We start from the raw sequence: 69,845 nt of genomic DNA on the forward strand, positions 1-69,845 counted from the left end.
GATGGACGAGAACGAGAAGAGAGAGAAGGAAAGAGATAGAAAGAAAGAGAGAAATAGAAAGACAGAGAAATAGACACAGAGAGAAAGACATAGAAATAACGGACACAAGAAAGATATAATAGAGAGAGAGAAAGAAAGAGATGGAGAGAGAAAGCAAGAAATAGAAATGAATAGAGCCAAAAAAGAGATAGAAAAAACAGACGGAAAGAGAAAAAATGAGGAAGAAAGAAAAAGAGCAATAACGAGAAACAAGGCAGGGCCCCCGAGTGGGTAGGTGCCAATCATCCCAGGAGCATCGTCATCATCAAGTGCCGCGAACTGTGCCAGCCCCGTTGTTGAAGAGGAAGAGGAGGAGCCTCTTGTCGCGCGGGGCCGAATACTCGCCGGGCTCGGCACTTCGCTCAGGTCCTCGCTGTCGTCCAGCAAGCCACCAGGGAGCGAATGGCCGCCAACGACGCCCCGGGCCCCACCGGGCCGCACGCCATGCACAATGCAGACGAAAAGCGCGGTGAGTGCCCCTCTCTCAGCACAGTCGCGACTAAGAGCAGCCACTGCACTACGCTTCACGGCGCTTATCGCGAATATTTGTGCGGCGCTGTGCCAGGTGCCGTGCACGTGTTCAGCGGTCATCGAGCGTTATCGTCGAAGAAGTCGTTGAAATCTGTGCCGTCGGCAGTCGATGTACGAAAGGTTTCGTTGAATCGCTTCTGTAATATGCAGCTCGTTTTGTTTAGGTCGGCTGGTGCGCTGAAATTTACACTCCTAATACGGTAGCATGTGGAAACGGCACTGCTCAGTGTAGCTTCGGTATTGCGCTTGTAAAGCAAACCAGTTTAGGAAGGGCAGACATGGCGTTGTGAGAGTGTGAAAGCGCGCACACTGTGATTGCTGTTGGGAACTAAAAAGCCACACACATATAAGCAACGGCAAAGTGTGCGTGTTTAACAACATGAGTGTGTATAGTGAGAGGCCACATGGCCTCTCCGTGTTTACACCTGTGCGTGGCTGTGAATTATGCACTATTGCAGCCGCCGTGAACTAAAAACATGTAGAGTCACGTTTCCCCGGGACGCCGCTCTCGCCATGTATTGTAAACAGAGAGCGACGTAACGTCCCTCCTCCTCATCGAGAACCCCGCCTCCATCGGGGCAGTCTTCTCGAGGCTCTGTAACTACGAGCAGCTCAATAAAGTTTCCTGCGTTCTTGTGTTCTTGATATACAACAATTGCCAACATCGTTCGTGAAATATTGATTCAATTTAGACTTAGGCAGTACCTGCCTCAGATTTCTAGAGCGATATAGGATTAGTGCTAAAACATGATTGTGATGACATTGTCAATTGCTCCCCAAATATCATCATGCGTATGTCGCCTAGAACTAATCCACGTGGAAGTGCGCGTGTCGCTACAGACGCCATTCATAGCTTTCTTAGCGACGCGATGTTGAAACTGGAGCTATTTAGCGGCGAGTTCTGTGTCTGCAAGAGCATCCGCGCGTGCATACGCACACGCACACACGCACGCACACACACAAATAACGATGTTTTTATCAACGAATGCAAAGTCCCTTTTCCACCTTGGCAATGTTTCCTGTTCCAAACGCACCTTAAACATGCCCTACAATGAAACTGACAACGAAGAGAAGCTGACATGTGGTCTTAGATGCCGCGAAGCTCCTCCAGTCACTGAGGCTTCCGTGAGTATGGCACCCACAGTTATGAAATTGCTATAGAACAAACATCTACGGCTCATGCCTGAGGTGTGTGCCCGCGTTGTTTTATTGATGTAACCCGCGTTGTTCCTCACGGCGACTAAAGAAACATGCTTCAGAATGTGGCATAGCGCTAACACACACGGACGAGTTGAAAGTTAGCGCTTGTCCTGTTGTCTCTTCCTCGTCCGTGTGTGTTAGCGCTATGCTCCATTCTGAAGCATATAACCAACTAGCCCAAAAAGCCACGTTGATAAAGAAACATGAGCTGTGATTTTCCGCCATGCTTAAATAAATGTCCATAAAATGTGAAATAGACGTCTCATACAAGAAAATTCGTGTGAGGACTGCACCAAGTAGCGTTAACATTCTAGGAGCAGTACGGGGAAGCGTTAGTTATTTTTCTACATAATAATACGTGCGAAAATACTGCTCACTTACTGACAAGGTATTTCGTAAGTCCTAAATACGTAGTTAGAGGCGATGAATGATGTGATTGTGTTTAGTGTTTCTATTTCCCTATTAGCTAATGACAAGCGTCGTTGTTGCAATTCAAACGTGTGACCAGCGGAAGAAAAATGCTGTCTTTTCGCGATTACTTACGCTGCTATTCGTTTTCGTCTAGGTTCTGCCGAGTCAATAGAGCCTCCGTAAGTAAAGAAACGCACGTGGTCTTGTCCGCGTGCATTTATATTTCATGATCAGAGTTCGCTGTCGCCTAGTGAACATTGACGCCGAGGCGAGTAATATAGATATTTGCTTCTCATCTTTACAATCGTGCGGGGACTGGCTTATGCATGCCACATTTGACTTAACTGAGAAATGTGAGCAATGTTTCATAATGTTAACAAAGTGTCGACGTGTAGCAATGTGAATTATTTTGTTCTTGCATTGAAGAACATAGTCTGTACCGTACATCACGCAACACTCGTCGCTGAGTTTGACAGAGCTGTCAGAGTTTACAAGCAAGAAAAGCTATAGCCACAACAGCTGTGAAGCGAACTGAGCGTTCTTCAGTTGTTATCAGCGGGTTTTGGAAGGAGGAACGCTCACCTAGGCGATGCTAAATGCGAAGTGTGCCTAAATAATGCAATGATAGTTGAAAATTATACGAGACGTACACAAACGTGTTTGACCAATAATGGTGGTTACATTGATGCTTATTGACACTATATTGACATGTGTGCTGTCATAACAGCATTAACTTGCCGGCCGAGTCTCTCTTTGTATCATTACTTTTACACAGTGGCAAGTTATCTTAGTGATACTCACACTATCGCTGTCGCACGTTTGTAAGTACATCACTAGATATTACAATTAAGGATTGCGTGCCCTTTTTATTGCGAGTAAATAGGTTCATCCAACGATCCGTGTTCCAGAATGGCGTGGCATAATGTTCCCTTCATTAGGAGAAGCTGATTCTCCTGCGATGTGAGCAATTTGACTACAACTAGCCGTAGTTAATAGTTTCTTAAAAAATTACCGGGACACCTTATTCATTTCAGATGACTTGAAGACAAAAGCGAATATGGCCTTTTAAAGACGGGCATAGGAAAGTCACAGTTTCGCCGCAAGGGCGAAGCAATGAATGCGATAGCAACAAATTGGAATGTCATACGAAGAACGGCAAACAGCTCGAAACTTGCAGCGCGCTGCTCAATCACAAAGGACGCAAGAAAAGGAGACACACTGGACGAGCGCGAACTAACAACTGTCCCAGCTCGACACTTGCAGCGCGCTTCTCAAACACAAAGAAGGACGCACGAAAAGAACGCACAGCTATACACAGGACAGACGCGAACTAACAAAGTTGTTAATTCTTTGTGTTTGAGCAGCGCTTTGCACGTGTCGACTATGCACAACCAACTAGCCCATACTTTTCTCATCTACCTAGCGGCTCACTCCATTCGCAAACACGGCCGCTGCAGCGAGCTAAGTAACCTTCGTGCAGACTATGGCTTCAACGCAAACTTTGAGGTGAAAGCACAAGACGTACAAACCTCCCCCTCACGAGATAACTGCGCGAGCACGGGCGACCACGCCCTGTTGGGCAAAGTACGGGTGTGACGTGCGCATCCCAACTCCTGCGAAAAACGAGCACGGAGGCAACCTTCAAAGCGCACCCTTCGCCCCGTCATGCGGGTGATGGTGAACACGCTGAAGCACCTCCGAGCCCTGCGTGCAGCCAGCGGTAAATGGTGTGTATAAATGCCTCTCCGTTAGTGTGCTGGAGGACGTCTGCTGCGTGGCCGAGCTGTTTAACGCGGCGCGCTGAGGCGCGAGCGCTGATCGCGAGCTGTTGGGGCCGAGAAATTCATATGAAGATTGACTGTGTGTTTCTGTGCCATGCAATCTTTGGAATATTGCTAAAGTCTTTGAAATTAGAGCTCCTCTCATAATGCTCTTGTCATGTCAGGCCACTAATGATGCTCATGCACTCACGTTATGTGATCAAAACTTTCGTATATATCAAGTTAACGAAAGAACAACGAGAGCCTGAAGATGTAGATAGATAGATAGATAGATAGATAGATAGATAGATAGATAGATAGATAGATAGATAGATAGATAGATAGATAGATAGATAGATAGATAGATAGATAGATAGATAGATAGATAGATAGATAGATAGATAGATAGATAGATAGCGCAGTGGCCAAGTTGGAGTTGCGGTCGGTGTGTGATGCTTGGGCGCGCTTTGTCTTTCGCAGGGAGCGGCGGGCGCGGCTGGTGGTGACCCTGGTCTGCTCACTCATCCTGGTCGTCGTCTTCACGATGATCATCTACCGCATGATCAACGAGAAAGGTAAGTCCGTAGTGACGCAATGCTTCGCCGCTCACAGGAGCCCCGCTCGTCACATGGCGCGGGCAGCGTGGCTCCGCGTTCTCGAGGTGCTATAGAACCGGAAGCGTTAGTGCAGTTCAGGGAAACAAAAGAAAATAAGCAAGTGGAAAAAATGCTCACAAGTAGCAGTACTATAATATCTGAGAAGTACAAGCACAATGTTACATTACCAGAAAGAAAACGAGCTTCTACATATGACATGCGATTACAGCGACGGCGCTTGCAGCGATATCTGTCGAATAAATGCGGCCGGAATGTTTTAAATTACGAATTTACGCCGACTACATCACATGGGCCGATTGCATCTCACCTTTGATGCGATTATACGCTTCTGCCATGCAATATATGCGTTAAGCAGACTCCTTGCGCAATGTGATGTTCGTATAGTTTATTTTTTCTTTCTCGGAGCGAGTGTTAAGCAGTACGTGGCTGTGTGCTAGAACACATGCTTGCCACGCAGAAGGCCTGGGTTCGATTTTCACTCGAACTGAAAATTATTATTATTTATTTATTTGCATCTCTCTCGCGTTTTCACTCACAACTAACGATGGCGACGGCGACACCGGAATTACTGCGAAACGAGCTCTTTAACATTATTGCGTTAAAAAAGTATGTTTTCCCCAAGTGCAAGAAAAAAAGCCAGGTGAAGCTTGCACTAAGCCGCGCAAGCCTTGAAACAGCGAAACTGGACGATTCTGAAGACTAATCTGGTTGCTTCCAGGTTGTTGCTAGGCTTTAGCTAGGTGATTGGTTGCTAGGTTGTTTCTACGTTGATTCTCAGCGCAGAGAGGTTCGAGTTAAACCGCAGACAGTCACAGACACGACACGGATGTCCAAGCTCCAGAGAAAGAACCTCGTGCCGAGACGAAGCGTTTGCACCTCTCATAGATCTACGGGCACGTCGTCTTTGGCGTAGGCCTTCCATAGCTTCCGCCGCCCGTTGCCTTTCCCCTTCCCTAGTATTCTCTCCTTGTCCGTACTAGGGGTCTTCGACTCGCCGTCGCTTCGCAGCCATTTGTTGGGATAACTGTTGCCGTCTTCATTTTTAGTGGACCAGTGGTGAGTAGCGGGATTTACCCAATTTTTGTGGCGCATACCCATTTATGATGATGATCGTTTTTTGGTACGGGGTGAAGATGAAATAAACAGATGAAAAAGGACGTAGTACTCAAAATATGAAATGAAAAAAATGTGTGCCTGTTTTTATTTTGGGTCGACAAAACTGTTCAGCAGCGGTTCGATTAGGCGAAAAAGATCGGCTCGAGCCGATTGGAACCGGTGCAGATGGGTGTGCACAACGTAAGAAATATCCCAAGAAATGAAAACAGCTTGGACTAGTGATGCCAAGCCTGAAAGAGCAGCGGAGTTGAGCGGCCTTCCTTGTTTCTCTTTGTCTGTCTCTTTCCGTTTTTGTCTTTTTTTGTCTCTGTTTATTTCTATTTTTGTCTTTCTCTGTGTATCTGTCTCGTTCTCTTTCTCGCTCTTTCCATTTTTCTTTGTCTTTCTTCCCGCTCTTTCTCAATCTCTCTCTCGCTTCCTTTTTCTTTCCATCTCTTTCTCGGTATCTCCATTTCTTTTTTCTCTCTTCCCTTTATTGTCCCTCTTTCTTTTTGTATCTTGTTCACGTTTTTTTCTGTCTGTATTTTTTCTGTCTGTTTCTTTCTATCTCTTTCTCCCTCTGTCTATTTCCTTCTCTATTTCTATCGTTTTCTATCTTTGTTTCCTTTCTTTTTCTTTTTCAATATCTCTCTTTCTATCTTTCTTTCTAATTCTCTGCGCTCGTTCTCTCGCCCATTCGAGCTACTGCGTCCCGCTTTGGACAAATCGGCGCACGTGTTCTGAGAGTGAAGAAGAGGACGAAGAAGAGGACGAGGAGAGCGCGTGCCGACCTAGTTATTTCGATCGTGATGGTGATAGTTTTTGCATACGGCCGACGGAGTTTCTCCGAGCCTAAACGGCTCCGCTCTTAGAAAGATCGATTCATTTTGTGCAAAAATCGTTTGGTGTTTCTCGGCTGTACCAGAGGAACAAATGCATGTTTCTATTGAAAGAAATGATTAACACCTGATCTGTTTAAACTTGATTTCTGTACGTGGCCGGCGACCGCTCAAAACTCTGCGCAGCTGTGCAGAGCGAAGTGGAAGCGTAGCATATAGCCCTGTATCGTATAGCAACAAGATGGCGAGTTGCGCTTGTTGGGAGGCATTCATGTTGAAAATTAGTTTTATGCGCACCGATGAAGCGGACAAATGCAAATGGACAGGACAGCGCTTACACTCACGACTGAACTCTTTATTCACCAGGAGAAACATATTGCCACGTGCGTTTCTTATTATCACTTTGCTGTATTCGGTTTTCGCCCACAAAGACTGTCAGCAACGCTCAGCGCAAACCGCGCCTCATCGTTCGAGATGCTTCGCGATTATTGTAGATCATTTTGTTAAGATTGCGCGTAAGACGCGAACACTCGAGCTTATTCTTGAACTTGCGCGACAACCAGCGATAACGCTGGAACATTCGACGGCACATGTATAAATGCCGACGCGCTTCACCGCTTGTCAGTTGATCGACGGTCGACGCTCTGTTCGCTGCTATCAGTGCATACCGTGTGTATTGCTGTAAATTAACTTTCCGTTTCTCTGCCACGAGTTCGGCCAAATAAAGAGTTCCATCTTGGACACCTCGCCTGCGGTCTTCGTCGTCGTCACGACCACGTGACGTCTGGTGGAGATGCTGCTGCTTTCATGTACCGGACGCCCCCGTTAAGCCGTGAACCCAGCCCAAGTCGCGAGGAAGTCATCGACGGCAACCCTGAGCAGCGAGCAAGCCGAAGACAACAAGGTCTACGGCCAGAGTACGGGCCTTTACCAAAAAGACCCGGCGGACCAAGACCCCGACCTCGACCGCAGCGACGATGACAGCTCCCGTGCCGTCTGCACCTATCCTGTTCCGGCAACCCAAGGAGCCGGCGACCTTCCGCGGTTGAGCACTTGAAGACCCGGAAAGCTGGCTCGAAGCGTACGACCGAGCCGCCGTTTTCAATGCGTAAACCAGCGACGACAAGCTTCGACATGTGTACTTCGCCTTGCAAGACGCCGCTCGCACCTGGTTCGAGAACCAAGAGCGAACCCTGACAACGTGGGACACATTTCGCACCAGGTTCCTCGCTACATTCACGAGCGTCATCCGCAAGGAGAGGGCCGTAGCGCTGCTTGAAACCCGTTCGCAGCTACCAAACGAAAACGCGGTGCTCTTCACAGAAAGATGACCAGACTCTTCCGCCACGCCGACCCCGAAATGCCGGAAGACAAGAAAGTTCGCTTCCTCATGCAAGGAGTAAAGCAAGAGCTGTTCGCGGGTCTGATGCGGAACCCACCGAGTACTGCCAGGAATTCATCTCCGAAGCGACGACGATTGAAAAGACGCTGGAGATGCGCACCCGACAATTCAATCGCCGCTCGATGCCAGCGTACGCAGACGTTCAACCATTCTGCTCCGACGACCTGCGTGAAACGATCCGAGCCATCGTGCGAGAGGAGCTGCGAAAGCTCGCACCTTTGGCACCGCCCGAAGTGACGTCGATTGCTGACGTTGTACGCGAGGAGATCCAAGAGTCACTGGTGTTCTTCAGCTGGCACCACCGCAGCTGCAAGCAAAGAGCTATGCTGCTGCAGCCCGACGCAACGCCCCCCCCCTCCTCGACCACGTCAAGACGCCGCACCGCCACAGCAGTTCCGCCGCCGGGAACCACTGCCGCTAGCACCGACGCCATACCGCTTGCCAGCCGGCCAGCGATGCACGCCGAGGAAGACCGACGTTTGGCGCGCCCCTGACAACCGCCCGCTCTGCTACCACTGCGGGGAGGCCGGCCACTCGTACCGCCGCTGTCAGTACCGACAGATGGGGCTTCGAGGATTCGCCGTCAACGCGCCGCGCCCGCAGCCAGGCGAACGGCCTCGCGACATCGACCACTACCTCACCGGAACACAGTGGCAAGAACGACGACCTTCCCGCGCGCCTTCGCCGGGCCGCTACATGTCACCGCACCGCCGGCAGTACACTGGCCCAAATCGGGGCCGGTCGCCTAGCCCGTATCCGGGAAACTAAGGGCAGCAACCGATGGAGGTGCGGTTGCTGTACGACGAAATGCCGAAGATCCTCCGCGGCCGCCGCCGACGACAACGCGACGAGACCTGCAGAACACGACGCGAAGCAGACGAAGCCCTGCCGACGAAACCTCGCGGACCGAAGACCCGACGACGCAACACGGAAGCAGCGGAACATACCGACGCAGCTGTGACCCGACGCCGCGACCCAACCGCAACGCAAGACGACGAACTAACGACCTCGACGTTCTCATCGACGGCCACAACGTCACCGCTCTCGTCGACACTGGGGCCGACTATTCCGTCGTCAGTGGGCCATACGCCACCAAGCTGAAGAAAGTAAAGACCGCTTGGAGTGGAGCCGAAATCCGGACAGCTGGAGGCCACCTGATAAGGTCGATTGGTGTCTGCAAGGCGAGAGTCACCATCAATAACCGGACTTATCCTGCGAGCTTTGTAATCCTACAAAACTGCTCCAGGGATGTGATACTTGGAATAGAATTCCTAAGTGACCACGGCGCCGTCATCGACCTGAGGTCTCAGTCGATAACACTAACCTCAGACAAAGCGCTCCCGCACCGCGCGACGCCAGGGAACCATGCAATGAATGTGATAGAAGAGCAGGTGACCGTTCCGCCGCGCTCCAGCGTCATTATTTCCGTCGGCACTGAAAAACCTGCGAACCTTGAAGGAGTCACTGAGGGCGATCAGCATCTACTCCTGAACCATCAAATTTGTGTCGCAAGAGGTATAGCCGAGCTGCATGACGGTAAAGCAAAGGTAGTGCTGACAAACTTCAGCCACGAATATAGGCACCTCAACATTGGTACGACGGTCGCCTACATCGACGAATGTGTGGCCGCCAGCAATGCTTTCGCCCTCTCCAATGCTGCCGAACCTGCTTCGACGAATCGAGGGCCCGAACCAGATTTCGACGTCAACCCGAGCCTTCTATATGTCAAGCAAGACCAATGCAAACCCTGCTCCTGCAATGCAAGTACTGCTTTTCATCGTCGTCCAGACTTCGGCAGACACCGGTCGCAAGACATCGCATCATAACAGAAGAAAGTACCAGGCCACTTCGTCAGAGCCCGTACAGAGTTTCGACGCGAGAACGTGAGGCCATAAAGAAAAAAGTCGACGAAATGCTGCGCGACGACATCATCCAGCCTTCAAAGACTCCGTGAGCGTCACCCGTGGTGTTAGTGAAGAAGGATGGGACCCAACGTTTCTGCGTCGATTATCGTCGCCTGAACAAAATGACGAAAAGGGACGTGTACCCTCTCCCACGTATAGACGACGCCCTAGATCGACTCCACAACGCGAAGTACTTCAATCAATCAATCGTTTTTTATTTCAAGTTCTTATTACATGAAATACACAACACTGATTTCTTCGATGGACCTCAAAACCGGCTACCGGCAAATCGAAGTCTACGAGGGAGACCGAGAAAAGACTGCTTTCATAACACCGGACGGCCTGTTCGGATTCAAGGACACGCCCTTTGGTCTTTGCTCGGCAGCTGCGACTTTCCAACGTCATGGATACTGTATTAGCTGGCTTGAAGTGGCAGGCTTGCCTTGTTTACTTGGACGACGTCGTTGTGTTTTCCTCGAACTTCGACGAACACCTCCAGAGACTTCAATCCGTACTTCAAGCAATCAAGAACTCCGGGCTCACCCTGACGCCAAAAAAGTGCCTCTTCGCGTACTAGGAGCTCCTGTTTCTGGGTCACGTGATCAGCATGAGTGGAGTGCTCCCAGACCCGCAGAAGACAGCTGCCATCGCCGCTTTCCCGCCACCCACCGACAAGAAGGCCGTGCGCCGATTTCTCGGCTTGTGTGCCTATTACAGACGCTTTGTCAAAGACTTTTCACGGATCGCCGAGCCACTGAAGCAACTCACGAAGCGCAAGTCGAAGCATTTCATGAACTGAAACGACGCCTGCAGACGCCTGCGATACTTTCGCATTTCAACGAATACGCCGATACGGAGATTAACACCGATGCAAGCAGCGTAGGACTCAGCGCCGTCCTTGTGCAGCGGACGGATGGGCTGGAAAGGGTTATCAGTTATGCTAGCCGGTCGCTGTCTGAGGCAGATGCCAAGTATTCCACAACAGAAAAGGAGTGCCTCGCCATCATCTGAGCTACGTCAATGTTTCGCCCCTACCTCTACGGTAGGCCTTTCAAAGTTGTGAGCGACCATCACGCCTTGTGTTGGCTAGCTAAGTTGAAGGACCCTTCAGGTCGCCTCGCGCGGTGGAGCCTAAGACTTCAAGAATTTGACATTACCGTCGTGTACAAGTCCGGAAGGAAACACTCCGACGCCGACTGCTTGTTTCATGCCCCATCGACCCACCAGCGCCCGACGACCAGGATGATGACAGCTTCTTGGGAGCCATAAGTGCCGACGACTTCGCCGAACGACAGCAAGTCGACCCGGAACTGAAGGGTCCAGTGGAATACCTGGAGGGCAGGACCATCGTTGTTCCAAAAGTATTCAGGCGAGGATTGGCATCATTTTTCTTGATAAACAACGTCCACATAACGAACTACTTCTCTCCGGCCTGAGCCAGCTAACTTATCGTCGTACCTTCGGAATTGCGACCAGAAATTCTGCATGCCCTGCACGACGACCTGACGGCGGGACACCTCGGACATTCCCGCACGCTCGCACGAGTGCAGGAAAAGTACTAGTGGCCGCGCCTTGCCGCCGACGTCACTCGCTACGTAAGGACGTGCCGAGACTGTCAGCGACGGAAGACACCGCCCACAAGACCAGCAGGCTTCCTTCAGCCGATCGAGCCTCCTCGGCGACCATTCCAGCAGATCGGGATGAACCTCCTGGGGCCGTTCCCAACGTCGACTTGCGGAAATAAATGGATCGTCGTGGCTACCGACTACCTCACCCGATACGCCGAAACAAAAGCCCTGCCCAAATGCAGTGCCGCTGAGGTAGCCAAGTGCTTCGTTGAGAGCATCGTCCTTCGAAACGGCGCCCCAGAGGTTCTCATCACCGACAGAGGAACGGCGTTTACGGCTGACCCAACTCAGGCGATCTTGGAATACAGCCACACAAGCCACCGCCGGACCACCGCGTACCACCGACAGACCAACGGCCTCACCGTGCGTCTAAATAAGACCATCGCCGACATGCTGGCCATGTACGTCGACGTCGAACACAAGATGTGGTACGCCATCCTTTCGTACGTGACCTTCGCGGACAACACGGCCGTACAAGAAACGACGCAGATGACGCCATACAAGTTGGTCTACGGACGGAGCCCGGCAACGCCGCTCGACGCCATGTTACCAAACGTGACCGACGAGGAAAACATCGACGTGACCACCTACCTACAGCGCGCCGTAGGAGTACGACAGCTCGCCCGCCTACGGATCAGGAACCAGCAGACGACTGACAGCCGCCGCTACAACCTTCGATGACGTCACATGGAATACCACTCCGGTGACCATGTATGGGTATGGACGCCAATACGCCGACGGGTACTTAGTGAGAAGCTTCTTCGACGATACTTCGGACCTTACAGGGTACTTCGACGTCTCGGCGAACTCGACTACGAGGTTATCCCCGTCGGCATGACGAACTCTCAGCGGCGCCGGCAGGGGCGTAGCCAGAAATGTTTTTCGGGGGGGGGGGGGGGTCAACCATACTTTATGTATGTTTGTGCGTGCGTTTGTATGTGCGCGTGTATATATACGCAAGCAAAACTGAAAAATTTCGGGGGGGCGGTTTGAACCCCCCCACCCCCGGCTACGCCCCTGGGCGCCGGGCACGCCCTGAGGTCGTGCATGTGGTACGCCTGAGGCCTTTCTATGCGCGTTAAGGAATCTGTGGACTCCACTATTTGTTTGATTTTTTAGATGCGAAGTATCTTATGGCGGAGTTCAATCCGGTGGTGGTGGTGTGCGGTGTGACCACCCTTATTGCACATGCGCATACCCTCTCCACACACCTCCTCTCTACTGCCCCTCTCCTCTTCCCCTCTCCACTTCCCCTTTCCACTCTTCCTCTGAAACGCAGGCTAGGCATGCCGAAATTCTCTCCTGCGCAACGCCGCGATGAGCACCAGTGCATGCGCGTCCCCTCCCCCTCTCTCTCCTCTGCTACGCTGCCCCCCTCTCGCACGCCTGTCGACCGCGTTCCCCGCTCGCCCTGTGAGAATTAACGGCCAGGCTAGAGGGAAGAAAAGACGCGCGTAGCGTTCGTCTTCGCGTTCCACGACGCGAGGTCGGTAGCATGCCCAACAAACGCCAACGGAACGCGATCGCGCAAGTGCCCCGCTTCGCATCGCCTCATGGTCCCCTTTAGCGGGAAATGTTATGTTTCTTTTGTATTGCATGCATGTTTTGAATTCTATCTTCTGTTTTAAGCATCGGGGCGATGCTTATTCAGAGGGGGGCAATTCCACGCGCGCTTTTATTGCTATGTTTGTGTAACTGGTCCGTTGCGCGTGTGATCGCTGTCTTGCGCAGGCCGCGCCAGAATGTCTGGGAACATTCCAGGTTGTAGTGGATAATTTTGCCAAGATTGCGCACATGACGCGAATAGTGAAGATTATTGCAAAGCTTGCGCAACCACCAGTGATAAGGCTAGAAAGTTCGATGCATGATGTATAAAATACGGCGCGTCCCAGCAATGATCAGTTTTATCGACGGCCGACGCTCTGTTCGCAGCTATCAGTGCACTGTGTGTATTGCGGTTCTTTGACTTACCGTCAGGGTTGCCACTGACTTTCGAGTAAATGTCGCCAAACGACGAGCAAAAAGTCGCCAAAGTCGCCATTTTTTTTTACAAATTTCGCCAAAAATGTCGCCATTCTACTATGTGCGGCATACCTAGTAACAAAAATTTCCACTCACATATAGCCCCTTAGAATACAGTACCATCCAAGACTCTTAGATTATATCGACATTTCTCAATGCCAGTCGTATCGCCCGCATCACCATGGGAGTACATGACACTGCTTCTCCGACTAGCCGCAAAATGTGCGTAGTGGCGCAAGGATGAATGAATGAAACGCTCATGATATCCTTACATCCCTGTCCGCTCGTTTCAAAGGTAAAAGTGTGGTAAACCTTGGGTCAAAACCGTGAAACCATTGTTTTGTAGGCAGCTTTGCGTACCCTTATATGAAATAAAGGGATTGAAAGGTTTATTGAAGGCAAGACGGCAGAGTTCTTACAGGAACCGATCATTAGTGAGTCTTACACCTTTTCAGTGTGAATTAATATGATACCGGACGCCACCGACCCTTCCTTATAGTCACTTATATCTACATGCGTCAATCCGATGCGTTATTAATGAACAAGTAGACAATGTAAAATGTTATATAGCAATTCTTTCATTGCACACGCTCACTGAGAACAGTGAAAAATGCCTCAATAAAATATTTTTATTGCACAAATAGCCGCGTATCCGCCTCCAAAACAGTTTTTACGAGCTGAATTGGGGGTACTGCAACAGTGAATAAGCCGCCAAGCTATTCAGAACAGTTGGAGCTCTGGCGGAACAAATGGTCGGAACACGCGGCCAACCCGTCGTCTAGCCCTTTCAGAAGCGAAACTTCAGAGAAGCTTAAAGCACCTAAAGCCATAAACTTATAGCCAAACACTGCTCCCTCGCGGTTTGCAAGGCAGTCCACTGACTTACATTTTGCTAAAATGTCGCTGGGGGATGTTCCAGTACCTCCTGCATCTAGATGGGATCCCGGACTAAGGATCCCACTCACCGATCTTCTCACAGAACATCAAATAAACGTTTTATTCTCTCTCTGGATGAATTGAGGAGATACACACGAGTTACAGGACGGACATACCGAATGACGCGTGATGTGCACATTCTACTCGTGGGTCTAAAACCACGAAAAATACAGAGAATGTTGCCGCTCAATCGTTGGGAAGACACTGAGTTTAGGATGCATAAGTCAGTAGGGACCTAAGCCGAAAATCGCCAAAAATTCGCCATGTCGCCATTCATAATTTTGGTCGCCACGGGCCTCTCAAATTCGCCAATTTGGCGAAAAGTAGCCACCATTGGCAACCCTGCTTACCGTTTCCCGGCCACAAGTTCGGCCAAATAAAGAGTTTCATTTCAGACACACTGACTGCTGCCTTCGTCGACGTCACGACCCCGTGACAAGTTATATTCCGACGTTTCAGCCGGGGACTGCCCGTAATGAAGGCCGCTCCCCGGCTGAAACGTCGGAAAAATAGAAAGTTTTCGTTTTGCACGTCCTCTGCTTGTAGTTTTAGGAAAGAACAAGTACAAAAAGTACTGGTTCAGCATTCAAAGGTGGAAATCTTACTGTTATCACGGAGAGTAGATGTGTAGTGTGGTTCGACAAGGTAGTTATGCCGATTGACACCTGCGTTAGAAATATATATTTGGGGCAATAGTTTAAACCTTAACTTTTGTGTACTTACACTTAGCAGATCCCACCCCAAAGCGGCCTTCATTTCAGAAACGATGGAATTGTGGCTGTAATTATTGAAAATAAGTTTCGCCGCTTGATTCTGACGTTTTACTAGTTTATTTATAAGATACCCTGGGTGGGGATCCCATATTACGCATGTATATCCAAGTATTAACCTGACTTATAAAAAAGAGAATCGACCATATTTATTTAACCTTTATTCAGTTACAATACTGCTACTCTACCTACGTGTAAAAATTTTCCATATTACTGCAGGTAAGCAGGTGGTTCTATAATTCTTCAAGTCTTTTATATCTCCTCCCTTGCTTGCTAATATAATGTTGGCGCTTTTCCAGCTCGTCAAAACGTTTGACATTTTGAGGCTTTGAGCGTAAAGTACCGCAAGTTTCTTCCATATAAAATTCCCTACATCATTTATCAAATCGGTCGTTATGCCATCTTCTCCAGCCGCTTTTCCGAGGTTGTACAACAAGGATGGATAACTTATCTGTGGACTCTGCAGTTCAGAGAAGTCCTCCGCAACCTTCACTATGTCGTTGAAGTTGCTGGCCCATAACTGATGGAATATAATTGTATGAGAACAGAACTGTGGTATTACTCTTATTCAGGTATCAGTTTATTCGTTATTCATATATCGGCTATTGTTTGTGTGTCGATCCATACCAGTATAATACTAGGAATTCAGGTGCTTCTCCTGCACTTGCAGAAACTGTAATTTTATAGTAAATACTTTCAAAATCAAACATTCAAGATCAAGTACAAAGAGCCACTACATGTCCCTAACGGGCTCTTAGTTTTGAGCCCCGCTACGCAGCTCCTCATGAAGGCGACTCATGCGCTACAATCTATAAATACCGAGAAGGAACTGAGGATGACGGGTGACCAGTGAAGCTATGCAGCACGCCACACATGGAGGTGTTACCGGATTCAGGGCCATAGCCGATCACACAACCTGCAGTTAAATCCCAAGTGTGTGTCCCAGAAATCGCTTTTTAATTCAGCGTATACCTGCTGCTTAAAGTTTTCCATTGGAAAAGCATGTACGTTTTTGCAACTACATGCATCGCTTTGTGTAGCTTGCCGCATGCGTTTGGAGTTTCAGGCGCGACGTTAATTGGTGTTTACCGGCGGCGCGTTCCATTGTTCATTTTTAGTGGATCGGTGGTGAGTAGTGGGGTCAGACAATTTTTCTGGCGCATACGTTTGTGTATACCACCAGTGCTGAGTAGTGCCCTAATTTCTGTGCCATATGCATTTTTGCTCGAATTCGGATTGTTTTCCCTAGCCATGTAGTGATTTGCTATGAAAACGGCGGAGCGATCTGAGGTTGGGCTACAGAGTGCATGTGCGTGCCATTTCGGTGGAACAAAAATTTCCGAGCGTATTTTCTGGCATTGAACGAATTTCAGAAACGTTTCTTTTTCGTTAGCGCTGGACATTTTGGCCGGCCACTTTCGCGGATATGTTTGGAATGACTATTAACTGAAATTTTCGAGGATTTACTTCTGGTCTTGTTGTGGTAACATATCTTTTTGAGCGTTTAGCGCAGCAGCGTTTTTTACAGATAGGGACAAGATAGGAGCGATCCCGCGTGTGCTTCCTCTTCTCTACAAAGTTTGCGCCATAAACACTCCAACAATATAATTCTTCACGAGAAGTACAAAACAGCGCTATAGACACAGGACAAAGCAGGGAAGTGTGTGTCTCAACTCCTTTCGTTTGTACCATGCCTTTATGCATCATGGAAACCTACCAACCCGCCCAATCGGCCTGTAGTCTATAATTCTTCCTCTAACGAATAATTTTTCGCTTAAGAGTGTTTTTGGATGCAAGCCTTAGCTGTGTAGTAAAGGAATTATTACGCAATAGCTGTTCATGAGAGCAGACACCCATCAATCGCGACCTTTTGTTGATCTATTGTTTAACTTTCTGCTGATGTGCTGAACTATATGATGAACTCTCCGCCGAAGCTTGTTTTCTCTCTTCTTTTTTTCAGCGAGCCAGAAGCCCATGAAACACTCCGGTAATTAGTTTTCGGGTACGTACCGTTGACGAAAGTTTCTGTGTATTAACTAAACGGCACACCAGCGCTTAAAGAAAGCGTTGAATAAGACGTTTATAATGTTGGCGGTACTTTGTTTCGAGCTTTCTTACTCGGATTGTAAAAGAAATAGGGTGTGCTGGTCGTCCGGTTGCTCGATCAAGCTAATACGTGATCGTGAATAGATCCTTTATGCGTAGCAAGAACCTAGCGGCAGGTTGCTCGTCTGTGTTAAGGCCATGTCTCACTGCATAGGACGAGTCGCTATGACGGTACTAGACGCAGATCTTCAGATACCATAAGAACAGTGAGTAGCACTCACATTGCAGAATAACAGACAGATGGGCAAGGTGGTTTGGGTTCACAATTATGGAAGCATTCACATCCTTGTCTATTGTAATGAACGACATACAATGGAGGCTTTAAACCAAGTGGCCCAACAAACAAACAAAAAACAACAGAATGCGCAGGTTTGAAGGCACCATAAGAAATAGATGCGAAATAGTTGGTTGAAATTGCGGCAAGTTGTATTGAGAGTGTGCATTTGCAATACTCGCAACTTCATAACATGAATTAGCCTAAATACCCCAAAGCGAGAAACACACAGACCCACAGATCGGTTGTGTGCTTTGCGTGTGGCTTTCTAGCGCCCTAAAATCGAGTTCCTTAAATAGCACCAGCTTGCGGAACAACTTGTAGGGCATATAATTTAAAAGCTTCAAGTAAGTGTTTAATCTTGCAGAGTTCTTTATAGCTTACCAACCTCGAACCATCCATACCACTCTTCTTACCTTTTATATGTGAATTCGGTTAAGCAGCACCCGGCTATTTGCGGTCGATCATGCACCATATAATTAAGCAGAAAAATCCCAACACTGATTGGACTTATCGAGCAAATATCCTGTGTGTACTAAGGCATATACGAAAAACTATCGAGCAAAGATAGATGCCCGCCATGGTAGCTTCGCACGTCAGGTTTCACACTGTCGAGGGCGCGGGTTCGATTGCCGGCCACGGCGACAGAGTTTCGATCGGAACGAAATGCAAGGAGTATCCGTGATTTGAGGTGCACGTTAATGAACCCTAGGTGGTCGAAATTACTCTGTAGTCCCCCGCTACGGCTTGACTCATAATCATATCGTTGTTTGGCACGTAAAACCTCAGCAATTATACTACAGAAGAAGACGCCCGGAGTTATAACAATAGGATGTGCCTAGAAATACTACGACCGGTCTAGATAGAAAAAAAAGGCTTTGAAGATATACGAGAGGAATGAGAAAATATGCCAGCACATTTCGAGTACATGTACCCGTTACAACTCCCTATAGCCGCATCAATTCATAGACCTATATATAAAAATTGCTCGTACTGGTGAACTTTTAAAGAAGAGATTCTAATGGTGAACTTGTTTTCTTGCTTACAGGCGAGCGCCTTTCATTCATACAAGCAAGTACGGCGGGTGGCCGAGAATGCCACGCGAAAGCCTCTAATTTTTCACTTAACGCGACAGCAATGCAGTACAAAATAAGAACCATTAAGGAGCTTTAAAAAAAGATGCCGTAGGTGGGCTTCAGTACCCGCCTGGTTGCTAATTCTATCGGCAACCATTCAGAGTCATCGGATAACTTTGAGCCTCGAATTTGTAAAGTTAACTTTTATAGTCTTTGCCACATGACACTATCTTTCACGAAGGACTATAATCAATTACCACGTGTGTCTGAAATGCTTTCTTTCTTTTTATTCTTTCGTATCCAGCCTCGTGCAGCAATTTATTTGAAAGGAATGTGCTACAGAATGAGAGATATGGGATAATGCACACATTCGGCAACCACAGCAAAATAGATACAATCTCGAACAAGCAGCTAGTAGAGCGCATTAGATCATCACGCGCTGGCTAGTAAAATGAAAAGGCACTTTCGTAAATACTGTAGGTATGTGGTATGTACTAGAAAAAAAATCAGCCAGTTTTGGCGCCGTAAAGACCGTCGGGCAGCGAAGCTGTAAGCGCACGAGTGTGTGTGATTGGATTGCGAAATCACGTGGCTAATCGTAGTCATCATTTGGCATTACCATAATGATCATTTCGACCACCAGTATAATCATCTATATACTCCCTCCTATGGTCACGTGACCTGCGTGACTACTACTACTACTACTACTACTATAATAATGAGAACTAACAAACTACTACTACTACTAGTACTACGACGACGACGTCACAGGGTAGACTAAGGCAGCTTGGCTGTAAAGAGGGATATTCCCCATAGTGTGCCTTATCGATTTCAAAGAGCATTGCCTTTGGTAAAAGCACGACACTGCAATCTCTTTACCTAAACTGACAAGTGTCCATCTTCGAAGAGCAAGCATGTCGACAATAGCGCGCATTCAGTAAGACGCGTTGACAAGGTGGAGGCCAATCTGCTGAATACGAGTGCCCTAACGAGAATTCGCTCTCGAATTGGCCCTTGTGCCGAACACAATTTGTGCCACCGAATTTGCCAAACGAGAATTTGCCCTTGCGTTGGTTTTTGAAGGCATCCAGAGTGTAACTGAGCGTTCATTCATGGCAGTGAGCCGATGCAAAACGTTCCTCTAGTGCCCTCGATCAACGAATGACTCGGAGAGATCAATCAATCAATCAATCAATCAATCAATCAATCAATCAATCAATCAATCAATCAATCAATCAATCAATCAATCAATCAATCAATCAATCAATCAATCAATCAATCAATCAATCGGTCGGTCGGTCGGTCGGTCGGTCGGTCGGTCGGTCGGTCGGTCGGTCGGTCTGTCTGTCTGTCTGTCTGTCTGTCTGTCTGTGTAACAAATAACAAATACCATCGTAAATCTGACCCACACTGAAAGGTCCGAGTGTCGAAGATCGACATCGCATCGAATTGTTCCCACCCAGTTAGTGATCGTATGTCATTAGCTAGCCTGAGCGCTGAGTATTCCAGAGCTTTCTGCCTCTCCGAGTGCAGTATTCTTTGTTGCGGCTCTCATTTACGTTCATGTAATAATGATAACGTAACAGCAATAAGCATGTTCAAACTGGTACAATCAGACTCTCAAGGAATCACACCTAATTTGTTTCAACCACAACGTGCACGTGTCACTTACTGCACTTGCTTAAATTGCAATGTTTGAACGGTTGTGAAGTCCTGTCTTTCAGCAACTGCAACAAGGCGCCTTGCACAAACGAGCAAAAAGACAGATTTGGCAATAGTTTACGAATACACGTGTTTCAATTGTTTTAGAAGACCACCGTTGTTCATTGTTACCGCAGCGTACGGATACACATGACTAGGTTGTTATAGATGCATCAGAATGCTACTTCATTCAGTCGATATTATATTGTTGCATCCCCTTTAAGCACTTGAAAAAGGGGTACCAGCGAAAACACTGAAAACACGTACACAAGAAGAAGGCGTTACACACGGACGAACGCTGGACTTTCTAATGTGCTTTATTGGAAATCGCATTGCCGCACAAGGCTTCTCACGCATGTGCATTGCCGTCACTTCCACGACACGTGACACTTCAACTATTTTTACGCTAAGTAGGCACACTCTTTCGACGTCAGAGACAAGGACGTATCGCTGACACAATTATCTTTATGATTCACAATGTGAAATGCTTCTGAAATCTCCCGCGAATATCTTGTCTTTCCCCTACCCAAAATGGTCGTGCGTTCGAACATCGGCAAAAAGGTACCCCTCTTTCAAGTTCATAATGCACCAACTGGCCCAACAGCTAGCGCTAATGCCCTTTAAGCAATTACATGACAAGGTCCTAGCGCAAGCTTTGGTTGCACACTAGAAGATGTGAGCTGTCAACTGTGAAGCGTTGTCCCAATGTAATTTTTCAAATCACTTCAGTACTCGAATATTTGAGATACTGTAACTGCAGCACAGCGATTAATATTGCCTCGCGGGCAGAGCCTGCCATGGGCAAGCTGTAATTAAGCAGCCTTTTTTTGCCGGTCACCTTCTTTCACAGCAATGGTTTTTTGTTCTTTGTGAAAATAAGTTATTTGATTAATTGATTGATTGATTGATTGATTGATTGATTGACTGACTGATTGATATTAAGCGGGAAGCTTGGGTGACGAAGTCATTTGTTTAATGTAGTTTGCGTGAAGCGCACCATGTTCAGGCGACGGGGCTCGCGTTCTTTGTTTTCTGTTATTGTGGTTCGTGGTGCGTTTTGTTTCCTGTGGTGGTGTTGAGCGCACCGCATTGGGTAACGAGATGGAAGTAACAAGGCACGGCCAGCGACGTTGCCAAGCAGTATGTGTGACGTAGTGCATTCGTGAATGTCCTTGCCGCTTGTGTTGCTGTGTTTGCGTAAAAAAAAAGAAAGCCTTTCACACTCACTTGAAGCACGGCTCCATGAATAAGGATCAAATAGCGACCCTTTCCCGCTACGCAGGCACAACATGTTTGCTCGTTTCATACAATCACCATCGAGCAATCTACGCACAGAACACGTTTGTTTCAGTGCAAAAGTCCGGTGAAATGCCCTTAACATCAACGGCATGTACGATAGCGGCATTTCTGGACCTCCTCTAAATATCGAGGAATTCGATGAAAGGGACGCGATTGATTAAGTGATTGAAAAAGCTATCGGTCATGCATATGAGACGGACTGACTGAAAGTGTGCTATTGTTTCGTTAGTTACAGCATTCACTACACCGCAGCGGTCGGCGAAGACATCGCATACCCCACGTAAGTGCAGCTTTGCATTACGCCAGCTACATCTGAAGTGTACTACCTTAGAATTGCATCTGTTAAAATTACCCATTTTTCTAAGCATGTCAAGCACGTTTCGTTGGATACGGCGATAAAATTATGCATAGATAAAATTTTGAGGACACCGAAAAGTATAACACACCATCCGCACTTGTCGCTTACTGCTTCTTTAGCTTCCGTATTGGTGCCTAGCTGCTAGCTAAAAACGAGACGCACATTGGGGCAGCGGCGTAGCTAGCCCAGCGAAAACTGGTCATGACGGGGTCAAGAGGGGTATGTGCGAAACTCTCTTCTATGAGGTGTTTCACTTGGTGCAGTGAACAGCGGACGTTAAAGCTATTCTCACTCAGTAAGTATGTAAAACTTACGATTATTAGCGAGAACATGGAATAAAGCTAGCCGCGCAGCAAAATATTCCGCACTTCGTGGCACTTAAAAGCCGCAACGTACAAAAAGAGAACCTTAAGTTGGCATCCGGTTTTAGTTTGTGCTCACACTGTGGTGACGATTGGAGAGGCAAGACAGTCATGAGTAGCGTAAGGCAGGCAAATGCAAGGCTAACGAAATACAACGGTATGTTACCATGCGCCTACCTTCTTCACATGTCGACAGCGCGTACAGAAAAAGCATGATAGACAGGAAAAGCACACCATGCGTAGCTTTCAAGCAAATGGGTTGCCGAAAATTGGGACGAATTTCATTAGAGGCGCGACAACACTTCTCCAAATAATAATAATAGAAAAGAATCGGCCTAGAGTTGAAAAACAACCCGATAAATCTCTTACAGCCACGCTTTTGGCATGTGATCGATGATGTGGGAACTGCGTGGAGGCTGCATTGAGAGCACCGCAGAAGTTTTGCCAAATCGGTGCACCACAGTGTTGTTCATTATTGTCCGCACTGTCGGCGCTCTTTGCAGATGTGGAACCCACAGTAACAGAACCTACGAAGACAACGATTTCTAATGCTACTTCCGAGACGCCACCATCGATACCAGGGTCGAACAAGAGCGAAGAGGTTTCAACGAGTCCAGTGTCCGAAACGTCGCCGGGATCGCCCTCAGAGCCAGGCACGTTAGTCTCCATGTACGCTTCCTAAGACCATCCTCGACTTTTTAATTAAGAATCCTACAGGGGCAATACATGGGCAAAACTGATGCGAGTTAAGGTGAACAGAATTTTCATGAGCCGATTAACGGAGAATTCACGCGAAATGTATTGCCAGCGAATGCAGCATTGGTTTATCCTAACAGACGCAGTTGGACATGATGGCGTGACCGAAAGGTCAATTGTTCCCCATCGAGCGGACCACTTGAATTTAATTTCTATGCATTTTATCTGCTAAGAGTACTTGCCGCGCGGAACTCACCTTGAGGCCAGTTCTCATGTTTTTTCGACGCCTGGCCGGGCGATTTCAGGTGGTGGTTCCAGCAGAAACCTTCCAACGGTTGTCGAGAGTAACCGAAGTGTAGGACTTCAAGGTTCTGTGTGAAGCCTTGTTTTTGCCACATGTTCTTTTAGCGCAGAAGCATTTCACGCCCAGGAAAAAGCAGTGGCCGCGCGCGCGTGTGCCTTCTTGGTCCCATCTGTTAAAAAAATAGCCGAGGTTTAACTATTCCAAACATAACGAGCGAAAGGTATGTTTCGCATGGTTTTGCAAAGACTGCACACAGTGCTTCATTAAGGTTATGTTTGTTCTTCTCCTTGTTCGTGTTGCTGAACGAAGGCGGCGGCTGCAGTAGATTCGATCGTGGCATGCTTCCCCGCTCGCTTGGCTTCTATATACCGTGCTAACCTGGCCTGCCTTTGCTAAGGTGTTCCAGCAGGAACTTTGCATTTGCTTGAGATTTCGCGGCCTGCGGTGTAGATATATCTACTGGATCATTGGAGAGTATTAGTGCCGGGCCTCCCAAGTCACTCGCGTACGCACGCTCTTGCGTTCCTCTGTACTCCCAGCTGCACCCAAGGAGAATGCAAAAGAATGCGTTGACATCCGTGCGCAAGCCACTTTGGGGCCCCGGCACTAAAACTCTCTATTGCATTTAGCCAGTCGGTTGCGCTGAAGCGCACGCACAGACGGCCCAGCAAGCGCTCTATCCGTGGCAAGACTGAGCTGTGAGCGACCAAGCGCCGGCGAGGCAGCCGTTCAGTCACTGGTAAACCTTCCCCTGGTCACGTGGCACCGTAGCGGCGAGGCTCCGAGCGAGCGCAGCTGCGAGATCCAACCGGAAGCTTATGTGCTAGCTTAAACTGGCTCAGTAAGACAATAACCCTACATAACTTTTTAACACGAACTAAAGTCCGTTAGAATTCTGAAGAAATTGACGTTCAGAATTTCATTACTTGATGAACACCAGCCATTTGGAAACTCTGCTTGGGGACAAAAGTACGAGCGCCATAAATGCGATTACACGACGATAAATGAAAGTGCACAGGCGTTGACAAGAGGGAGTTATTGGTGGCGGGATTGGTAGCTACACCGAATAATCCGGCTTATTTTCTTTAACGAATGCTTCGTGTGATGTCGGCTGGTGGGGTCACGCACGGGGACGTGCTGTTTGACTGCAGAGTTCACTTAAACGCTAAAAATTCATTTACGCCTCCAACCTGCACGAAGTCTTTTTCATTCACTTCAGTGAAATAACCTGCTACTTGGCGAGTATCAAACCAGTGCTCTGGAGCGCAGCGACTGGGCTGCAGCCTGGAGAGGTATACAACGATTCCTTTGGCTATAGTTTAGCGCGGTTTATGTCTGCGTTCTACTTCGTTAAACGTAATACCTTCTGGAGATGGCAGCCCGCAAGCGTACATAAGTGTATACAGCATTGCGCTACTGAGCACGTTTTACCCGCTGCGCAAAGCGCCGACAACGCCGCCTGTTGCCTCGGCTTGGAAGCGTAGGCGGGCTCGGGCGAGCAGTGTCCCCGTGAGTGTCTAGGCGAGAGTGTAGTTGGCGTGATAGTGAGTTTTCTATCGCAATTTAACGCTTCTGTCAGCCTTCAGCGATGGCCAGAAACAACTGCTGCGTAGTCGGCTGCTCGAACACGTACAAAAACTCGCCAGGAACGCATTTCTGCAAGTTCTGGGTGTTGCTTCACGAGCAAGAGCGACGGCGGCGGTGGATTGCCACTGTTGGACGCAGAAGGTAAGCAATTGCGCGTTGTTTACGGCAGTGTTAGAACGATTACCGCGTTTTTATTTCTTCATTTATGTCGCTACGCCTTTAGTGCACGCTACCATGTTTGCAGTTGACCGCCCCGTCTAAAATGTGGAAGCTACAATGCACATGACGTTGTTCTTACACGCGATGCCTCTATTTCAGTAAACGAATGATGAGAAGCTCAAAGCCAGACAATGCGGAGTAAAGCTATGAAAAATTAATTGCGCTTAGACGCTTTAAATAAAGGACACCGTGTTAAAAAGCAGGATACGGTGCCTTCAGAAAAGCGCCGATTGAATCACACCTGTGTTGCACGGAAACGGCTGCATGCTCAACCTATCGATCGCAGTGGCATGCGATCTTCCATGCAGAATGTTGCCTGTGCGCTCGCCTCAGCTATCTGGCTGTACAGCCTGGTACCTGTGGGCATTGAAGGCTTTGGACAGGACATTAAACCTCGTTTTGAATGCCTCTTATCATGACTTCATGGTACTGGGAAACACCCGAACTCTAAGCCCTAATGTCTGCCGCTAATGCACATTCACTTTACACAAGTTGTGTAATGCGTGGGGTCGATTCTGAAGCGTTCGAGTTTTTTTTCTTTGTTCTTGCTAGTGGTGCTAGCTACTGCTTTCTATTTTGTTTGGCATGAAACTGGTTCATGTTGCTTCGTTGTAGTTTTGTATCTCCCTTGAAAATGATTGCAATGAAGCACGTGGTTTACAAGCAATATTCATGACCACTCTTCACATTCGATTTGTGACTTGTGACTGTGAAAATTGCAAATATGTACTTTTAACTAATTGCTTGCTTCTTCCACTTTTTTGTAACATTAAGGACCTTTTAGAGAGGATGGGAGCCCCTGGGAGCCTACGAAGGACACCAGGATCTGCAGCCAGTATTTTCTGAACGGCGAAAGATGACATGATATCGAATAAACCCAACTGACGTAATTATTGCCGGAGTGCTGTTTTGGAAGTTTTACCAACACTGACATTTCACGTGGCTGCACCTCTACAAACCATTCGCCGGCGCGACAGTGCTCCCTCAAGATCTGCTATAGAACACACGGCATGTAGACGAAGCTAGTGTGTCCGTAAAAAACGACGGTTCACGCGTCAACAAATCAAACCATTAGCGGTCCGGGCGTTATAAAGAAAGCGGCATATTTACGGTGAGCGCCACTTCGTAGGGGAGCTTGTTGATGCTCGTCTGTGCATGACCTCCGAGATTGCGCGCTGGATCTCAGAGGCCATGGTCTGTGGGAAACACTTGGCGCGTAGGGTAACAGTGTCGTCCCACAAAGCTGTGAAATCGTGCGCATGTCCACTATTATAAGGTGCGGTTCCTTTTCGCACACTGTCGCCGCAGAAATAATTATTTGGGACGCGCGCAAGCGGCAAATCGCGCGCGCGCACATCATCCATGCTTGCAGTGAAAGCAGGCGTCCCGGTACAAAGCCCGCCTGCGGTTCCAACGGCCGCCGCTACACGGCTTTCGGTAGGCCCTGCGCACCATAGAGTTTCCTAAAATTAACTAGAGGGGACTCTGGCGCTGCGATCGTTCAGCTACCATGGGAATGATGGGTAGTACACAAATTTGCCTAGTCTTCGTGCTTGCGGCTTCAAACGTACTTGTGGCTTTGTTTATTGCTATGTTTTGGCGTTTGTTTCGGATAAAAGAATAGACCGTTGTGAACTTCGTGACCAGGTTTGATTTGGTGAGACTAAAACAGTTAAAGTGGTGAAGTGGAACTGCTGACTTTTGCTCAACTTCGTTTTGCGACAAAGCGTATGCAGCCGACGCGGAGCCAAACGGAGCCTAAAGAACGAAGTTTAGACAAATTTGTGTACTACCCATCATTCCCATGCTGGCTGAAGCGTCATGCGTTGCAGCTCCCATAGACACTAGCGCCAGAGTTCCCTCTAGTAAGTATTGTAGGAAACTCTATGCTGCGCACGGCCTATACTGGTGGCTAAATGTAAAAACACTAGAGAACCAGGCACGGGGCGCGCGTTTAAAACGCAAGGTGCTTTAGAATAATCGTGATCCTCACAATGGCCGGCGTCGGGTAGACTTCTTGCAGGTATCTAACAAAGTACATGAAAGAGCTCCAAAAAACTATGACTGGACGCCTGAGACACATGAAGTCGTTTTTTCGCATAACAACGAGAGAATAGCAACATGCTGTTTGTTCATGTCACGACAAGTGCATATTTTTTGAAGCCTTCGATGAATATGCTATGAGAAGATTCCACTGGTATGGCACGCGAACTTAGCCTTGGAGTAATGGTACATACAGACGGTCGTGATGTACTAACCTTGTGTGGCTCGATCACGTATCGGCAGTATGGTGGTTTACTTGATAAGTTCAACTAAGACATGATAAACACCTAATCTTTGTTTTACACACGTTACTTTCCGCGTGAGTTCTGTGGCCGTGATAATGCTATAAGTATTATAGTGAATTATTATTAGATAAATAAAAGCAATGTTGTACATTTTTTTCAGCTCCTCAGGGCAGATCCTTCCGGAGACATCGAAGTTCTGGTAAGATATTACTGCGACAATTATACTAACAGCTACTTGCACAGCGTGCAGTGACGTGACGCATCAACCAAGATGGCGTCGCAGCACACGCGACTTCCTCGAGATGTTCGTCATCTTAATTTCTGTTAACATTACTTCCCGAGACGCGAGCACCGACTCTCTGCGAGTTCGCGAGAGAAGCCACATGTGGGCACATATGAGCAAAGGCGGCGCCTGTTGTAGTGCGGTTATCGTATAAGTCACTGCGGTTACCTGACGTAAAATGCCGTACGGTCGTCTTAGCTGTACAGGAACACCTCTGACATGATTATGCGTCGAGTCCACAGTAGCACTGAGGAGCCAGGATGGAAATAAAGTCGACAAGGGTACCAATGGGCTTGGTGCTTCATCGTAAACTGGCTAGTAGCATAGCGCGGGAAGACACACGGACAAAGAAGTACGAGACGAACACAAGCGCTAAGGAAATAAAGGTTCGCGTGACGAAAATCATGTAGGGGCTCTTCTGGGATGCTTGTGACGTCACCATTAACCGCCGGAGATATGGCCGCGCGCTGTCCCGGGTAATTGCGTCGTTAGCGCACTCAGGGCAGAGGCTTCCGTTACGGTGGAGGAGGAAGGGCAAGGGCGTTCCCGCCCTTCCTCCTCCCCCAAACTTGTTCATGGGGCACGCCACGCCATCTGGCGCGATTAAATTAGCACCCCCAACCATGGGTTGCAGTTTGTTCTAGACATGAATTACATTGATAGAATGAACCATGCGTTAATACACTTCCATTTTGTGAGCGCAGCAATGACATTCTTGTTCGACACTTCCCTAGATGCGAACAGTTTCAACTTCCAAAACGCCACCCCTTCCTGCAACGCCGTCTGATTCCTCGTGCACAAATAGAAACATACACCTATGACTAAGTGTTCGAAAGCGACGAGGTAGTAGTGAGCTGTCCATAGGAAATGTTGGTTGATGTTGACATGCAAGAAAAAAAAACAAAACAGAGTGGTCGGTACTATTTTGGCCAGACGAATTGCACGCAGCGGTTAGCGCTTGTACTGCCGCTAGTAACAGGCGCCCCGTCGCAGAGCCACCACAATCGTGGCTGCCTTGTCGCCTTTTAAGCTAAAAGACACCTGGAAAATTGCGATGGTCATCTGCACACGGAAAGTTAGGTAGCACTGTAATCACGACGCGCAAGCGGGCATGTCACGTGGTATTTTATTTTATTTCGCGGGCATCTGCAGTAAGCAGGTAATATTTAATAGACGAGAAGTTAGAAACTGTGTGATCGATTGCTTTTTCAAACCGATCAACAACCATATTTAAACTCTTTTAGCGCGCACAAAAGATAACGACAAGAAAGAGACACACGAGCGCTAGTGTGTTCGTGTCTCTAGCGCTCGTGTCTCTCTTTCTTGTCCTTGCCTTTTGTGCGCGCTAAAAAAGTTTAAATATGGATACATACCAACTTGCCCAGTTATCTGTCTTACTAGTTGAAGACTTTTACCCGGCTTCGTTGCTTCAGAAGTCCGTTAATTATTCTTGCCTGATTACCAATCGGGCGGAACACAAAAAATAGATTGGCTTACTCCGTGCAGTAGTCAGCAACAGGCATTTGGTCGCGTCGTAGTGCTTCGGCACATTTTTTAACGGTGGCTAAGGTTAATTGGGGCACTCTGTAGAAGTCCAAATCAAAATTCGTAGAAACGAAATCGATTCCAAACAATTATTGTGCAGTGACATGTGCACGGAAGTACAGTAAGTGGAAGCGGACCTAAGAAGTCGTTACGGAAGAAATAAAAAACAACGTAAGCTGAACTTAGTGAGATTAATGGCGAATTGATTGAGGCTACAGCGGTCGTAAAGATGGAGCTTTATAAATGAAAGGTGAACGTAACAGAGACATTTATTGCACCTACAACTAAACAGACTTAAAAGCTGCAAAAGTTTCGACACTATATCAGGAAGTGTGTAGGCTCGGCCAAGTCGCGAAATACCCAATACCCAATAAGACCATGGGAATGTATAACTCAGTGGACGACAGTGAATGTACTATGGCTGCTGAGGAAAAACGAAAGCAAGACATATTCGAAATTAAAATGCTGAAAGAATTGATCAAGAAATACATGATAAGGACAGCGTGAGATTGGCGAGAAAGAAACTTGACTGAGACTAGAGAAACTTAGAACTACGAAATGCCAGCAATGAACCGCTACAATAAACTGCGGTACCCAGAGGAGCTACGTAACCTTAATAGGAAGTTTTGACAGACCTAATTAACAACAGAGAATACATTTGAAATGTTTGTGATCATTGTGCCATAGGCAACCGGCATTATTCCACCGCATCAGGAACTTAAAAAAAAGTTGGGAGTGTTAAGGATGTGTATTTAGGTTGTTTAGTGGCTGCAATAAGCGCAGAAACCAAGCACGGTTCCCTCTATTCTTTGATGCTTGTGGGCGCAGCCGCATACAGTGTACGGTACACCAGTTTTGAATGATTTCTTCCATGTTACTGGGGCGCTGGAGCGCTCACTAGGACCCGGACAAATTTATTATTGCTGCTATTGTTTGCAAGCTCAATACTCATACCAAAATAGAACCTCCCTCTAGAGTTCCGTAATAGAACTCTAGCTCTAAAAAAAGTTTCGTTTTTGCATTTGCGAGTAATTAACAGAAGGAGGTGTTTTGTGGAAACGTTACCACAATTGCCCGATTTTTCGACGCCTGTCAGTTATTACAGAATTGAATACCTTAGTGGATATTCGGTTTTTGTAAGCAATCAACTGGTTTTCTCTCTACTGCACCATCCTCAAGCAAGAGAACTGGTGTGTATCGTCACCGAGATGACGACACAACAAGACCAGTACCCGAAGTCTTACTGTACACACCTGATCTATTCGGACGTTGTCTATGATCCCAAGCACCGCAAGTTCTTGGCCACTAAGAACGGTAAGTTTACTCTTCAAGTCGTTATAGCTCCTGTCAGGCCCGTAGCCAGAGGGGGGAGGGGAGGGGGCCGCCCGCCCCCCGAAATTTTACAGCGAAAGCTGTTATGAGATCATTTCACCGGCCGTTTTTGGCGCCGTAGCTGTCCGCCGCCGCCGCCGCTGCCGCCGCCGCCGCCGCCGCCGCCGCCGCCGCCGCCGGTGTCCGAAACCAGTATTGCTCGAAATAAGAAAAAAAACGAAATAAGAAAAAAATTCCAGGATGGAACGAGGTTCGAACCTGGGCCCTCTGCGTGGGAGCCCAGTATTCAACCTCTGAGCCATTCCGGGGCTTGAAACTGCTTTGCAAAAAGGCCCTATACAGGCTTCATGTCGGGAAGGAACCACATTAGCATATGCAATATAGCGTGGTATAAGAGTAAAATAAGCACCAAGCGTCGCACAACGCGAATTCTGTAACCAGGCGTCACACAATGCGAACTGCGCAACGAGTAGGTTGTTGAATGCTTCCAACCCATTACAAAGGTCTCTGCCATAATTCTTCATCGTCATCAGGCACAGCATCAACAAAGTGCGCATAATGCCTTACATGCGTTTAGCAGGTACCAACGCTCTCCGTAGAATGACGAAAAATGGCACTGTGCCTGCTGCCCTACTTCTCCGAAATTACAATGACTTATAGCGTAGTGGGTTCCTCGCAAGTGCACTTGTATTGGTTGCCAAGGAAGCACATAAGCGCATGATCCATTTCCTCGGGGTCTCAGTAAAGTTCTTCGCCCCCCCCCCCCCCCCGTCTCTCTCCCACGTCAACGCATGTTATACAGCATGACGGGAGAGGCAAATAGCGACCGGGCGTCACCCAACGCAAATTACATAACTGGTGGGCCGTTTAAAGATTCCAACCCATTACAAAGGGCTGAGCCGTAATTCTTCATCGTCATCAGTCGTCGCGTCAACAAAGTGCACATAATGCCTTACAGACGTGTAGCTGGTGCCTCTCATCTCCGCAGAATGACGAATAATGGCTTAGTAGGTGCTTCCCAACTTCACAAAAATTGTGAGTTATGGCGTAGTGGGTACCTTTCTAGTGTACTTGTATTGTAGCCCCAAGAGAGCTTAACGGGCTCAAGAAACGCCGCTCTTCCAGCTTTCGCTGTGACTGTGCTGCGGGTTCAGCGCAGGCCTGGGGTTTTTTATGATACATGCTGTTTTACCGAAAATAAATAATGAAAATAGGCGTTTTTCTCAAATAGTCAAGGCTCTCAGCCTCAAAAAAGTCTTCAAGAGATGCATCAAGGCCAATCAAGGCAATCAAGGGTTAAAATACATCATCATGAAGGCCAATTCATGTTTGAAACTGCAAAAAAAATTTCTTTGCCTACAAAAGCCACTATCTATCTATCTATCTATCTATCTATCTATCTATCTATCTATCTATCTATCTATCTATCTATCTATCTATCTATCTATCTATCTATCTATCTATCTATCTATCTATCTATCTATCTATCATCATCATCATCATCATCATCATCATCATCATCATAGCATTTTGCCAGGAATCGAATCCCGGCCACAGCGGCCACATTTCCATGGAGGCGAAATGCTAGAGGCCTGTGTACGTAGATTTAAGTGCCCGTTAAAGAACCTCAGGTGGTCTGAAATTTCTGAAGCCCTCCTCTACGGCGTCTGTCATAGTCATATTGTGGTTTTGGAACGCAAAACCCCAACACTTATTATTATGCACTTTGCCAGTATAAGCTTATCGGGCGAAAATGGGAGAATAACAAAAAAAATCGAGAAGGCAATGGCAAAGGAGCGTGCATTCGAATTAAAGATGATAGGCGTCACGTCAGCCGATAGGAAGACAGCAGGGCGTATCATAGATCAACGGAGAGTGGCCAGTGTTCTGGTTGACACTAAGACCCAAAAGGGATTGGGACAGCCCACTCGATGTGCAGTACAGATAAGCGGTAACCAGATGAAGTTTAAAATGACAGACTGGTGGGCTAGTTGGTGTGGCATAACTGTGAACATTAGCGCAAAAAATTCACACAGACGACGACAGAGCAAGACGGGACAAAGCGCTTTGTCCCGTCTTGCTCTGTCGTCGTCTGTGTGAATTTTTTGCGCTAATGTTCACAGGTAACCAGATGCCAAGAGATGGGAAGCACAGCCGAGGACAGGGGAGGACTTGTTGGGTTGATGAAGTAATTCGCATGCAAAAAGCGACACGAGCTCGCTGAAGACATATGCTAAACTGGGCATTATTGAGAAGCCTTCGTCCTGCAGTGAACAAAAAATAGGCTGATGATGGCCTTTATTCCCCGAACCATAAATAAATTCCGAAAGAACACTGATTCAATTGTACCACGTCGTAGGAGCCGTTAGTTAGCGCCGACACTCGACGTGAACTAAAGATTCTATTCCACTTATTCAAGCCCCGCCACGGTGGTCTAGTGGTTATGGCGCTAGACTGCTGACCCGAAGGTCGCGGAATTGAATCCTGGCCACGGCGGCTGCCTTTTCGATGGAGGCAAAAGTGTTTGAGGTCCGTGTACTTAGATTTAGGTGCACGTTAAAGGGACATTAAAGGCAAATAACAATTTATGTCAGAGTGAAAGCAGGTATTACGTGGCAGCAGAAAGCATAGGACCGGGTTGATTGGCGGAACATGGGAGAGGCCTTTGCCCTGTAGTGGGCGTAGACAGGCTGATGATGATGATGATGATGATGAAAGCCCAATGTATGACAACTTCTAAAACGGCAATATTATCAACAGCAGTGCCCTACTTACCGAGAAATTAAGCTAAATGTATCACATGATGAGCGCCACGAGTGGGACATTTTCGAAGTGATCCCGATGACATATGGAAGTCGGCCTACAATAAATCACTAGTAATCAAAGTAGCAGCAGTAAAAAAAGAACATTCCGAGCATCAATAGACGTAATAAAATGCTGTTTGTTCGTTTCCGCTTGATTCATGGAAAACAAAACCTCCGTGGCGTTGCCATGGGGAACGGCGCGCATGGTACAAAGGTTCCGTTTTCGCCGAACTGCGCCTCGCCCGTCTCAGTGGTAGTTTCGGGATCGCGTACTGCCGTGCGTGTTTTGCGCGCTCGTGAAAGTCGCTCTGACAGAAAGTTCGACAAAATGCCGCACGCGTGTGATATTGCCGGATGCCCGAATGGTGCACAACGCCAGTGCTGCAGCAAGGAAACCGGTGTGTCTTTTCACTGGGTGCCGCGGAATGAACCCTTACGCTCGAAGTGGCTTAGTGTCATGCCATTGCGCCAGTGTGCTAAACAGTCAAAACCTCTGCGTGTGTGCTCGCTGCACTTTCGTACTGAGGATTACGAGACCAACCGCAACTTGGTGAAGGCTTTGAATGTGCCCATCCGAGCAAGTCTTTGCCGCAGCGCTGTTGTTGCTACTGTGGGTCCCGCTACTTCCGCTCGGCTGCTACTAGTGTCGGCGGCCGTGCAGTAAAAGCGGGCAACGTTGGGCACGGCAGCAGTGACGTATGAAAGTCGTATTTTCAGGCGGGAGATTTGAAGCGCGCTAACGCGATGCGGACCACTAAAAACGTGATTTTATTTCAAAATAAGCACTTCCTTGGCACAAAAGCAGGACTACGAGGTTTCTGGACCGCTATTTCAACAATCAACGTCGACTTAATATTTGCCTTTAGTGTCCCTTTAACACTTTCCTGTCCGCGCCTATACCCATCCGTAGCCCGCTATCGATGGTTTTCAACTTCAATTTTTTTCCGTGCTAGGAGCGCTTACGGACAGCTAACATCCTCCATCGTATAAAACAGGAGCTATTTTTCCACTTTCCCTTATTCGTTTATTTTTTCCGCCACGGAGAGAGCTTTGAAGTGCCACTTAAGTCGAGAGGACCGAGCGCTCGTAGCTTCAAACATGGCGTCGACATTGCTCGCCCCTGCCTCCCGGAAACGGCAAATTTAGGCGGATTCCGGCGAGTCTGAGTCAAAATGTTTTTATGTTGGCAGCAGCGCAGACTCGGAAGATGATTTTTACTCATCGGCCTTCAGCAGAGACAGCGTAAGTCAACAGGTATCCTCCGGTAACTTTCGTTTTGATCCCCGAACTGAGTCGTCGCTGCCGCGCTCCGTTCGAAAGATATCTGGCCTGTTATAAAGGTCACAGTTCTTATCTGCGGGATATCAACATCGTTTGGGCGGGACCACTTGCCGGGGGCTGCTGAACGTGTGGAGTTCAGCGCGAGAAAAAGACCCGGAGTGCACCTCGGCATTGCGCTCCGTAGTGTCGCGCGGCGTTTTGTCGGAGCCGTCGATTTCTTCATGCTCGTCTTTACCTGAGAAATAATCGCCGAGATGTGCAGCACAACTAATAAATATGCATGAATGCATACTCTTGAGTACAAAGTAACACAGAAAACGAATGTTTTCTGCGAAACACGCTGCGCAAACCTGTGCTTCATCGCATAACGTAACTGCATAGCGTGGTAGCACGATAGCTAGTAGGGCTGAGGTTTTCTTTTGTATCAAAATAACGACTAGAGATAGAATGCTTATATTTGCGGGGGTATTAGATATGACATTGTTGATTAAAATGTACGTTTCCAAAATTTTTTTTGTTCAATTGGTGCAAAGCACCATTGATGTTATTGCAGTGTTCTCGTTCTTGTCAAAAATATTCCTATTAAAGTTATCTTTTCCGGAAAATTCTTCAGAAATGTTCGCTTAAATATAATACAATTAAAAAGCGTATTCCTTGCTCTACAAGTTCATACCATGTATTGTAGTATCAATAATATTCCGAGGCAGTAGAAAAATGGTTTACTAGAGTACCCAAAATTGGCCTATTTTCCCGCGGACAGGAAAGTGAAGGGACAGGAAGGGACAGGAAAGAACCCCAGGTGGTCCAGAGTTCCAGAGCCCCCCACTACGACGTCCTTCACAATCATATCGTGGTTTTGGGACGTTAAATCCTAAATATTAAAATTATTATTCCAGTTATTCAAGTTGCCGTGCAATTTGTATGCATACAATGCTGTGTCGTGTTAACCAGCAGATTGCGCTGCAGCGTCGGGGTCTGTTTCTCAAGAAGGCATCACTCGCGCTTCAGTTCAATATTTCGCTTACCGTATGTCTTGCACCAGCCGCCTGTAGCATTAGAGAGCCTTCGTTCGTGGGGCCTGGGAGAAGGTGGGCATTGAGTTACGGCATGTAGCCTGAAAGTTTTTGTGTGCGCTTAGACTCGCCCTGTGCTACAGCCTGGGAACACAGCGCCATTTAAGGACGAGGAGATGAAATAAAGAACTCGGCCAGGTTAGTCGCGATAAGAGTACACCTTTGAGGCTCTCTTATTCTCATTGCTCCACTGTTCTCCTCGGGGTTTATATATGCTGAAAAATGGGCGCGCACATTTTGTTTTCGGCTTGCCCATTGTGTGGCTGCGGTTTAATGAACACTAGTGTCGTCATGCATTCCTGGATTGATTCTACTCTTCGCGTTTTTCATAACCTCAAACAGGTGAGACACATGAAAATGATTGTCGGCCTATCGCCTCTTTTTTAGAATTGCTTCATGAAACAATGTCAGATGTTTAGCTCATGTCAGCCGCATGTGCCGCCACGCAGCGTCTACGCACGAAATTTAGTCCCTGATAATAATTAACATGTCTTCCTCTGTAGCGCAGATCACGTAGGGCGTTGCCGACAGGCGGGAGACTAGAACGGCTTATGGAGCATATATGGCCCAAACACTCAATTGGTTCTACGTGAGGTTGTCTCATAACCTTGTCCGGCAGCCGTTTCTGCTGGAGAACGTTACAGCCATGCTTAAATGTGCATTGGCTACATGATGTAAAGAAAATTGACCTCAAAGACAGCTTCGCCAGAATACTAGTATATGAAACAACCATTTATATAATCCATTAGGTGGTTGAAATATTGCTAAACACAAGAGTAACGCAATGAAATTAATTGCACTGACATGTAAGAAGAGTATGCGCTTCCTTTGTAGGCAGCCGATGTGACGAATAAATTATTTGTATGATGTGCGCATTAGCTGTTTTCCTTTGATTCTGGTGTTCTTGAAAAGGAGCTAATGTTATGTTTGTGCCACTTGTTTATATCTAATGTTCTTGTCCGTAGCTTTATTATAATAATGAAACACCAACAGTTTTAAACAGAAATGTCACTGTATCTGTGTTATATATGTATTTGAGATAGTATCCACAGCGCCTACTATTAGCACCAATTTATCACGAGTGTTTTTTGTTAAACATTATTCTAACAGATTAGTTGTTTGAGCACACACATAAAAAAGGTTTTTAGTACTAAACATGACTGCTACCACAGAGTGAGCAAGTCGAAACTTGGATCGATTTTTGTGTGCGAGTGTTACTTACCACAAATGTTTTCGCACTGAGAACTTTCCTAGCCAAACACCAACTGTACGCACTAAAAGTCTGAACATGCGCGCTGATCCGAGCGTTAGGACTGGCCAATGCTGGCGAACTTTTTTCACGTGCTTCATCGTCTGGGTGCTTTCTCCCAATTGGCGGCAGACAAGAGCTTCGAGCTGTTCAAGCGCAACCAGCGGGTCACCAACATGAGTCACCTGGTGGCCCTCAACCCGCATCAGACGCTAAACGTCTACCTGAACGGCCTCACGGACATCGAGGTGCAATGGTACTTTGTGCAGATGATAGAGTCGCTAATGAACGACTACCAGCTGGATGGCGTGGCGTTCATCGGCATAGAGCTGTCCTTGGACAACGTCCAGCAGTTCTCCAGAGTCCTTGATGCAAGTATTCTGCCGTGCGCTTGGTTTGGTACAGGAGCGAACGCATATCTCTCTTAGTTATAGCGACACCAAAGGGAAACAGGGAATAAGCTTACACTGATAAATTATTGTTTTGCAAGTCTGTTGTCCTTAATTTCGCCACCATAGATTTATATAGCAGAACAGAAAATAAAGAACAAAGTTTTATTTTTTCGAACCAAAATCGCACCACAAATTTCGCACCAAGATCTCTTTGTAAGAATGTAAGCGTGACGTCACGAATACCAAAGCTTTCTTTTTTCGTATTTTAGCCACATTGGCTAAACAGAATTCTATGAAACTTGGTACGTGAAGTCTTTGGCCCCCTCAGAGGGCAAGGTGTTTACTTTTACGGATTAAGAGCTATGTAAGCCCCAGTAGAGTCCGCGCAAGTCTGTGACGTCACAAGGACGTGCTGCGGGAACATTCAGGGGGTATCGACTGCTGGACTTCCTTTTTTGGCGTTCTGTTGCTTACCACACGTCGTCTAACGGCAAGCGTTGTGCTTTTAGTATTGTGAAACAGTAATTTTGCTGATGCGAGAAAAATCGTTTTTTCTTTTGTGCCCCCGTAGTGTCCGCGTACCTGGGAAGTGTTTCCCCGATACACCGTCGTTTAATTTAGAAACCATGTAACAAAGTGGCTTGAGCCTGAAGAGATAACCAGCTAGTTGGGCGAGTCGATACAAATGCATATTTGTTTAGAGGCCGGAATGGAAAAAAAAACAAGATATTGACATAGCGCAGTGCAAAACGAGCGCGTACTAACGCCTGAAACTTTGTATGGCTACATTAACCCTATATAAAGAGAAAAAAATCGCGTATGAGTAACCCAGCCTACTGACGTCGCCAAAACGCAAGCCTTGATGAGGATGATGAACCACAAGGCTGTGCAGTCATGTCTAGAAACCATGTTAGTTTGAATAAACTCCCAGTATGATTTTTCTGCGTGTACGACGCCGAGTACAACATAGTTATGCTTACCTCCTCTACCGATGCGTCCAAGCCGTCTTCAACAGCGAAAACCAACTTTCCTGTGGCAGCATGTCGAATAGCTTCCCTGTCGTGCATGTTTGTAATAATTCATAAGCATTTTTTATCCTAGTTTTGTGTGAGAGGAGCTATTTGGCAGTCTATTGTGAAACAACAGCAGGAAACGAAGACAGCACTGTCCGAAACTTTTAAGTAGTCCGCCATTGCCCTGTTTTCCTTGTTCTTTCTTTTCCTTTTAGTATAATGAAGTTTCTTTTTTCTGGAGAGTGCAAATGTTTTATGCGCATCGAAAATCTGAAATGATCAGACCGTTTTTATGCGTTTGCCGGTGAAGTAGCTTCAGCACTATGCATAAATTGCGCATGAGGCACTGACATTAGACTTCCGTTTCATCCCGGCAGAGGCTAAAGGAAGCATTGAAGAAGAAACCTTCAAGGCAGTTCTTCCAGCTCGTCTTCGGCGGCTTCATCACAGACTTGGACAATGATCCAGCCGAAATCGCTAACAGAATACGAGTGATTGCAGAGTAAGGATGAGTTGTTCTTGATACATTTTACGCAGGTACATAGAGTATTTTCACAAGTACCACACGCCCTCAGTTGCCTTGCGGACGCATTTATCAGAAAAAAAAAGTACATAGACGAGTTGCACGAATATTCATATTAAATAAATAGGTGCATTGAAAGCTGAGATCTCGCTGACCGGTTGTTGGTTGAGACACCAAATCATTTTTTTTCTAACTCGCAAAAACATGTATTGTACCCAAGCCCCTGTAAAGCTCATATCATCGATGTTGCACGCCTGATCAAGGACAGTGCCGGAATATCTCATGTTCGATGCCTCGAATGCACGCGCCGTTTCCTAACAATCTGCGGGGCAGAGAAAAATCACACCATCTCCCGCTAAAGGGGACCATGAGGCGATGCGAAGCAGTGTTTCAGCATGTAGAGCCCGCGGTTCAGAGGGGGAGTGGTGAGGGGGAAAGGGGAGAGGGGAAGTGGAGATCGGAAGGGGTGAGAGGAAGTGGAGAGGGGGAGAGGGGAAGTGGTGAGGGTTTGCGCATGCGCAGTAAGGGTGGTCACGCCGCACACCACCACCACCGCCACCGGATTGAACTCCGCTATAAGATGCTTCACATCTAAAAAGTAGCCACAGCTCTTTTTGCGCGAGGCTGTTCTTAATAACAAATGCTTTGCCGCCTTTTGAGCAAACCAGATGACAGAATGGTGAATTCCCCGACATGCCGGATAGCTAAGACAGCTGCCTGGGGCGACGCAACATAACAATTTAATGTCAATGGCGATATCTTGTCCTTCGTGGGCGTGAAATACGCTAAGGCACACAAGACACAGGGCGCAGCGCAGTTCACATTTACGTTCTCCGGCAGCTATGTGTCCGTTAAATACCTGTGAAATAATGCTTTCAACAGATGTCGTTACCTTTGCAGGAGAGTGGAGGTTAGTTTTCCTTTATATTAGTATGCCCGGGGAAAGTTCGCGCATGCTTTCCGCTCCCGGACAGAGCTTGGCAAGAGTTGGTGGGCTCGCGCACTCGGATGACAAAAATCAGACAGGTGGCGGCAGTCCATACATTGGAAGACGAAAGATGCCTCTACGACCTCTATATTTCAACCGGTCCTATCGGAAAGTGCGAAAAGTTTCGCACTCTTGAGTTCTAGCTATCTTCACAAAGGTGGGTGGAAGCATAAAAGTCACAAAGTGTATTCGGCTGATGCTAGGCAGATACTTAGAATTAAACAGTGTCCCAAATATCACGCAGCACGATTTAAAAAAAGCATAGGCGTACCTACCGGGAAGGGCAAGGGGGGCGCTAGCCCCCCTTCCCTCCCCCACTGAGAAATGTTAGGGGGGCGGAGCCCCCCCCTCCATACTTTCGACAATGGTCACTGTCGGCTGGAGACTGGGAAACTAACAAGCCAGGCAAAGTTTTGCTTCAACGCAGCAATAACGTAATTATGTAATAAAATTTGTCCTACGATTCAGCTATGATTTAGAAGAATAGACTGTTGGGCGAGTTGGTAATTCTTGATGAATGAAAATAGCGCGAAGAAACGTAGGACGAGACGAAGAAGAAGCGCATACTAACAGTTGTTAGTATGCGCTTCTGCTTCGTCTCGTCCTACGTTTCTTCGCGCTATTTTCATTCATCAGCTGCGACGACTGTCCTCCGTGTGTCATGACCACGCACTGTAAGCTCTCTGCGGTGCAGGCTGCCTATTCCGCGCTTCTATTCGCGTCTTGCACTCGAGAATTACAGAGGAGGCTATCACTCAGTTGGGGCTCTTTAACATTACAGCAACCTGTCATGATTTTATTTTCTTCTGCCTGCCCTGAAATTTACGTAATCGGCGACGCATATAGGGGCGGGAACCAGTAAACGTTTTATAGCCCGATCAAACGCTCTCTCTTTTTAGGAAATTTAGTTCGTTTGAAAACGATTAGCATCGCCACTGCTCCATATCCAAGGTGTTGTGAGTTGATGAGCATGCAGAAGTACGTGTCGAGTATTTTAGTTGTACCTAGCCGAGAGACCTAAGAAGGATTCCCACTTTAGTCTCCGATTAACCTGCTTCACCTTGCTTATCATATGGTAGCCTGCAGAGGTCGCGGCGGCTTGTAGCAAGGAAAAGCCCAGCATTCAAGTTTGCCCCGTAACTTGATCTACCTCACCAGGGAGATGATCAGCGTCCACGGTTTTCTGGACTAAGAAGGCTGCCTACCTGCAAAGGATTGTGTCTGTTCCTAATAATGTTTATTTCTCTCTCTCTACCTCCCTGTCAGCAACGATGAGTTCACATAGAGTTGTATACGCGCAAAAACAGCTCAACATCGTTATAATACTACGGAAAGTATCTATTATACACATATGAATCCATCTCGCCAGCCGCTGCCAATGTGGTTGGCGGGCAGCCTTCTTTAATTACGTTCAGAAAAAGACACTCTCTGGCTATTCCAAAAAAAAAAAAAAAATATTGTTCAGTACGGTAATACGCTGCTTTTTGCGCACACTTCATTTGAACGCCGCGAGTTATCGCATATTTGTGCCGTCGTCTAACAAGGAGGTGATTTTATGGCACACTGAAAATTTTGGACGAATAGCAAAGAACCAATTATACGCCGTATTGTAAATAGTCTTGTATTATTTTTTCTTTACGCAGTCATGCGTAATTACGCGGTGGATCACTTACGTGGTATTTGTTGCGTCGTGTTACGAGCAGCTGCTGCTGAGCATGACCCAGAAAATTTCGACCAATCATAAACATGTTATGACCTAAACGGAAGGAGACAATGCGGGGTAGTTTAACGCTATAATCGCCCACACTCTTTCAAAGAAAATATGAGCTTACACGGTTTGGGTAGGCTATCTACTTGGAGGAGCCGGCTGAGGATGAGTAAAAGGCCACTTCACCGCTTTCCCGTCAACCCCCCACCCAAGCTGGGAAAAGTAGGAGGGCAAGGAACGACACCTAGTATATAAATTCGTAGTCATTTATAATCTTACAACTATACACAACCAGCTCAGTGTGGTTTGCTTAAATATTAATCGACTGAACTTGGTATTCTTCTTCTTAAGAAAGACTTTATATTAGAGGGCTCTAACAGTAAAGAAATTGGCACTCGGCTTATCCTGAAGATTTCTGCGAAGTACCTTGCTTTGTCAGCCACATGTTTTGTTTAATTAAGTGAGAATTTAAGGTACTAGAGTCCATAGCAGGTTCTTCATACTCATCTGTATCTACAACGCCAAACTAAGACTGGGAAGTTTGCTGATGGAATGCTCAGATTAAGAACAGGTTAAATGTCGCTGGCTGTACTTTTTAAACTTCACGGTAATATTTAAAAAAATGTTAATAAACTCTGCGGTGTTGCCGCGGTATAGGACGGCTCAGCCTGTGCAATACGTTGGTGCAGATTCTTCCTTGATTTAAAACAAACAGTTTTGAAAAGCAAGTCATCTGATCAGCTTTATCAATATAAAAAATCACGTCAAATTCAGAAAAAAATGTAGTGATCTCTCTCTGTCTCTCTTTCTACTTCTATATATATGTGTATATATACGGCGGACAGACTGAGAGACGCCAGCCCCCCCCCCCCCCCCCCCCCCCCACTCGCGAACGGGTTGATACGCCACTGAAAAAAAAAGAGGAACCTCGTTACGCGAAGCACACCTAGTGAATACTGTTCTCAGTATACTGTAGTACAGCCACTACAAATTTTTTCGTTACTGAGGTTTAGGCAATTAGTCCTTATTACGTTTCCAACTCGACAAACACTTACGTAATCATTAAAACGTCAATGAGGCACATGAAGGCATGTTCAAATGATATCTAAGTGTGCTATTTTAAACAACGTAATAATTGCGTGCTCGCTTTTTTTGGCTGGTAAAGTCCGCAAAACTTGAAAAATGATACGTGACATTTGGGACGCCCCGTTGAGTTTAAATTTGACCGCAGCGCGACAAGGGCTGGATTTGACTTTCACGACAATTCCATGGACAGGCATGATGGTAGAAAATATGGTCGCAAGTTATTAGAGGACCACTTTTGCAACGCATAAATCATGCGATATGAATGAGGTAGTCGGGATGTTAAATAGTGGCGTGAGGCGTTCCATCGTCCTTTGAAAACTGTCAAGATATGTGTGTATATGCAAGACAACCTGAATAATTATGTAATTAGTCCCACTCATGGTAACATCTATAAACATTGTTTCTTCTGTTTTTCTCATTGGCACATACTTTGACGCAGGAAAGAATAGGGGTAAAAGTAGTGATGGTGACAGCAATGCGCGGGAATAGCTTTTAGTGAAGTAATGTGGACTTAAAATAGTAACTTCCCGTCCACAAAAAGGTGAGGACACTACAATGTGAAGGTTTAAAAATGAAGATATAAATATCTTCCTGCCTAGATAAAGATAAACGCTTTAAAATATTGATGACAAATTATGATTTAAAACATTGTTTCGTTCCCTCGCAGAGAAGTTGACATTTTTATCATCGAGACGCACTACCAGAGGCCACTACCGCTGTGCAAAACAGTCTTCCCAACAGCATTCAACAATTACGGCTCCTTCACTCCGAGTGTTCCGATCGTGAGTTATCATCGGCCTTTTTTCTCAGCTGAAGGCGCAAGATGCATCAGCGTGGTTTCATAGAGGCTTAGTGCGTGACCCTCTAATTCTTCTTTTAATCGTCCTTCAGAACAACAAGTCATCTAGGTTGGCTGTATTGTTGGCCTTCATAATGGACTAAACTGCATTCGCACGTAGATAAAAAAGTCACAGTTTCGCCGCAAGGGCGAAGCAGTGAAAGCGAGATTCAGTAAAGAAGAAGAACAATGCACGTGCTGCGGGGAAGATAAGGACACGGCGGAGCATGTTCTGATTGAATGTGGAGACATCCACCCAGGTGTACGTTTGGGCACGAGCCTACATGACGCCTTGGGTTTTAGAGGCAATGGAAAGCTGAACACACCCACGATTGAAATAGTAAGAGACGGTTAGAGCATTGGTGGCAGAAAATTAGCGAGAAAGGACAAAAATAAATATTGGAATAAAATAATGTCAGTCTACCGTAATGGGCACAAAACTGGGCTGAGAATTTACGTTTTTTTTCCTCTAGTAAGATATATTTTATCGAAGTAGAAGCATTAGGCCAACATAAAAAAAAAGAAAACAAGAAGGAGATCTTTTTGTCGATCGAGCCAGGCGGCACACTTGTCACCGCCCCGTTATAAAGGGGACGCTCATAGCATCCATCCATCCATCCATCCATCATGCAAAAAAAGCGGCCCGTGATGGACGCGCTGCTACGCAGCAGAAATATCTACTCCCCGGCAGCAACTATCGCTCGAGCAGACAGCGGAAGGGCAAGGTTCTCCCTGCCAAATATTAGAAGAAGCGAGCGAGCTGGCCGACGACTTTGAAATGCGCCCGTTGCGCTCCTCGCGCCATCTCGCTGGTAATGAAGAAACGCTTATAAGCGCCTGCTGTCTCTGAGTCCTGCCAGGGGTAAAGGGTAAAGGGTGTTTATATAACGCTCGCCGTTAGCTACCTGAAGGATCTGCGTTTTGTGGCGTAGTGGTTAGCGCCACGTCAGAGGTTGCCGGTTCGATTCCGCGCTTCGGAAGCATTTTTCTGAAGTAATTTTCTTTGGGACATTTCTATATATATATATATATATATATATATATATATATATATATATATATATATATATATATATATATATATATATATATATATATATATATATATATATATAGATACGGTGCATGACGGCGGCGGCAAAAACTAGGCGAGACTGTCCATATAATTGCTATCGCAATAAAAGATAACTGTCTGTTTTTTTCTAGCGTGTTTGAAATAATGGCTCATTACGGACACGTTCCTTAAAGGACCCCTGACAGCAAAATTTTTGTTGGTGACTTTTTTACTGTAATTTGTAGCTTTGGGTCTGGTAATCCCTAAGTTAATCGTAAATGCTCTAGCGTATCGTATAACTAATTCTAGCGTAGTTAATTGTGACCATTTTAGCGTCACTTCAAAACGCCCGCCTAAAAACCACAAGAAACTAGCGACCCATGCGGGGAGCGTCAAAGACCACGTGCACTCAAGCTGTGGTGACGTAGAAAGCGCGGTTTTCAAATCGGGGCCCCGCGCGCGGTAGAGATTGAAAGTATGTGGGTGCCTCGGTATGGGTTAAACCTGTTAAGCGCGTGACCCCTCACGAAAACTACCTCGAGAGCAGCCCGACAACAAAGCGAGAGGGGTGCGGAACAATAGGCCTCGCCGGGTGCCAGTCGTCGTATTGTGCATGTGCGCCCCGCAAACGCACGCCGCACGCTTCGACACAGCAAAGAGAGTGAAAGCATGGCTGGCAGTCGGCTCCAAACACACTCAGAGATCGTCGACGTCATTGTTACTAGCGTATCGTCACTCAGGGTGATTTTGTGCAATGTATCACACCGAACACGTAGCACTAGTGTCGATGTTGCAGGGCAGCTGATTTTTTGTTTTTTCTCCTATGCTGTTTGACATCGAATTAAAATAACTTCCACGCGACGGATGCCGTTCAAATTTGGCCAAGAAGACCTATGCATACCAAGCGATCGAATGATGGGCACATCTCGATCTTGAAATTTGATGTCAGTGCTCCTTTAAATACAAGGGCACTACCTATCCGAATCACGTAATTCACGTAGCCGAATCACGTAATTTTGACGACTTATTATGTGTTCTTTTTAGCGGCACAGAGCAGGCAAAAACACAGAAACGGACACGAGCAACGCGTTTGTGTGCCGCCTTCTTTGTGTGATTTCTGCTTAACACAACTTTTTTTTTGTGTGTGGCAAGAGCACCGAGGGACACCCTCGTTCCGGTTCAGCACATATTTCCGGTTTTCCGAATATTCAGAAGCAGTCTTCCAAAAAATGGAAATCGATGGTTCATGTTGGATAAGGACACATTAACTCCCAGGATAACTAATGAAAATAAATTGTCTGAGTTCACTGAGAGATTGGGAGCAGCTGGGATCGTTGCGGCACCTGGGGACAAGATCTCGAGTACGCGCTTTTTCTACGCGGCCTCCGAGATCCGCTTCAGCAGCGCTCGGTACACGATGTTAGCCCAACGAATACAGACACATAAGCCAAGGATTAGGGTCGCCTCCAGTCAATTTTTTTATTGCGCATCGAAGATTGTGATTGGCAAAGAGCGCCAAGGGCGGAGACGGGGAAATAAGGGATGAAGACGGCACGCTGACTCTCAAGTTAACGTAGTCAGTGTGTCTAATTATAGTTTTGTGTGTTGTTAGTTCCACCGGGGGGGGGGGGGGGGAGGAGGGTGTACTGCGTAGTTTTTGCCTTAAAACTACCTGGCTGCTTGAATGCTGGTCTATAGAAGTTGGATCGATATGGACATCGAACTTTAGAGACTCCGTTAACTTGACCACCAAGTACTCTACGGTATTCGCCAGTTTGACGTATGTACCGAATAGCGTGTGCTCAAAATGAAGTGTCTCTCTATGAGCAGTCATCTTTATGCTCATTGATTCATCGGGGATAATTTGCGTGCCATATTTATTACGCCAGTTACCATTATTCTTTAAGAATTTGTTAAGCTTTAATATTAGCCGAAGTGTATGTTACGCAGTGGTCCGCAAGGGACCTCACTGTAACACCCTGTTATATGCAAGTATAAATGTCAACATAAAGAATGGTGGTCATCCTATACAGAGCCTTGTTGTACACAAGAAAACAATTCGACACGGTGATGCTCAACATTCTTAAAGCTGACATAGCAGCATGCGATTGGCGAGATAAGCGGTAATCAAAAAGACAGTTTTTGAATTAATGCCAGATGGTTCGACTTTCTTTATGAGTAACGACCGGAGGACGCGGACAAATGCCTTAGAAAAATCAATAAATATCGCATCACTTTGCTGCCGAGGATTAGTAGCCGTAGGAAAGTCATGATTGTTTTTGCGAAATGACTGAAACTTCCTTTTGAAACTGTGTTGGTTTTGGGTAAAGTTAGCTGTTATTCTCTAGGTTATTCATAAGCGCTTTATTTATTAAGTTACAACATGTGTTTGTTAATGATACGGGTCTGTAAGTGCATATGAGTTGTTCGTTTCGAGCTTTAAGGATTGCCTTCACGCACATCAGGCAATATCTTGTGTAGGATAGTGGATAACTCAAGAGGATTGACAACTATGCAAGTTGGCAAGGTTACGTAGCGAGTATAAGCAAAACAGCGCAAAATGAACCAGGACTAAGGTAGTTGTGTCCACTCTTCCTTAGTCCTCGTTCATTTTGCTCTGTTTTACTTATACTAGCTATGAAGGGATAACTGAGCAGCACAGCGTTTCAAAATTTCGTCTGGGACATGTGAATCTTTAATGTCTTGTTGTAGAAGCAGATTAAGGACACCAGGTTCTGATATCTTCGCGTCTGGCATCTGGGATTCGGTGTTTGTTATTAGTAAATATGAAGGTTGCGTACGCGTAAAAACTCACTGGAAGTAATTATGAAAAGCATCTGCAATATCACGTGCGTCTTCTATTGCAGTACCCGCGATTTCCATTTTAGTCACACGTGTGTGGTACAGGGTGAATACTTCTAGAATTCGCCCCATTAATGTGTCATGAGGTCAGTTAATGTGTTCGAAAGAAAGTGCTCTCTAGCAGTCTTTATTTGCATTTTTAAGTGGCACGAGAGCTCCTTGATGAGAACGTATGTTTTATTTAAGCACATTATTTGTACTTGTCTTCTGAGGTGGATTAGACTTCTCGTAATCCATGGTGTTTCTCGCTTAGTTTGTTTTTAAACCTCACAATGCGCAGTTTCACTTTTTTAAAATTTTCCGCCAAAGGTTAGCAACACCTGGCATCTTATTAAAGAAATCATCGTGCCGGGCTTCAAAGAAGTAATAAAGCACTTTTGTGGTTCGGTTTCCTGTAATCTTGAACGGATTTACCGGTCGTTGGACCAGCGTGCGATACGCGGTCATCCCGGACACTGAATGTGCATGCGCGCACTGGTGGAATAAGATTAACAGAATGAAATATACAACGTGTCACCCCTGTAGACAAAAAATTCTTTTCAAAGAAGACGAAGTTCATTAAGAATTGATTCTACGTACAGCGCTGAATTATCCTGAAAGGCGACATAGTCATCATGTAATATACATTTTTGCACTTCTCATATATTAATCCCGTGGTAGAAAATAATAAATATCTTCCAAATCAATGCTAACAACCTTGTAAGAACCCGGTTTCTTTTCTCGCACATAATATGCAAATTTTGTGAAATTGAACACAAAGCATGCAGAATCAATTAACAAAAACAGCAATGCTTTTCCAAAAAAAAAAGAAAAAGAAAGCACCAACCACCTTCCACGCATTCGACTGTCTAATGATGGCTTTGAAGGGGTTGTTTAACTTATGCGATTTTGGCGGGGAAAACAAATCGAAGTGGCATGGCATCTCTTAGACGTCAAGTCCACTGAGTGAACGCGCAGCGTCTTGCTTTACCTTCCTAGCACTATGAGCGACCAGTTCAAAATTTTGATTAACAGCATCTGGTGCCTTCAACGAAAACAAATCTTCCGACAATACAAAAAACTTCTTCCTTAGGACGAAAAACGTAGATAATATTACATAATAAAAAAAAATCAACGAACGGTTTCAGTGGCAAACACCAAAGTTGATTAGTCTGACATATTTTGACAATGCTCACACATTCAGAAATGAATCGAGGTCACCCCTTTGAACCACTCTCGGGATCGCCTTGAGGTGACAAACCTTGTCTTGTGCCCTGATTGGCACGGTGTATCAATGATATCACACCAAGTCGCCTAGGTCTCCCTACTCATGTACATTAAAGTCGCATGAACTTGCCAAGTCACATATCCCTTTCGCTTACTGCGAAGGAAAAGCAGCTGATTCTGTAAAAAAAGGGCTTATCTGTTATTGCCTTATACGTCTTATGCGAACGTGACCTCGAACGAAATGCCGGTGTGAGCGAAATGAAGGGAAACAGTCGAAAGGGGATTGCGAGCTGCTCGCTTACTTAGTCTATACGGCGTTTGTGTGACTGAAAAAAGAAAGTAAAGCGACGTTCTTGGGATGTAATGTGCACGGTGAAATAGCCACACCTGGCGGCTTTCGCCTTGGAAACGTCTTAGGCGAATGCGTAACGGACCCTGTCGGCTTTATTCGAGACACCATTCGCAAACTGCTCGCCGGCTTTGATGTCGCGGTAATGTGGTATGGTGGCGCACTAATCGGGCCTCTCTTGTCTAGAATACAGGTCTGAACTGGCTGAAAGCCTTGGTGCTGCCACGCACAACGAAGGGCAGGAACAGCGTCTGCATGTCGCTAAGCATGGTGGCACTCCTGTTCAAAATCTCCGGCACTGTGGATCACCTCCAACCAGGAAATGCTTGCTTCGAGGAAATCTGGATGAACTACGCCGAGGTAACACTTTAAGGCTGCACTAGAGACATGCTCGTCGAAGAAATTTTCTTCAATGAATATTTAATACCCTCGAGACCAAAGGCATTACAGAGGGGAGTGGCTAAAAATAATTCAATATAGAAACAAAGAAATAAAATACACAAGAAAAGCATCATGTTCCTAGGTTACAAAGATATATGTAATGTGGCAAGCACTTGGTAGCAAAGATACGAAAAAAGGTAGCACCGCACTAATGAACACATTTTTGGTAGCCTTAGTACACAATGTTAGCTAAAATGTTACGGAAACGAAAGATTCTCCTGGATGCCGGCTGTCAATTCGGGAAGGTGGTTCCAATCTGTTCATGAACGGGGAACGAAAAACTGCGAGCAAAAGTTTGTCGAAAATGAAGTTATGACCACGTTGTGAGAATAATCAGCCTGGTTAAGGGGAACGATGTAAGAGATATCATTGTAGCGAAATACGAAGAAGAGAACCGGACTTGGACGTTTGACTACATCGAAGGACGAGCCAGCGCCCGTGGCTGTAGCTCGTGATGCAAGCGCCTTCGTTTTCTTTATTTTGTAACACACTCCCACGGCCGACAAACTTATGATGTGCTACCTGCTTCGAGAAGGTGAACTTTCTGAATAGGATGCTTGATTATGGAGCCAGACGCCAACCTCAGGCAGCACGCTCGCACGATGTTGTCGCGACAGGGAAGCAGTTTTGTTACATGAGGCAGTTTCCACGGTACTTGCGTTGCGTCGTCGTGCACCAGAACGACGTCAACGACCTGAAGTCGCGGTGGTGTCTTGGGTGGGACTTCGAGGGCCCAACGCAAAAGCAACAACTACTGCTTGAGCCGCCGCTTCCGTAGATCTGTTAACGCTTGTCGATGTAGCACTCGAGGTCGCAGATCGACGCCTGTTGACTGAGGGATCGCAGCGCCGAAATCCTCTGGCAGGCATGTTGCACGTTTGCCAAGCAAGAACTGCGAAGGTGTAGGCGAGTACTGTTCATCCGGATCTGCCTATCGACTGCGACTTCGTGTCCTTGGTGATGTTGGTGATGCGAATCATACCCAAAGCGACGACAGAGGTAGTGGCGGTGACGTCTGCTGTAATTTAGAGATGAACAGTGCATGTTATGGCGCATGACAAAACGGCAATGTGGTCTTTGGAGTAATCTGCCAGAAGGCATGCCCGGCTGCAATAGAAGGCGTGGCCAATGACGATGAAGCCCGGGGAGGTGTCGGTTTGTCTTGCGCGGGAAATGGTCCCTTCTTGCTGTTGTGTCCAGAGCACTTCACTGTCACGTTGCCTGCCAACTTTTGCTTCTTGTCCCGATGTGCTTGCTTCCCTGCTTGGAGCTACTGGGCGCCTTGACACCATGCAAAAACTCATACTGGTGGCTACTGCGTTTCTTGCGTCACTCTTTCTGTAGGAAGAGTTTTGGCTTTCTCGTGCTGTTCCGGGACATTGAGGTCGCTCCCACATTGGTTGGCAAATGAGATTTCAAAGAGCTAGACGACGTTTTCGTTTTCTTCTTCTCAGCACCCTGCCTTTTGTTCCTCGGGTGCACAGCGGCAGAAGTTGGCAGAGATATTTGCGAACGAAGCGGCGCTTGGGGCGAAGTTGCTCCATTGTCGAAGGTCGAGTGCCAGATGATCGGGCGGGTTTCGGCACCAGAATGAACGTAGCGAAATACGAAGAAGAGAACCGGACCCGGACACCTGGCTACATCGAAGGAATGAAAGCAAGCGAACGATCCAGGCCCCGCGGTTATTGCTCGTTATCCATGCCCCTTCGTTTTCCTTATTTCGTAACAATAATATCACAGCGTTGATTGGGGCAATCGAAAAAAAAATTGACACAACCGGGGAAAACTTTCGATGAGTAGTTAAAGGTGGTACGTTTAGTATGGTTTTCATGGTAGTGACACTTAAGGTACAATTGGGGTTTAGGAGGATGAAACGGGCTGACTTGTTTTATATCAGTTCGAGCGCATTAATGTGGTTAATTCAAGCGGGGTCCCAAACGATTGATGCATATTCCAGCGTGCTACAAACAAGCGTTTTTAAGGCAGGGGCAGAGCAAGAATTGCGGTGGAGGTTGCCTAACATACTCTCAGTATGGAGCGACCAAGTTTGGGAGAAATTTGTATGAACGCCGACGTAGCGTTATGACGTGACTGGCTTGAATATACTTCTACTTAGATAATATGTGCCAGGATGAAATGGTCTGTGAGAAAACAAGTAAAATGCATTTGGATGAATTAAGCTGCACTGGTCATAAGTGAACCGCTCAGAGACAAAATCGAGATCATTTTGCAGAGTACAAGTGTCGTTAATTTTAATTTCTCGAGATATTACGCAATCGCTAGTCAATAAGTGCATGTTAGAAGACACGCAACTATGTAGGTCACTAATATAAATAAAATCCTCCACCACGGCTGCCTCATAATCACATCGAGGTTTTGGGACGTAAAACGCCGAATATTATTAGTTCCATGATTGTCCATGTAGCACCTGTTGTAAATATGTAGTTTGACCGAACTTAGGTGAAACTCGGTCCCTACTGTCGTAATGGGCTGGCTTATGGCAAATTGACTTACATGTCTTCTTGCGTTACGGGCGGCTGGTGAGAAGTCCTCGGTTACTAAATTGCCTTTAGTTTTAGGCTAAGAGGAAGATGCTGGTATCCTCGTACGATCTTTAAACGAACAGAAACGAGGGATTACGGACCGACACCTCTGCGTAGAAAATGTGGCTACGTGGTGAGCGCGCTCAATTTGCAGTTGAGAAATGTTGTTGCCAAATGTAGATGAAATAGCAGCAATCACTTTTTGTTTGGTTTGTTTCCCAGTTTCAAGGCCATCGGGCATGCTGGGTAAAATCAGATTGTTTCTTCGTAAGCAGTCTTTGAGGTTGCCTATACGAGCCTCTAATTCATGCTCTTGTGAGGTTAGTTGCTGAATGGCATCTTGGGTATAGGCGGCGTCAAGTTCCATGGCGTCAAGAGATTTGCAATGGCTTTCAACTTCTTCAATGTGGTAGGGTGCATGGTGGAGCATTTGCTTTCAAGGCAATCTCGGCTTGACTTTACTCAGTTAACACGAGTTTTCATGTCCTTAAGCTTGCCTGGTCCAGTCATCAGGGCGGCCGTTGTTTTCATGTCCTTAAGTAATTTATTAATCTAGCTCATTTGCAGGGGTCTGCGCTATAGTTCAAAGTGGGAAGTGGAAAGGGTGTTGGGAACGGGGTTAGCTTCAACGTCACCGCAGAATAACAGTCGTAGAACAGAATCAAAGCAGTCGCAGGCAATATTGGGCAAAGGAGCGAAACAAGGAATCAATTTTCGGATTTTTAGCGAAAAGTGAAGTACGGTTGCACACCTGCGGTGCGAAGAACAATTGTGTGTTCAACGTGCTGGCGCGATGAGTACTCTATGCCCGCAAAGTTTTACAGCTCTGTCATACTCTAGAACTTTGTCAGGGAATATCGTCAGACATTTACTTCCAGCCGTCGCAATCTTTTCTTAGATGCTTCGCCTCCTCAGTTTAACTTCTACAAGGATGCGTCTTTTCACCATTGAATATAGGTTTGCTTTATATTGGGGGCAGTCAGCATGGGCGAAAGGGCGTAAAACATGAGTCAATTTTCGTACGGCTCGTCATTGGTAAGTCTTTTGCAAAATTAATAAAAGTCTGCCTTGGAGCTTTTTAGCCGCACTCATTATTCTAAGAAGCCAGGCCAAAGCCAAGTAGCGTTTGGAATCTTTTCACGTTTCAGACCTGTATCGGCCACGGGTGGAGTAACGTAAAGACGCATCCGTCAGCGATGTCATCATTCAGGCACAAGATTAAATTCTGGCAGTCCTTCGACACGGATATCACTGTGACCAGAAAGGTGAGCGCTTTCTCACATCCTGCAAACCATATAGTGCATATGCAAAAGGTTGTTTAGATGAGCCGGATATATACAAGCAGTGGCCCGTGAAAGGAAACGAAATATAAGAGGCTGCGACTGAAGGACTTTGTCGCTTTTCTTGTTTGCATAGTCATTCCTGCATCCAATCTGTCAGGAGAGGATGTGAAATTGTTGCGAACGGGTGTTGGTTTAGTACTCACTGATAGTGGAGCGAAGTAGACAAATTGTATACGAATGACAGTGGCTTTCAGCTCACGCTCGTAGTTTTGACATGTAAGGGGGCAACTCTAATAGAAGACATGGAAGTGGTCACATGGCTTGTTAAGTACGTGAAGTTCATAAGCACGTTTGTCGAAAACTGCAGTCGCCGGAACAGTAAACGCTACATCGATGCTCTGAGCTAATTTGCCTGCTATCTCAGTCTTACGCATGTGCTTAACATGCTTGCTAGTTCGAAAAAAAAAATGGAACATTCATAAATCAATGTTGCTGTGCCCCTACTCGCAACCAGGTGGACCTCATCTTGGACCAGGCGAACAAGACGTGCTTCGCGGCGTACTACGTCGACTACGAAGACTACTACGGCATGTGCCAGGGCAAAGTGGCATTTCCCCGGCTGAAAGCCATCCGAGACCTGCTTAACAAGCGAACGAACGTCGACGAAGACATCGACCTGTTCGGACACGATTTCTAGGAATCAGTCGCCTCCATGCTCACGGATTCTTAAGTTTCCACCCCATTTCTTTTTTTCATTGCCGGCGCTGTCAGAAAATAAGTAACCATTCAGATGTCACTGTGGTGGTGTTACCAGGTAATGCGGTTGGCTCAAACGAAGTAAAAAGCGCACGAGCGTCCTGAAAGTGGTCATTTCAATTCTTTTTCTACAATCGCTCAGAAGTCAACATTGTCGCAAGGGAACATAGCTCTCAGTGCCCGGCAAATTTGAAAAGTTTACAAAAGATATGTTTATTATTACAGTGAAAATGTAAACAGCTAACGCACACGTCAGGCCCGTAGCCAGGAATCTTTTTCGGGGGTGGGGAGCACTTGCTGAAAACCGTGACTTTGTGAGAAAGAAACCTATTTTTATTATTTATTTTTGGTAAAAACTCATACTTTAGCCCCCCCCCCCCCCACCTGGAGACGGGCCTGGCACACGTTATAAAAACAAGCGGAAGGAAGCAAAAGCGGCAAAGGTGAGCTATGTGACGGTGAATTGACCAGATCTCTAGAGCCCATGAATTTGCCAAAAAGAATACACTGCTGGTTTGTTGAGCGTAGAGGCCAACCAATAGAAATTGTAGTAGAAGAATGTGTCTTGCAAGCTTCCATGAAGCAGCACTAAAAGGCAAAGAAGGAACAGTCACACAGGTGATTATTCTTAGTTCCTTCTTAGTCTTTTTCTTTTAGCGCTGGTTCAAGGATGCATTTGTACCAACTAGCCCAACTTTCTATCCTCTCGCAAGCTTTTTGTCGAATTTTCGCCTGTTGCACAATAATTTTCGTATTGAAAACACTCAGAGTTGGCGGAGCCAAAAGAGAGAATGCCGGCCTCGCGTGCAAAACTGCACAACGGGGCTGCTCAACGTCCGGTGTGTGTAGTTGATACATTTCTTCATCCATAATTTTTCTTACACATTAAGATAGAGTCCTTTGACTATTCGCGAGTTCTGCCTCGCCACGTATGTAATTCTATTTAAAAAGACACGCTTCTCACGACCCAGCGAGATGAGCATAGTGGTCTCCACAGATGTTCACGACTCTCTTTGAAGAGATATGCGACAAGTCAGCACTCACAAAAAAAAAAAAAACATCCAAAGGACTCTTATTTTCTCAGTGTTCCACAATTTCTAGAGCAGCGACTCTGATCTTTTTGCAACCACGCGAATGACGGTAAGTAGGTAGATTTGGCGACTATTTAACAGCCGAATAAAGCGGCCTGACAGGTGAACGTTGCCCAACAGTGTGGAGAAGAGTTGGAACGGGCGTAGTACAATATCTGGGGTTTAACGTCACAATAGGGAGAACGGGCGTAAAGATGGGCGATACCAAAAAAACGAAACGAAGCTCTTAGCACCAGAGGGTCCTCTAAGTGTTTTGAACTCGCCACATTTATTGCAGCATCGCAGTCGCGCAGCGCATGAGAAATTGTCACTGTTCCTTCGATCCACCATATTCGCGCTAGCTGTGCATAAGGTGTTATTAGATGCAAAGTATCTTATGGCGGAGTTCAATCCGGTGGTGGTGGTGGTGTGCGGCGTGACCACCCTTACTGCGCATGCGCATACCCTCCCAAGTCACCCTCTCTTCTCCTCCTATTTCCCCTCCCCACTTTCCCTCTCCACTCCCCCTCTCTACTTTCCCTCTCCCCTCCCCCTTTCCACTCTTCCTCTGAAACGCGGGCTAGACATGCCGAAATGCTCTCCTGCGCAACGCCGCGATGAGCAGCGCATGCGCGTCCCCTCCCTCTCTCTCTCCTCTCCTACGCTGCCTCCCCCTCTCACACGCCTGTCGCACCGCGTTCCGTGCTCGCCCTGTGAGAATTAACGGCCAGGCTAGAGGGAAGACAAGACGTGCGTAGCGTTCCTCTTCGCGTTCCACGACGCGAGGTCGGTAGCATGCCCAAGGAACGCCAACGGAACGCGATCGTGCAACTGCTCCGGCTTCGCATCGCCTCATGGCCCCCTTTAGCTGGAAATGGTGTAATTTTTAACACCTTGCTGCAAGCTGCCACGATCGTTAGAAGTCACTGCTCAAGAAGCGATGGGAAGCAGAACCAATCGCAGACCCAGGCAACAACCATCGTCCCCCGCTTTAGATTTGAGAACACCCCGCCACGGTAGTCTAGTGATTATAGTGCTCGACTGCTTACCCGAAGTTGCGACATTGAATTCCAGCCGCGGCGGTCGCATTTCGATGGAGGCGAAATGCTGACGCCCATGTACTCAGACTTAGGTGCATGTTAAAGAACCCCAGGTCGTCGACATTTCGAGAGCCCTCCACTACGGCGTCCCTCCCTATCATATCGCGGTTTCGGGACGTTAAACGCCAACAACTAATATTGTTGGTTATGAGAACTCAGCCCAACAGCTTCTTCAGTTTTTCGCGCTATCGAGGCGTGTAAACCGATAGATAATAAGCCGTGTCTAAACACGCACTGTTACTAGCTTTTCAAGAAAAAAAAAAGGTAAGGATTTCCCGGTAAGCCGAAAGCGCGTTTGATAGGGCTCTTTAGAAAAAAAAAACGTGGTTGATCCCTCCGTCATAGGAATCGGAATAACACGAAAGTAAAGCGTGCCCTTACAGAAGCAATTGAATGTTTGCTGTACATTGATATAAGGGAGTTTGCACAAAGTATATTGATGTCTGGCAGCTATAGCACCGTTTAACGTGGATATACTCACTCTGATGATTGATGGTACATCTCCATCCCGACGACTAACGTCCATGTTAAATGATTAAACAAACCGTTGTGGTAGCTGTAATAGTTAACGGTGAAAGCGTAATCAGAGAACGAGGTGTGATAGTCAGACGAGCGTCGCATATTGGACACAGAACTTGGTCGCCATCCTGTGGCATGTCAAAATGTGATTGAACACCACGGCCGGACTAGAGGGAAACGCAAAGCGCGTCGTGCCGCCCCGGTAGCCCTGCCGCAATTTTTCTCGCGGCGAGCGCGTGAGCGGGGAACGCGCTGTTACAGCCACTAGGTGAGGCAGGCGCGCGTCGCAGAGCTATTTTAAAGACGATAGTCTTTCTTGGGATACTTAAACGGAGAAATTTTGGTCTGTCTGTCTTTCTGTTTGTCGGCACGTCACTCGATTCAGCCACTCGGCCAAAGTTGAACCACTTGCCCAAGGGCCAGCCATCTTGAACTGGTACGGCTGTTCATACTTGTGAACGTTGTCGATCAAAAAGTAAATATCACGCATATCTGAGGCGCAACATCACTAGGTAAGTATTAGGTGGTGTGTTCCTTTAATAGAAAATGCATACATACGTAATTCTAAAGACCCTAGTTTCTTAAGCGGCGCTGAAAATGCGAATGCGCTGAAACTCGACTTCCTCCGTGCCCTCTGAACGAGCTCATTGTTGTGTTTCGGTTTCGGTTCTGTAATGCACTGCACGAATGCCATGGGGCGCCGCTCTGGCATTCCTGTTTTACACAGGCGACGTGTAAAGAAAAGAGTGTGTGGAGAGTACTCGTTGAGTGCGGACGTTTCTTCTGCTTCAGCGCTTCGCGCCAAACCGCGTGTTCGGGCTGGTTGGCGTCCCCGCCGGTCGCGTTCGTCACTGCCGGTCATCGCCTGCTGCTGCGCCGGGACTACCAGCCCGCAACACAGCACTCATGTTTCCCGACGTATTGCCAGATGGCGTCCATGTCTCACGCAGCGCGTCTTCTATCATCTTTAGATGACATTTGCAGCGAAGCACGCAGATACGCGGCCAATTTTTTGGTTTGGATTAGCGTGATATGAGCGAGGCCGACGCTTTTACGACGCTAGGGCTAAGGTCGCCACCTCGCGGCGTGTTAATTCATTGAGAAACTTTAACTTCTATTGAAAACGCGCCGAATGGGACGGATGTGTAACGCATTGCAGGTGCTAGTCGCGGAGGCCACAGTAATGACGAATTACTTTACTGCTCCCAGAGGACACCACCACCCCGCCGACCGGGAGAGTGGTAGATAGAAAAGGCGCGTTTGTAAAGCGTGTAGAGTCTGTGACTGTGGCGCAGTGATAGCGTGCCCGGCATCTGTTGTTGCGGACCGAGGGGTAGTGGGTTCGATGCCCGTTGATGGAACTTTTTTTCTTTGCCATCTGATCGTGTATATTTTTTCAACGTCATTTCCGTGACGGAAATACGTCACTGAAGTGTTGGTGGACCCAGGCATAAAACACTTTCGTGTTAATATTTCTGGTTTCCACACGTGTTTGGGTCGGAGTTTATTTATTTATTTATTTATTTATTTTACCCTCAGGGTCAACAGACATTACAGAGGGGAGTGGTAAAAATAATAACGAACAAGTTTGTAAGTACAAAGAGGCAATACAATGTTCCTGATTAAACAACAGATTATGATAGGCAAAAAATACAAAAATAGCAAATATCAAAATGGCAAAGAGGAAAATAGAAAATAGAAGGATACATTCTGGTAAAAAATAAGAGGAATGTTTCTGAATATACAATAATCGCTCCTACAATTCAATACAACAGGTGACAATACAACAGGTGACAGTGCAATGTTCTTATTTATAGAGATACAAATATGGCATATGAGATGAAAACTACTACAAGGTATTAAAAGAATTGGCTAATACAGTCACAAATGTGTCATGACCTGAAATTGTTACAAGCGATGCGGGAAGGCAATTCCAATCATTTGATGTGCGCGGTAGGTATGATTGTCGAAATGATTCAGTTTTAGACGATGGGATGCCAACCTTATGAGCATGATTCAAACGGTGAGAAACATAATGCGGCGAAAGTATTAGCAAATCACGTAAGTATGAATGGTGGTAAAGTTTGTGAAAAAGGGTTAAGCAGAGCATTGTACGACGAGATGCAAGTGAAGGTAATTTGAGGTTAGATTTCATTAGTGTGATACTCGCGTTTCGATTGTAATTAGAAGTTATAAAGCGAACAGAGTTATTTTGTACCATTTCTAATGAATGCACCAAGTTATTGTGATATGGATCCCAAACCGATGCGGCATATACGAGTTTAGTGCGAACGAGTGTTTTATACAGCATTAGTTTGACAGAAGAAGGTGATTTTGTGAAGTTACGGCGAAGATATCCGAGCATGCGATTAGCGTTACAAACAACATAGTTAATATGAGTATGCCATGTTAGGTTGTTACTGATATGAACTCCGAGGTACTTGTATGAGGTGACACTCTAATTGTGTGTTATCTAAGTTGTAAACAGGTAAACTAGTGATTTTTCTTGACACGCGCATGAATTTACATTTTTTACTGTTTAATTCCATGAGCCATGTGTTACACCAGTTAAGGACAGCAGTAAGGTCAGATTGAAGAAGGGCGACGTCGTTAGGTCCAGTTATTTCACGAAAAATTACACAATCATCGGCAAACAGATGAACATATGAGGAAACGCAAGATGGCAAATCGTTAATATAGATTAGAAAAAGAAGCGGACCAAGGACGGAGCCCTGTGGTACACCAGAATGTACCGCACATTCTTCGGAATTAGTTCCATTAGCTGAGACAAATTGTGAGCGGTTAGTAAGGAAGTTTTCAATCCAGGTTACAAGGCAGGAATCAAGTTTAAGTAGTCGTAATTTATAAATGAGCAGTTTGTGACACACCTTGTCAAAAGCTTTAGAAAAATCGAGGAAAATACAGTCGGCTAAGGAGCTGTTGTCAAGAATGGTGTTTAGTTTATGTACGAAAAGTGTTAATTGAGTTTCGCAAGAGTATGATTTGCGAAATCCATGCTGCGAATGATTGAAAAATGAGTGCGACTCTAAAAAGTTTGCGAGGTGAGAAGCCAAAATGTGTTCTAATATTTTGCATGGTATACTAGTGAGAGAAATGGGTCTGTAGTTTAAAGGAGAGTGCTTATTACCCGATTTATGGATTGGAACAACCTTCCCGACTTTCCACTCACATGGGAGAACACCGTCGTTGAGAGACTGTTGAAAAATTTTTGTTAGTATTATGGATGAATAACAGACAGTACTTTGGAGGAACTTGACATTTATTTGATCGCTACCCGGTGCCGAGGACGGTTTTAGTGACTTAATAACGCTTGCGACACCATCGTAACTGAAAATGATAGGAAACATATTGTCGTGGTCACATGGTTGCACATATGGTTGCACAGTTTACGCAAACCTGACCTCAAGCGGGACGTTGCCCGTGATTTATCCCTTTATGAATAGCCAATCGGTCTGTATTCAGAACATCAAATAATTTCTGTGCTTTTACATCCCAATGCTACGATGTGATTGAGGTACGACATGCAATAATATACGTGCAATATCTGCCACGCAATATTACATGCATTAAGGAGACTCCTTCCACCACATGACATTCATATAGCGCTTTTTTTTCTTCTTCGGAAGCAGTTGCAAGAAATACCGTAGCTGTGTGGTAACACACCTGCTTTCCACGCAAACGGCCTGGTTTTGATTCACACTCGAACTCGAATATTTGCATTACTTATTTTAACGCGATAGCGTTAAAGAGCTCGTTTCGCAGAAATTTCGGCGTGGGCGTCGGTGACGGCGTCGTTGGTTGTGAGCGAAGAATCGTCTGGTTGGTGATCGAAAAATCGAGAAAAAAATATTGGGGTTCGAGTGAGAATCGAACCCAAGGCGTCTGCAAGGCAAGCGGGCGTTATACCTCAAAGCCACGTTAGTTCTTGAACCTGCTTCGGAAAAACAATATATGAATGTCATGTAGTGAGAAGGAGTAACGCATGTAATATGTAGATGTAGATGTAGATCCTGTACTGCTGGCTCACACCCACTCAGGGTGATTGCCCAAGAATCGGGTAGCTTAGAAAAAATTATTTAAAAGCTAGTAATGAGAATAATTTCCTATTTTGTTTAACAAAAAAGAGTTTTTACAAGTTAATTTTATGAGAATAATAATTTATAAAAAAAGGGAAAAAAAAGGTGGGTGGAATTAATTTTCATCAAATAAGAAATACATGAATAAAGAAACGAATCTTGCTGTACTTTGCTTCTGGTTAACTATGGAACTTTTGAACTGTGGTTATTGTTTAAATATCTTTGACTGTTCAATGAAATCCTGAATGGCCTCGCATACATTCCCGCTGCTGTGCCCAAGGGTAAGTGCCCCTAGAGATAGTAAATTTGAGGTTCTCAATTCTAATCCCATTATGCGAAACGGCGTTTCGAGAGATGTCTTTCGTAATGTAGAAAACTTCTCACATGAGATCAGAAAGTGTTCTATTGTTTCCTCTTCCATACAATAAGAACAAAGGGGTGATGGTGCCAAACCGGCTTGTATAAATAAAACTTTAATGATGGAATTCGGCAACGCAACTTCGTAATTATAACTTCCAGATCTCTGTTATGACATGTTGAACTTTCTCAGGGTGTCATTAGATGATTAAGGTCCGGGGAATTTCTTAGAGCTGATATACTGAATTCTCGCATCATCATTTGCCTCCGAAATCTAGCCGCTACTATAAAAGCTGATGTAGGGGTAATATTAATAGCTGGTCCGTCTAACGCCGCTTTCGCTAATGTATCAGCTGTTTTATTTAGAAATAGATTTCTATGCCCAGTTACCCATACTAAACGAACGTACGTTAAGTGCTCAGGTGTTAGAGATATGAACTCTTTCAGTGTTTTCATATCACCGGATGCTGTGAGCACACTGCACACTGATAAAGAGTCCGTTATTATTACTGCGGAAGTTATTGATGTCGGCAGTTTACGAAGGGCCAAGACTATCGCTAAAAATTCAGCAACTAAAGATGGGTGTGTAATCTGGAATTCGGAGCGAAAAGGACCAGTCGAGAAGAGGGCAGTATATACCGATGCCACACTTTTCCTCTCTCTGCGACGCGTCCGTCGCAATGACTACGTTTGCTTGCATTCTGACCAGGTAGTCCTGTAGTGTAGCTCTTAACATGTTACTCGGTAGGTGTTTTGCATTGTTAGGGAAAATGTCATCAAAGCAGATTTGAAGAGAATTTGTCACTTTACTAGCCGGAATAAACTCCCTTATTTGGACGGACAGTGGATCGAGGAGAGATTGTACAAATTTTACTTGAGGTGTGTGAAATCTAGGCCAATAACAATAAAAAAATAAACCCGGTTGCGCAATGAAAACTGTTTGGTTACGCCTTAAAGGGGATTCAAATGCCCTTAAATATGTTTGCACTGCCAATACTCTGAATCTAGGGACAAGTGAGGGAATTCTAGCTTCCATATACAAAACATTATTCGCTACAAATTTAGGTAGCCCTAAGCACATACGCAGCGCTTGCTTTTCCAGAAGAACAAGGGGACGAAGCTTATAGGCAGGTGCCCTGGAGTATAAAACACTCCCAAATTCTAGAACCGGTCGTACATACATGCGGTACATTGATAATAATGTGGTTCTACGCATTTCTGATCTCCTGTTGCTTATTCTCCGTAGGATACCAAATGCCCGAACACCCTTCGCTGCGATATATTCTATGTGGTTTCGCCATAAGAGAGAGCTGTCATATATCACTCCCAAATATTTGATATTTTGAACTTGTGGAATGATGTCAAGTTTGTATGATAGAGATAAATGCACTGGGTCTTTTATAGGGAATACTAGTACCGCACACTTGTTCACGTTTAGAGAAAGATGAATATCGTCAAGCCAATGTTCTATTTCAGATAAGTACATTTGCAGGTTTTGATAGAGAGCGTGAATGTCATTAGCCGATGAAAAGAACGCTATGTCATCCGCATAGACGTACGTGTGTACGTTGTCGTTACATGGAATCGAGCTTAACAAAATATTGAATAAGACCGGTGACAGAACAGCCCCTTGGGGTACTCCTTTTGTCTGTTTATAATTACTTGATGAAACTCTTGTTCTGAGAACAATAAAATTTCCTATTACCTAGAAATTCCGTAATCCACGCTTCTAAATAATGTGGGAAGTTGATTTCTCTCAGACGACTAATTAATATGCTGTGTTCAACACTATCGTACGCTTTTGTAATTAATGTCCAGAGTAACTAAAGCTGCATACTGTCCTTGTCGCCGCGCCAGATGTATCCGACTTTCGAGATCAATATGTGCTTGCCATATTGAAAATTCCGGCCTGAATCCGATTTGACATGGACGAAGGATCATTTCTCCGTCCACAAACTTCACTATCCGAATGAGCAATGCTCTTTCTATTAACTTGACAAAACTTGATGTTAATGCGATTGGCCTGATATTGTCTAAAACATATCCTTCTCCTGGTTTTTTAAGAACAGGTATAATTTTGGCTATTTGCCATTCAGTTGGAATTCAAGCTTCTTTTATGGAATATTTTATTATATTAAGGACATCTTCCCACGACTCTTTGAATAAAATTTTTAACATTGCCGATGTGACTCCATCGGGGCCTGGAGCCGCAGCGGGAAGTTTCCTTATCACCTCTGATAATTCCTCCATCGATATTTCAGTAAAACTATCACCTGATTTCGGCATTAATGGAGGGGCATGCACCTTAGGCGCGAAGCGCTTTTCCAAACCTTGCGCTATGCTCTCCAATGCTTGCGTCAATTCCTGTGGCGATAAAATTATGGATTCAATATTTACTGATTGAGGAATTAGTTTCTTATGTCTGAGAAAGCCAAATAGTGCTCTTTTGTTATTTGATTTCGAAAGAAATTCAAAATGCTTTTGGTAATACTCCACCTTCGCTTTCGCGACTGTACGTTTAAATGTACCTGCAATGAATTTATAATCTGACCAGTTTTTAGGGCATTCATTGTGTAGTAGCTTCTTCCAGGCGGCTTTTCTACGCCTGTAATACCGAGTGCAGTCATCATTCCACCAACGCGACATCGACTTTTGTTCAACTGAGTGCACCTCAAATTCCGCTTTTCCACGCGACGCCCGTAATACAGAACAAATGCTCAATGCTTTTTGTTTTGACGTTGCTTCTGATAGAGATGCCATGGAGCATCGCAAGCTCTTTTTAAACGTACTGTAATTTATGCACGTGAGTCTTCTAGAAATTACTGATATTACCGGACATGTAATCCTAAATATGACCGGAATGTGATCACTATTAGTAGCAGAATCAACAGTCGTCCAAGATGAAATACAAAGGCCTGATCCCGAGAAAGTCAAATCTAGAGAAGAGGCAGCCGTCCCTCTGATAAAAGTAGGGATGCCTGAGTTGTGACAACTCAGACTGTTACCCTGAGACCAATCCCATAATCGAGTTCCACACGAGTCTCTCCTTAAACCCCATGTTATATGATGGGAGTTGAAGTCACCCGCCAATAGGACATTATTACCGCTAACAGAGATTACACTATCCAAAGGGTTTGTGTCGTTAACCCCTGATGGATAATATACATTTGCTATGTAAAATGTTCTACATGAAGAAATTACAAGATGCAATTACAAGAACTTCGTGCTCCGACGACAGAAGCTGAAGTGCTATTTGCGCCTTGTGGCAAAATCTGTTTGAAATTAACGTAAGTAACCCACCCCCTCTTGACCTTCGGTCAAGACGACATGATCGATAGTTTTTTAAATGGTAATGCTGATCTGGACCTAACCAAGTTTCTTGTAATAATATTATATCTGGATTTTTTTTCAACAATGAAACACGATAAATCTGTGGAAGCTGAAGAAATTGAATGACAATCCCACTGTAAAACTTTCAAAGGCTCAATGATTGGATATACCAACCGTAGAGACAATCTTCTCAAGGATGCTTTCCTTTATGACCTTGCTAGTCGGAGCTTTCTTCGTTTTAATCTCAGGCGACAAGGAAGACGATGGGTTTAGGGGAGATCGGCTACGTTTCTGAGCCCGCGAATTTATTTCAACGTCAGTATTAACACTCAGACCTAGGGTGTGGAGACGGCCCTCGCTCCCTGTAGAGTTATTCATCTCCCGGAAGTCATCGAGAGGCTGCCTATCTTCATTCATGCCACATCTGGCTTCCTGCTGAGCAGGCAGCGAAGTCCTTTTCTGGGGAGGAGCTGTTGTGTTATTTATCAGCTGAGTTAGTTGAGTATTCATTATCTGGTACAAGCATTCCGAGAGGCTGGTAAATAACCTATCCATTGCTTTAGACATTGCCTTTTCCACTGCGGCCTCAACTGTTTGTGCGATATTTGCATCTGCCATTGTATTTTGCCGAGTGGTAATCCCAGCATAACCTTGTGTCCTTTCCTTAATAACTGCCATTGCTTCTCTCCTAGAACACCGTCTTCTGTCCATTACTTCCAGTAGTTGCTTCTCTTGAAAATGAACTGGACAGCTAGAATAGTCCGCTCTATGAGCGCCCTCACATAGGCAGCACTTCTCATCTTGGGCAGTACAGTCAGAGTGTGTGTGACCCTCGACAGATATGCAACACCGTATTCCAGATTTACACCCACCAGCACTATGGCCAAAACGCCAAAAATTTCTACACTGCAGGGGACGTGATGCTAACGGTTCAACCCTGAAGATTAGAGGCGAAGCTTTTATTTCCGATGGGCATGATGTATCGGCGAAGGTTGCAATCACCGACTCTGTGGCTACTCTCACGTTGTCTACCACGCGATTGCACCGGTAGATAGATATTACTCCGGCCATTGAGAGTCTCAGAAGGGCTTAGTTGTGAGTCAATTCCACGTACTACACCTTTGGTGCATGCGAGATGAGGTGGAATGTATGCACTCACCGGGATAGAGGCAAATGACGAGCATTTCAGTAGATCCGCTACACAGTCTTTGTCCGGTGATCTGCATACCATAGGCGTGCGCAGGGTTCCCCATAAGGGGGGGAAAGGGTTCATCGCAGCGCCCCCCCCCCCACCCTACTGAGTCAATGTATCGGGCAGATTTTGCGCCCCCCCCCTCGTAGGTTACTAGAAGGGTCAATGTACGGGGCAGATTTTGCGCCCTCCTCTTAGGTGATTAGGGGGGGCGGCCGCCCCCCCCCCTGCCCCCCCTGTGCGCACGCCTATGCTGCATACGATACCTCCGCGGCCGAACTGTCGCACATCGGTGATGCTCTGATACTGAGAAGTTACCGCACGAATTTGCTCCTGAATCGCCTTAGGGTTGTTCAACCGGATTGAACCACTACCCAAGGGCACCAGCGCCACGGGAATGCTGCTCACACCGCTGCGTAGAAAGAGATCAAGAGGTATATCATCCGCTCGAAGAGATGCTGACCATACCGAACTGCCTCGTCCAGGAGAGTTCATGGACATTGTTGCGATCACTATACTCGGCGACAACTTATCTTGACAGTGGAGCGAAGGCTACGGAGGCGGGGCTTCCGCATATTCGTGTTGCTCCGCAAGTAGTGCGGAAGCTTGCGGCTGATATCGGTTTTGCTCGCTCTCAGTTTATAAAAACATATACACGCAAAATGCGAACGGGGTGACATTTAGATTGTTCATTGTACATTTTCGTGTCGTAATACGAGTATATTTTTCTTGGAGAGCTAAAGAGAACGTTTGCGGCTGCACACTGGCCAACTACGTCACGGACGCCATGTTTACTTTGGAAGACGGGCGTGCTGAAAAGGTGGTGCTGTCTAAGAAATGGAAAGAAAAGGAAAGGATTCTTGCAAAGTGAACAATAACTGTATTTTACCTACGACTTTCCGCAACTGTTTGAGTCTCATAATAAATAAAGCAGCATTTATTTCAGCAAGGCAAATCAGACAATTATCAGTAAACTAAAGTACTATTTTCTGGCGCGGTAGCAGGCATGCGCTTTGGTTCTGTAGCTTCCACAGTGCTGTCAAGAAAAGTTGTCGCCGAGTATAGACGATCCCTGAAAACAGAACTAACACAGGTGAAAGTAAATACTCGATACAAACAAAAGATATTAAGCTACCCGATTCTTAGCCACCAATCTGCGAAGAAGCTTGCCGAACGGGCAGACCGAACGATCAACCACCGAGCGAAACCGTCGCGAGGGCTTAGAATCGCGCCAGGCGTCAAAACGTGATTTGCGCAATGAGGGGGTGTTTTAAAGGCCCCTCCATTAGCGCTCCGACATATTCAATGACCAGCTGCAAAAGCATCAACAAGGGGAACAGCTGCGTAGGATCGCGTGTTGCCTTACTGACGCGTAGTGGGCCCTTCGCTGATTCGAAAAAGGAATAATTATGGCATAGTGGCCACTTAACAACTGCACTTGCAGTACCCATGGGTAGCACACATGGTCTAGAAAACGTTTTTTTAGGGATAAATGGGACAAAACGGATTCTAAAGTAATTTAGACGTTTTAAAAACGTCACAGAAAATCCGTATAATATCCGTTTTTGATGACGTCTAGAAAACGCATTTTTAAGACCATTTTGGTCTGTAACGTATATTTCAAGACGTTTGTTCGATCCTAAACCAATTTCGATGTTTTAAAAACGTCTTCTTCGTGACGTCTAGAAGACGCACTTTATAAGGCGTTTTGTAGCCCAGCAGCGGACCGCGCGCCACTTGGCCCATGCATGTATGTGCATGCATGAACCAGCGCGAATTGAAATTTGAACTCGAGCCTGCGCACGCTGTCTCTCACTGCGATAAAGTAACGCGCGAAAGGATAAAAGCGTATGGTGTCTACATTGCATCAGCAACAATCAAGACTTCAAAGTTCGTTAACCAGTAAACTTTACGTAATTTACTGTAATTTACTCGCAGCGATAACCGTCTAACTTCCGCACGAAGGCCTTAGCGCTGACTGTATCCATCCGCGCGGCCGTTTCTTCTGCAACGTCAGTTAAGCTCGCCGATTTCGCATGGGCGGTCGAGCTCACCGGCCTTGCACTCTTTTGCTATATTTAGTGCTTGTGTCGTGGTTCGTGGAGGCTATAAACGCAGCTGTGAAGAAACTATACTTCGCTGCGTGTTAAACATGTGGACCCGAATGCAAGTATGTCTCTGTGGAGCGATTGTCACGCTGACTGACGGTTAGAGTTCCGTAAAATTCTCTGCAGAAAAATTCACTGACCAGCTTGCGCACGGGACGCTCTCGCAACTCCCTTCTTCTCTGCTCGAGAGAGGTGCGTGGTTACTTTGATGTGCGATTAGTTTTCTGTGGATTTGCGGACACTGTAAACCACGGGCTTCTGTCATTTTTGAAGGTAAGTTCATTTTGACTGCATTTGCGCTCAGTATTTGAGAACTATGGCAAATTAAAAAGCGTGTTCCATTGCATCACGGACTGCATGTGGACATGTTTCAGCAGTACGTTACTGCGGAATTTATTCAGCATACATGACAAAGCTGTCTAAACGTAAATGCACGTCATGGTTTCCGTTCATGCTCGAACGAACATGAGCGAAGACCATATTTATATTTGATAACCTAATTTGAGTAAAATGACAGTCTTTTCTTGGTCACTTGATGAGGTAGTTTCAAGATACACATTAGCTTAAGCTACATGTGCGCGTAAGAAGCAGTTTTAGAATAGGGTACGCAAAGATAGCGTTCGTTGGGCGCATATGCTATTTCCGCCACATAACTTGAGTACGCAAGAGGGCGGCGTACGACGCATGCGGAGTAGCCAGTTTTACAATGGGATACGCAGATAGCGTTTGTTGCGTACGTAGCGTATAATGCATGCGCAGTGGTGATGAACGAACTCAAAGCTTCGCGCACCCAATTCTAAAACTGCATTGTTGGAAGTTACGGCATGTGTCATCTGTTTTATTATGTCACTGAAGTTTGTGGATGAGAGAATCTTTGCAGCGACAGCGTACTGGTTCATAGTTTCTTCCACAGTACTAGCTGCATGTAACGAGAGGCTGGTCACGCTTCTCCGTTAGTTGCGAATTTCTGAGGGCATGAGTGTCAAAGACACGTTTCCCGGGAGGAGTTCTGCATTTTTTCTCAGTGCTGCCTTGACTATCTCGATGCGCTTTCGGACTTCTGATTTATGTTTCCCCTACTCTGTTAACCTCCTCCTTTCTTGGTAAAGCCTGCAGCTCTTAGCAGAACCAAGAGGTTCTCTTGCACGTCTCCAGTGCCTGGTTAAATATGGCAGGCTCGCTCTCTGTCGCCGTACGGTGTTATCGAGTTTTCAACTTTCCACACCGTCCTATAGGCATAATAACAAATAATGAAATGATCTTTTCTCCTATTTATTGCAGATGGTACTTGCCCTAGATGTTTATAAACAAAGGCTACACCAACTAAATTACTACTTTCTTCTTTTTGATGACAGGTTTTGGTATGAAAAAAGATGGATGTCAATAGATTGAAAATTTTCTCTTTTCCTTGGAAACTTTCAAAAACAAAAGGTCACAGTTTGTGAAGCAGTTAACTTTTTGAGCGTCTTTGTTTGTCGGCATCTTCAAGAAACCGCACTAGGGCTATTGTGCTAAAATATATTTGACGTAGAACGCTGCCCCATGCTGCTGATGGCACAACAGCGTTCCTGTGTATGCTATTTGTAGTGTTCTTTGCAGACTTCCGGATGTGCCTAGTGATTTCCATCAAGTACGTGACATGAAGCCATGTGTTCAGACAGACTTGCCACACATTGTGATATTTTTACACTGAGCAATGTGATGTACTAAGTGCAATACCCTGATCTGCCTCTGGCAATCCTGAGTTTACAGCTGTGTGCTTACTGAGTAAAAAAATGCGGAAGAGTTCCAATTTCTTTAGCTGATGGGTCTTATCATTATATTAATTTGTTTTTTTAGCCTGACATTTTCTAATACTGGGCATAATAAAAGAAAGATGTTTTTTTTTATCAGTCTGGTATTTTCATATTCCTAATTTTTATTTGTTCATTTTAGTAAGTGGCTCATTCATTGTAATTTTTGTGGTCGTTTCCATTAGTTTTCTGTTCATACATTTGTTTTCGCGCTACAGTTGGTTTAGTTTTAGTTTTTGTTATATG

The 69,845-nt window shown here is 46.0% G+C and overlaps 1 protein-coding gene across 1 annotated transcript; it reads left to right on the forward strand.

Moving 5' to 3' along the window:
* The first annotated feature begins 27,587 nt into the window (after positions 1-27,587).
* Positions 27,588-54,149, forward strand: LOC119397789 (chitinase-3-like protein 1). The gene is made up of 8 exons (XM_037665170.2): positions 27,588-27,623; positions 30,432-30,566; positions 37,124-37,362; positions 38,774-38,898; positions 43,369-43,483; positions 49,197-49,370; positions 53,143-53,259; positions 53,792-54,149. The coding sequence occupies exons 2-8, from the start codon at positions 30,461-30,463 to the stop codon at positions 53,972-53,974; spliced, it is 1,059 nt and encodes a 352-aa protein (XP_037521098.1). The 5' UTR covers positions 27,588-27,623; positions 30,432-30,460; the 3' UTR covers positions 53,975-54,149.
* The last annotated feature ends 15,696 nt before the right edge of the window (positions 54,150-69,845 follow it).

Source organism: Rhipicephalus sanguineus, chromosome 6 (assembly GCF_013339695.2).
Source record: "Rhipicephalus sanguineus isolate Rsan-2018 chromosome 6, BIME_Rsan_1.4, whole genome shotgun sequence".
Classification (NCBI taxonomy): Eukaryota; Metazoa; Arthropoda; class Arachnida; order Ixodida; family Ixodidae; genus Rhipicephalus; species Rhipicephalus sanguineus.

What these genes read in the sequence shown, in the direction of transcription:
- LOC119397789 (XM_037665170.2), top strand. Translation starts at nt 30,461, where the DNA reads ATGACGACACAACAAGACCAGTACCCGAAGTCTTACTGTACACACCTG. An exon ending in TCTGGATGAACTACGCCGAG is followed by an intron (nt 49,371 to 53,142) that starts GTAACACTTTAA and finishes TTCACGTTTCAG; the next exon opens with ACCTGTATCGGCCACGGGTG. An exon ending in ATATCACTGTGACCAGAAAG is followed by an intron (nt 53,260 to 53,791) that starts GTGAGCGCTTTC and finishes ACTCGCAACCAG; the next exon opens with GTGGACCTCATCTTGGACCA.